Raw genomic sequence first — 72,089 nt, 5'->3', positions numbered from 1 at the left:
TACCCTAATGTTGGACCTGTCACGTCCTAAAACCTATAAAACAATATTCATGACGACTTTTATGACAACATGCGTAGCTGCCATCTTGGATTATAAAATGGTCATCATTTTCGAATTCTGCACTCCCTAAAACCTATAAATCGACATCCGTGACGACGCAAGTTATCTTTATTTTCAGATCTAACCAATTGCTACAGAATACAAAGCACAAAAAAAGAAGCAAGGAGGTAATGAAACAAGCAAAAATACTGATGATTCCTCGACGCAATTGGATGACTCTTAAATTGCGTCCAGATTTTCTTGTCATAAAAGTTTTTATTTTTCACATATAACTCACACAAGCTCCGTGACATTTCGACCTTGTAATTTTTTAAATGTTTTTGTTTATATATGCGTATCTCACTAGAATAATATAATCAAGGTATGTTTATGTTTGATGGTTGAAATAGTAACTCTAAAAATTATATTTGTGTCTTATATTCCTGCCGAAGACTTTTATTTTTCCTTTTCCTTGTACACAAGTTAGGCCAAGTAATAAGAATTTAGGGCTCTCAATTTTATCTTGACTTCTACATCAGTAAAGCTACGAGGCCATGTTTGGTATCGTTTTCGTATAAATTCACAGTACCAAATTTAGTTATGGTATCACATTGACACCATTCCGAAGTAAAAACATATAAACTTATTAAAATACTTTCTTTTAAACTCCTCTTCACGCTTAAACTGCTGAACAGTTTTAATTTAAAGGTACACATATATTTTGAGTCCCGAGACAGGACATAATAAGTTATGTCAAAAATCATCCTTTAAAGGTGTGAAATGTGGTGCAGGGGGGAATTCAGAATTGAATTCTTGAATTTAATACTTACTGTTTAAGTTTAGGTTTGAAGTCATGTTTTTTATCATTTTCAACTAAATCAAAGATGTGGAATTGTAGACCATCCCAAATTTCATATAAATCGGTTCAGCGGTTATTGATTGTCCGTACAAATTTTCACGCCACTTTTCACACCTTCAAAAGATGATTTTGGTTATAAGATCTATCCTATGTCCTGTTCCGGGACGCAAACTATTTCTATACCAAATTTCAACGAAATCGGTTCAGCGGTTAAGCGTCAAGAGGAGTTTAAAAAATACCGGCCAAGTGCGAGCCGGACTCGCGTATTAAGGGTTCCGTACATTAAGTCCGCCTCGCGCTTGGCTGCACATTTCTAATAGGTTTTCCTGTCATCTTAATAATCGTGATAGGTAAAGGACTATTTTGTGTATTTTTTTCAAAATTTAAGACCTAGTAGTTTCGGAGATAAAGGGGGGGGGGGGGGAAATGGTCATTTTTTGGGTATAAAATCAATTTGTTTACGTTATATGTCCGTCTTTGGGTCCCTAATTTACATATATGTACCAAATTTCAACTTAATTGGTCCAGTAGTTTCCGAGAAAATAGGCTGTGACAGCCGGACAGACATACAGACGCACGAGTGATCCTATAAGGGTTCAATTCTTTCCTTTTGAGGTACGAAACCCTAAAAAAATTGTTTTTAAATTTTGTGGAACAAAGTTTCAAGAACGGATATCTCAAAAACTATTCAATATATGGAAAAAATTGACTAAATAAACTTGTAACAAATTAAATTAACTTTCATTTTCTATAAGTGGCCATGTCGCTACGATGCATAGTTTCCGAGATATAATCGAAAAACCGGAAAATGGGACCTTCAAAGCCCCCTCTCTCCCCCCCGCTCAAAGGCTACGGCCGAGGACTTTTGATATGTTCACCTCCTAACTTGTCCAAACCAAGTTAAGGAGCCAAAAATTGTGTTCCAAGCATTTCCCTCTACAACTTTATTGAGCATTCGTTGCCTGACCTAGTAGCGTATTGCATTTCTTTAAAAACTTTTCTGTAAAAGGTTGACGGGTGTTGGGTGTTTATATGGTTTTGGTCGATTTTTATCATTCGCATCGCCCATGATGACTTACTAGAATTACGAGCACACGAGACACTAATAGTAGTTTGACAAACCTTGGTTTTCAAGAGGTATTTTATATTGACATTTGCTGTCACAAATTTGCTGTCAGATTTAGTCGCAAACCGCACGCAAAGTGCACACAAATGTGTCGACACCTTGTTACGGAAAAGTGTAGACACGGCGACGACACTTTGTTTCGAAACAATTCTAGACACATTGTGTGGACTCTGTTACGACACATCTGACATTTAGTTACCACTTTGATGATTCTGCGACTGGAATGGTTATATGGGCTGTATCAACTCACTGTCCTATATACCTATAGGTATAACCTGTGTTTCACAAATAAATATTATTTACTTAGGTACTTACTAAAATGCACTAAATTCAAGTCAACGGCAAGCAAACGACTAATATTGTTAGCATCATGTGTTGAAGTCGAAGCTTAATAAATTTCTACAATTTGTTGCATCAAAATTTTAACCGCCGCAACAATACACAGCAATAATAGCAAATATTAATAATATTAGCACTGTTTGTATGTAGGATAATTCCTATATTATTATACTTATACATATAATCAGTCTACTGGTTGCGCTTGTAATTTTAGAGAATAGAACATAGAATAGGGTATTTGACTACTAGTCAAATCAGGTTCTGTTTTCGAACTGTCATTACGATTTTGCTACTATCATATGGCATATATATGAAACACTATCATGTGACGTCACAATCAAATTACCTACTCTTTAAACTTGTCTACTCTCTCTCTCTCTCTCTTCTTTTCTACTCTTTATATAGTTTTATACTGTTTTAAAAATAGAAATTGTGTTTAAAATAACTGCTGGTTTTTCTATATTCAGGTGCTTTATTTCATGCATGGCGTAAAATAATTTATTTTAAATACAGTCCCCTATAAAAATATAGTTTATTCGCGACAAAATAAAAGAAGAAAACAACACGCAACACAACATATAAGCCACGATATGGTTAAAACATATTAGATCAACTTAAGTAGCTCTTGGAAACCTCCACAAGAAACCAATATCCGATACAATAGAATGAGTAGGTAATATACCGTGTGTGTGTTATAATAAATTAATGATCGATGATGGGAGTTCGGAGAGCTCTTGGGTACCCTACTTAATCGCTGTTGCAAGAAATAGTATTTTATGCAACAGTTTTATAAGAGGGGTCAAAAAATGTGAGTGGCGTGGGTAAGAGAGCTCTTGGGTACCCTACTTAATCGCTGTTGCAAGAAATAGTATTTTATGCAACAGTTTTATAAGAGGGGTCAAAAAATGTGAGTGGCGTGGGTAACAATGTGAGCCGAAGGCGAACATTGTTAATAAATACGCCATGAGCATTTTTTGACGACTTATACAACGTTGCATACAATGCTTTTTCTATGAGTAGGCAATATTAAATAAAATACAAAAAATTATAAACAAAATTTTATTTATGAAAATGTCAAAGTAAATTTTGGATAGTAGGTATTAATTACTATATGTATATAGCTCTTGTCTGCGACAAGCACCCGTAAGACTAAATATTACCGCAACCTGTAACAAGAAAAAGGAGAATTAAATAATATACAGTTTCAATGCAAAAATATAAAATGGACATAAATATAGCTCGTTGTACTGTGTACCCTAAATCAAAAAAAATTATAACATATACCAACCTTGCTTAAAAGATAGATCTGATCCGGTGCTTCCAATTAGTCTTTGAAAATACACCAAAGACGTTTTCAGAAAATGACGAAGTTTAGTGCTCCAATCTCCACGCCATGAACTTCTCATAAGATTTGTCGTATAGGTGCTGCGATTTAGTACTTAAGCAACAAATTTTCGGTCGCTGGTTGTGCTGCAGCGGATATTTCTTCAGGTGTAGAAACAATGTTGTCTTCTTTGTCCATTTTCAACACTTTTTATAGTTTTTATGAACGCAAAACAAATAGTATCGCAAAGTACTCAAATAACAAGAAATTACCGGGAAAGGCGGGAAACGAGAAACAAACGAGTAATGTCTATGGTTATGTTTTTTTTAAAGCCGTTACACACTACCGCACCGCACCAGGGTCGTGGTGCTGTAGGGTATAAAAGTATTGTTTATTATGTTGGTAGCAATGAACTCAGTACAAATTTATTTCTTTTTTAATAAAAACCGTATGCATTCAATCGTTTGTCACGTTGGTAGCAATGCACCGGTATGTGGCACCTGCTACCCTGCACTAGCTTACCGTATCGTAATGTCTCTAAAACGACACAAGTGCTTTTTTGGGCAATAGACTATATAGACTTTTAAGGAGTATTAATAATGTATGCCCTTATATGTTCGTTCGTGACTATGTAAATGACAGATAAAAGTACACGAGTAGAAAAAACAATATATGTATATCTGTGAGTAGGTACAGTCGGAAGCAGAATTGGCTAAGGTAAGAGGTTCAAATGATTTGAGCACAATCGTTAAGATAATTAGAGTGTAAACATATCATTTTAGATATATGCCCAATTTAGCCCCTTCTTCTGCTCACTGTTTTGACGCTTTTTAACCCCAAATTAACTAATAAGATCTACGGACAATTCTATGTACTTACCTACCCGGAATCTGAAATATCGTAATGCGCAAAATATTCATAACGAAAGTTAGTTTTTTTTTTACTTTAAAAACGGATTATGTTTAGTACCCTTTAGACTTTAGAGCCTAAAGCCTTTTTAACCCTTTAACCGCCAGAGTCTGATATATAAGACATTACATATCCAGCTCATTTCGCCACAGTCTGATAAATAAGACAAAGATCTGATTTGGTTTTTACAGCACATTTATAACTCCCGTAACTATGCCAATCTTACTCTGCGTCGTACAATTACTGCCGGTGGCGACACGAGCACGCTCGCTCAAAAATTCCTGGCGGTTAAAAGGTTAAGTTCTCCTTTGTTGTATTTAATTCACTCTGTAACTGTGTTTCTCGTGTTTTTTTATTTCTATGTACAATAAAGTATATAGGTACATACATAGGTATATACAGCGTTCGTGGTCAAACGAGTGACTAACCGAAAATAAATTCGATTTCTGTTTTGAATGAAAATACTTCTAGGACAGAAAAAGAAAACATAAATTCTGATACAGTTCTCTGTCCATTCCCACACACATCAAAGGTTAAAGGTATTTCGCCTAAAGCCTACCCCACAATATGTTAAAATCAAGTCTAATATCTGAGTTCAAAATATCAATTCCTGGTCCCGGGATAAAGTATTCAATAGTGAAAGGATTTGCTTCCGGCTGAGTGCTTCCCAGCGCTGCCCGGAATCGAAAGGACTGACTTGGAAGAAATGAATATATTTTCCCATAATGCCCTATATTTTTATCACATCTCACAGATATTTCGTAAATATCCAATGGGTCATTCTACAAAAATGAAGAGAATCACGGTTTCAAGTAGCATAGTCCGTCACTCCGTCACTTGACAAAAATGTTTATGTCGGTTCAGAGCTTCTGTTACGAAGGACAAATGAAATGACCCTATCAGTGAAACAGTTAATTAACATTAATTAAAATATTCAGGAAGGGATACCTAACATTAAATAAATAATAATAAGAACATCGTGCATACTTTAAAACGACCTTTTTGCTAATATATTCAGTCGTCACATGTATGAAACAAAGTCGTTTTATTTCATTGTCACGCATGGGAGGAGTTTCATTAGGATCCATCACTCCCGCACTAAGCAAGCGTCGTATCTGCATTTGGATTCATTCAATTGTTTACCTTTTGTACTTGCAATAGAGTACACAATTGAATTAATTTTGTGATGCAGTTACCAGTAGGTATGCTAGTGTGGAATATTGCGGGCTGCGACCGAAACAATAAGCTTTGTGTCGACGTCCCAGCGAGCCCGCGCAGCCAACGTGGCGTTCAGATAGTTAACCAAGAGCGATACGCCAAAAATTAACATTTATCAATCTTTTTGTTGGTGCTTTCTATTTTCAGCATTACCCTCGGGAGACTAAATGTACATTAGAATGTACATATTCGTTGCAATGTAATTGTAACCTTTCATGAACCAAATAAAGTGGCATTTCTTTTGTTTCATTGCTGTTTAAAACAAACGAAATTCGTTCTAATTTACTTATAGAATAAGGTTCAATAAAAAAATTGGGAAACTTTATAATTATGGTGGGTCTTACGAGGTTAATTGATTGTTTCGTGACGAGTCTGGTACCACATTATGGTAGCAAAATATTGGTTATGCATACACTTACCCAATTAGTATGACACATTGTATTATTAAATAAAATACAATTGTTTCATATGTACAATAGAAGCAAAAACAATAATATCCACGGTAAAAAATTGATGTTGTTGACTTATCATCTAAGAATATAACTCAATTAAAATTATAACATAATATTAGTATGAAATGAACCTAGGTAGCTAATTTACTCCTAATATAATATTTTCCAGCTAACTACTTACCTACATGTGTTGATACATTGGCCCCATCCCGCGTCCTGGGCTCTGCCAGGAGGCCGGGGACGGCAGCAGACGACGCCCAAATTACCAAGTGTCGCAAATACGCATTTTTGCAACCGAATTACGTATTTGCGGCACTTGCAATTGAAACTCTCGGTCCTTGGTCGTCAGACACCAAAAAACTAGTCAAAGAAATTTCTACCAAACTGGTCTGGGTGTCTGGCGACCTACGAGCTGCCCCGTTTTTTGCACAAAAACTCAGCCTCGCTGTGCAGAGGGGGAACGCGGCCAGCATCCTGGGAACAATGCCTCAGGCTAATTTAGGGCTAGATTTATAATTAATTTATTTTGTTATTTATTATCTGTTTTAATAGATTTTAATCTTACCTATTTCCCAAACAAAAAAAAAATATGACCACATTTTTTACCACTTACCGTATTAAATGTAATCGTTTATCGTATGTCTTTGTTTAAAAGCACTTTCGTTTTATCAAAAGTTGCAGTCAATAAACGTCAACTCCTACTTCGATAACTTTTTATTTGCAATCCAATGGACATAAAGTTAATAAACTGCCTATAATGTATAAAGTGCCACTTTCCGCGCTTATAGAGATCCTTTTTCCGAAAAAAACACTTCAAGAATCATTGAAAATTTCTCAGATATCTTTTAGATAATGCTTTTATAGTATTGTAGTACCGGTCTACGGGAAACCTCCTCCTATTATTTTTTATTAGCAAAAACGGATGTCAGATATCTAAAACCTCGTGGTGATGATGATCTTTGTATATTACTATGTGTACACACATATAGTAATACTTATATAAAGAATGCTTCATATCACGTCAGACCGGGCCGTGGCCGGGCCGGAGCTTCCGGGGCTTCGTTTTATATGAAAAGCACCACGTAATCACCGATCAGCCGTCGTAAAAAATGACATGTCTCCCTCCATCACTCACTCATCAGTCACTGACATGGCTGCCTAGGCCCGGGCCCGGCCCGGTCGAGTTTGAGTCATCCTTAAGGAGAGAACCCGCTCTCGGCAGTGATCGAGCTTGACAACCTTCATTAGGTTGCTCTGAGATCTGGCTGAGTTGAGAAATAAGTAATACAAATCTATTTTACGTCTCTTATTGAATCCGGCCGCTGTAGCCTGTAGCAAATTACAGGGCGCGTCGCCTGATTGTATTTGAAGTGAAAACCGCATTTTCATTGCTAACTATAACAATATCGGATCAGATGAAACAAGTTTATCGCGAAAGCAACCCTTCAGATTCGAGAATAAGGTTCATATTTCCAATTTTTTGTATTGCGAGGTATGAGATCGGAAAGAATTACCACATTTCTAGCTGTTGATGAGTTCGTGGCATAAAGCTGCTGCAGCGGATCCTGGTAATGATCCGTCACTTACCAAGGTGATTAAATTCGCTTTATCTTAACCATACGTAAATTCAATTTTGCAATTAGATATATATGCAGGTACGGTACTGATTTTGGAATAATCTAGAATAATGTATTTAATAAGTGTCGGCTGATTATGTGATTATCCAAGCTAGAATCTCTAATTATTTAGTTTGATAATTTACTCAGCAGTATTAGGTACGTGGAAAAAGTAACATTTTAATTTCTGATTGAAAAGATGCTAGTAGATGGCATTGTTACACTGCAGGGGTGTTTTACGAAGCGTTTTCAATTAGTTCTTCTGTTAGTTCAGCTCAAAACAACCACAGAACTTTCTAGGGTAGCTCGTCTCTTGAGAAACACCGAGGGGCGATTATGTTTTGTATAATATAATACGTGCTTTACTGAATAGGTACCTACTAGGGATGTACCGACTAGTCGCCTATACTAGTCGGGAAAGCCGACTATCCGGCCTCATTTGTAGTCGGCGATTAGTCGGCATAAATGGCCGATTAGTCGGCACTTTATAAGTGACAGAGAAACGGGGCAAAAATAAATAAACAGTAAATATTTACCATAAGCTTTTCACCTATTTTACCCAAACTCATATTTAGGGTGCTTACGGAAACTTTTGGTCGAATTATTGACCGCTTGGTCGCTTTCTTGTCCGATAGTCCGATCGTCGTATGAAAAGAGCCTTAGGATTTATTTATTTATTTTATTTTTCAGCATTACTATTTATAATATGACGAATAGCGCGACGAAAGGGGTAAAACGGTTGTTTTTTTAAGTGCATCTGAACCGAACTTAGACGAAATGAATGATCCGGCCGACTAGCCGACTAATCGGCCATCCGAGCGCCGATTAGTCGGCTAGTCGGCCAAATCAATAGTCATCAATATTCAACAGTACCTACATATACCAGTAATTCTGTTCTAGTTTATTCATTTCAAAGAATCATCATTTTCATCACAGCCAGTCTCCTAAAACGGTGATGCAGAATATTTTTGGGTCTAGAAGTGATTCCTGTTAGCTTTATTCGCTAAGTGCATGACTCTGGCGCCGGTATTTTGCATTTTTAGTTATTTAACAGTTCATTTATATCACATGGACATGATACAATACACTCCTTTGTTGTAAATTACACCGACTCCGAAAAATTTTAGTGAAGTGTAAAAAACTCCCGCTCTAATTATCTAGCGTTGCCGATGAGAAAGATACCAGTAGCTAATAATAAATAGGAAAGAAATTAATTATCTTTTAAAGAATTCCTCAATAAAAATACAAGAGATAATAAGGATTTTATTAAATCATGATTTTGGAAATATTTTAATTTAAATTCCATTATAATTTGAAAAGAATCCGAATACGTAGCTACATTTTTCCTCTCCTTTATTATGAATTCGCAGAAAAGATCTTTATCGTAAACGTTAGAGCTGACGCCTCCGCATTCATAATTTCTCGAATAAATTAAAACAAAATTCGAAACGACAGAGAAGCGGTTAACCACTTTTTACGTCGAAAGAAAAACAAAGAGGACGAGTCAAATTTCGTTGTTTCACCTTTAATTTTCCCAGCGTCGAAGTATCGAAAACATAAGCCATATTTGATCGCAGACTATTGGCGCACCTGTCAAAGCAACACTGGGTAAATGTTTCCGTATAATATAATGAATGCAAATATTGTTATTCTAAGCAAAGGCTGCTTTCGCAGCGGTTGTGAGCCAATATTGAGGGCTGAGACGTGTACGAGACAAAGTGCCATTGGAATTCAAATAAGAATCAAGGCATTGACGTCTGGGTGTTTTGCGACTCGGATCGTTGAAGGACATTCCCTAAGACATTCAAATTTTCTTCATAATATGTCGATTTGATTTCTAAACATTGTGCGTCCCTTTTCCATCACTATTTGATTGCAGGAAATTGCAAAAAAACAATATCAATATTTACTAGCCAGATCATTATCAAATAACTTCGTAACTTCGTAACTTCGCCAATCGCAACTAAAAAATGTAGGTAGGTACTTAAAGAACTTTTTTGGGTTTCTTTTTTCGAGGTTTTAGTAATTTCGGAGCTGACCATTTTTGCTACTTTTCTTAAATAACTAATAATAATAAAACTAATCCGACGTCACCATCCCCCATGATGAGAATCTCGTGAAGGCCGAGAAGGACAAGTCCAGCAAGTACCTAGACTTAGCTCATGAGATTACCGCCATGTGGGATGTTGACTCGACGATCATTGTTCCGATAGTCGTGTCAGCGAACGGTCTCATAGCGAAGAGTCTCGACCAACACCTAGAGAGACTCTCGCTGGGTGGCTGGATCAAGGGTCAGATGCAGAAGGCGGTAATTTTGGACACGGCGCGTATAGTACGTCGGTTCCTCACTCTACGGCCCTGACCACCGGCAGCTTGGGCCCTGCCCCGCTGCCGGCGGCACCCTAGGTTAGGTTTTTTATAATGTGTTTATATGTATTTTTTATTGTTTTTTAAGTGCTTTTATATTTTACTTTTATATTCATATTATAAATGACCTAGCCTAAGAAGAATGATAAATAAAGATAAAACTAACATGACATAAGAGCTCTACAAGGGGCCTCTACGTGTTGGATCTGTGTCCCCAAGCAAGCCTTTCAAAAAACCGGGATTATAGGCCCGTGATATTCAAGGAGATACAAATAAAACTAAAAATTATTTTTAAAAATCATTGAGATGCTGATACGATACATTTTGTAAAGGTCATTGTTTAAAATTAATTTATTTCTTACATGTTCGTTTTCGGTTCATGGGTCCAATAGCTTAGGAGCAAATTGGTTGTTAGTCTGTGACAGACAGACAGATACGCGAGTGATAATACCTGCCGATTCCGTTTTTTTTTAGGTACGGAACCCTAATAATACACTAAACGCTAATTTGGTTCGTACACAGACAAATGTTATACGCACAATAATAACTGTACCTAACCAAGGCTTATGTATAGATAAGTGGATCTTTCTTCTCATCCTTTACATCAAAGAGCGTGTCATGTCCTGATGTCACGAACAATAATATTAATATACATTTTATTCCTGAATCAGCCAAAAGCTCAAGAAATAACCTAATTTGTGTAGTAAAATGAAATAAAAGTCTCGCTTTGAAGGAAAATCGAGTACTGTAAAATGGGGTGAGTTGATCCGAACTTCAAACCTCAATAAAAGTTGATTATTATATACTTACCTACTTGAAAAGTGTTCCAGTAGTTATGAACTTTAGTTTTTCAATGATAATCTGTCGTTTCATTTCATAGATTCAACGATAAACACAAAAGATTAGGAAATCCCAGCTCAAGTAGGGTTAGGGGGGATAGGAATTAAGTGAGAAGGGCCAATTGATAATATTGGACACAATATTACAATAGCTTGATTGACTTCTCAAGAAAATAAAGTAGGTATTTACGTAACAATGTGATAATTCTGGTCTAAAAATACCATATCACCGGACCATCCCTCCTTACCCCATTCATTACCCAATTGCCCTCGTAATCCCTACTCACCCCATACTTATATTCACTTTGGGCCTACATTTTACAGTATGCCCAAAGTGAATATAGGTAAGTAAAATTTCACCAGTGGCATGAGCTTTATCGAGCATATGGGCAGAAACAGTAGGTGGGCAGGCTTTGTGAACTGGCTGTAGGTGGCTGTGGTATTCTCATTGATTTCGTAAGCACTTTCATCTCAACTTCTCGGGCAAACCAGTTTCATGTGACCTTTTCGATTTTTTGTATGTACAGTCAACTGTAAAAATATGGGTGCACAAATCATCTCAAAAATATGTCCCATAGCTCTTATGTCAGCGAATTAAGAACTATGGGACATATTTTTGAATAAGTTGGCTGTCATCATCATCATATTATCCTCTCTGAATTCTGAATGACGCTGACTGCAGAGTCGCGTCCAGACGCGTAGAACATGTAAGCATGACCACTAATTAAGCTATAGTACACATACATATTAAGACATATCAAAATGGCGAATGCTCTCTTTGTACTTGAAGGTTCTAAACCTAATACAACTAATGGGCCTTTGAAACTCCGAGGAGCTGAATGTATCCTAGCATTGAAAGACCCTAATGTTCAAAGAGCTCTAGTGATTTATTCTCTACCACATTAAACTAGTCAAGATTCCCTTCAGAATACGGAGACGAACATCCTTGATCCCTTTTAAGTGAAGTGTGAACGTAGTTACAAATTGAGTGCGGTTAGGGTTGAATGCAAGAAAATGTCAAAAAAGAAAAATTATCATGTGGGTGGCTATTAGATAGGTGTATTCTTTACATCGTCGGTGACAAACTAGTGAACGGGTCGCTCATACCGTAGTAAGCTTACACCGCTGCCTATGGATGCTCGTAACTCTAATATATGGCAACTTTTTATACCAACGAACTTACCAGTACGGACATGATAGTCGGTCTTGTCTAAGTGACAGCGTGATTAAACGGTGTCCGTCACTTTCTATCTCACAGTGTTGTGACAGTTATTTTATCACGTGGATAAAGATGGATAAGGCCATCCATAATAAGCTGGCAGAAACATAACAATAACGCTACATATCCACAGAATAATTAGCAAGCTGGAAGAGTTATTATGGTACCGAAAATTCTATGACTATTAGCAGCTACCTACCTACACTATTACTATTACCCTTTAGTTTTCAGTTCGTTAGTTATATAGCGCGTACACAATTAATTAAGCGTCAGTGTAAAATGCAAATTTCTGGAAACAACAAGCCGCCGCAGTCGTCTTTGTACACGAATACACAGAGGAATTAACTTACAGAGCAACTGTTGCATGCAAGCATGCATATCATATGAATTTGAACCTTAACACTATCACGATAGTTGCTTTTTAAACGACATGGTTGCTTTGGCACGTGCTGTAGACCGCTCTTAAAAGAAACAAAGGCTTTTGTTTAACGGATTAGCACCCGAACTCGAAAAAATCACCTGAGATAATTCATACTTATAAGCTCTAATGTGCACTACAAGTAAAGTTATAAGAGACAGCATCTCTTTCGCACAGCCATAGCATGGTAAAGTTCATTATATATTTTAATAACAAAACTTTCGTGGGACACGGACATATTAAACAACGATAAGTTTATGATGGAGTGAAACATGTCGAGCGTTTTTCGACTTAAAATACGAAGGTGACCCGTTCTCAATATATTTAATATGTTCATTATATATCCTTACAACACAAGGTTCCAAAAATATTTACCAACTCGACCTTATTGTCAGTGTGTTAGATGTGTGGGTAAAACATGTTTGGAACTCAACCGTACCATGGAAATTTGAAATCACGAGCTTCCCTTCTTTGTGTCAATTTAAATGTATAGAATTGATCTTTATTCATATATATGGTACAAAAAAATGTATAGTAATATGTAAATATGTGACGTTCCACGGCAAAAGGTACCTTATGACGGCTGGCGCTTACGTCGCATAGCGCCGCAATAATATTGGAGCTGAGCTGAGTTAATAATAGCGTTAGGGACAACCGCCATAAGGTTACCTTTAGGTACCCGTGGGATGTCACATATAAGTCTCACAGAGTATTCTAGCCTAGTAAGTCCCCGTGTACTTGTACGAGTACAAATTAAATTCGAATTTTGAACTCATATCTAAATAATAGAAGGTTCCAAATTCAAAAGCGCCAAAATTGCCCTGGGTCTTACGAAGCTAGTCAATATTGTATAGAAGCTCTTTACTCTAGCATCGGCAGACTCCTTCCATTTGGTGTAAATCGTACATATTGTTTTCATACGCACGGCGTCTGTATGGCGTTGGCATGCCCATATACTAGGAATCCTCTAGACCAAGTTTAGAGCAATTATTTCATGCAACCGATGATGCCAAAAATGCGGGGGTGCGCGGGACGAGGTGAGCGAAGTCCCGTGCCGTGATTGCCGTGATTGGTCCGTTCAAAGACACGGACGTCACACAAAGACATTTTCGACTCGAACATGGAGTAAAATTACCGTATGCGTGGCAGAGGGGGTAGCGCGACTATGCTCAGTCTAGAGGATGTTTTGTCTGTGGGCGTGTATCTGCGCCGCCGTGCTTTGCATTATAAAATGTAATAGTGGATCCAGAGCACAGTTGCTTTGAGCTGAATCTCTGTGAGTTATTATTTCTCTGTGGCACTGATGAAATATGAAACTACTAAAACTACACAAGATGGATGTCTCGAGACAAATAACATACTTATGTGATGTATCGTATACCTAGCAATGTACAAATTGCAGAACATTCCCAATAATTTTTAAGAAAAAAAAACCGACTTCTGTGGGGGCCGGTGAAAGATTATTGTAGATGGTACACTATGTAGAAAAGGAGGTAAAACCACCCACTTTTCTACTAGCATTTCGCTTCTGTAAGGGTCGTAGTTCTAGCCTAACCTAACCCTTGTTCGGTTCTGTGAGGATCGCGGTTCAAATCTAACCTAACCCACTAAACGGCGGGGGTTTAAGCGGGAGGGGCTAGTAAGATTGGTATCATCATACTTTATACCTACATTTTATGGTAGGTAATCATAGTGGTTTATTTAGTTAAGGGTATCATAGTGGTTTTCCGGGTCAAGGTCCGGGTCCGAAACCGAGTCCGAGTTCGGGTCCGAGTCCAGGTCCGAATCCGGGTCCGAGTCCGGGTCCGGGTCCGGGTCCGGGTCCGGGTCCGGGTCCGGGTCAGGGTCCGAACCGGATCCGGGTATGAGTCTGGTTCTCGGTCCGAGTCCGGGTCCCAGTCCAAGTCAAAATCGAAATTCGTAATCACCAAACGTGTACTCTATGCGTCGTTGAAGAGTTCTGTTCTGGTCATCATCAGCAGTTTCACTTCATCAAATGCGACAGTTTTTAATGTAAATGCTTGATTTTATGATGATAATACAAAAATCTCTATACGCATGCCTTTAATATTTGAGGAGTTCTCTCAATTCCCTATGGATCCCATCATGAGAACTGGAGCTTGACAAAAATGTGCCTTAAAAACTAAACTTGCTTAACAAACATAACGAAGAGGAAAAATCGCCAAACGTGAACTATGCGTCGTTGAAGAGTTCTGTTCTGATCATCATCGGCAGTTCCACTTCATCAAATGCGACAGTTTTTAATGAAAATGCTTGATTTTCTGATGTAAATACAAAAATCTCTATACGCATGCCTTTAATATTTGAGGAGTTCCCTCGACTCCTTATGGATCCCATCATCAGAACTGGAGCTTGACAAAAATGTGCTTTAAAAACTTAACTTGCTTAACAAACATAACAAAGAGGAAAAATCGCCAAACCTGAACTATGCGTCGTTGAAGAGTTCTGTTCTGATCATCATCAGCAGTTCCACTTCATCAAATGCGACAGTTTATAATGAAAATGCTAGATTTTCTAATGTAAATACAAAAATCTCTATACGCATGCCTTTAAGATTTGAGGAGTTCTCTCGATTCCTCATGGATCCCATCATCAGAACTCGAGCTTGACAAAAATGTGGCTTAGAAACTTAACTTGCTTAACAAACATAACGAAGAGGACAAATCGCCAACCATGAACTATGCGTCGTTGAAGAGTTCCGTTCTGATCATCATCAGCAGTTCCACTTCATCAAATGTCACTTTTTTGGATGTATATGCTTGATTTGTTGATAAAAACTCAAAAATCACTATATGTATGCCTTTAAGATTTGAGGAGTTCCCTCGATTCCTCATGGATCCCATTATCAGAACTGGGTTTTGATAAAAACGGGACCAATCTGTATGCATATACATTCAATCAAAAAAAGAATTTTCAAAATCGGTCCAGTAATGACGGAGATATGGAGTAACAAACATAAAAAATAAAAAAAATAATAAAAAAAACATACAACCGAATTGATAACCTCCTCCTTTGGGATTTGGAAGTCGGTTAAAAAGCGGAAACGTTCTCGAGAATGTTCTCAGAACATTCCTGCAACATGGAAATTATTGTTTAAACAAGAGAATATACTTGAAATAAAGTTTAAATAGGCATAAATTAAAACTAAATGTTATTATGCATATATTATTGTCTATTACAGTTAGCTATTTTGTTGATGTGATAAGTTTACCAATAAATTGCTTAAATTCTCACTGTATTTCAGAGAACATATCGACTTTCGACAATTTTTTCAAAAAAAAAATTTTTTTTTCATTACAATCTAGAGGCCTCTATCTCCCGCCATGCCAAATCTCAGCGCGCTCGGACCAACTTGATGAAATTAAAAAAAAAGTCGGCCATTTTGATTTTTTTTAATGCTGTTTGTTTTGTCTCGGGGCTCTCTATGACATTTAAAAGTTGCCATACAAAATAAAAGTGGCCAGTTTTCCCGCAATTGTAGCATTTTTCCAAAAAAAAATTTTTCATAGGTATCTAGGGGACCCCGAGATTCCGTGACCAAAATCTCAACGCGCTAGGACAAAATTCAAAAAGTTAAAAAAAAAAGTCGGCCATATTGAAAAAAAATGGCGGCGTCAAAAACTGCCAGGGTCCCTCTATGACATTTGGTCGAGCACCCCCCACCTAAGTCTGACCGTTTGGCCGGGCCGTCATACATTTTTCTGACCGGAAGCGGACGACCAAAAGTCGGAATTTTCTGGGGGTAAGGACTACACCTAAACTATCGTGAATATTCATGGTATAAACTACGATAAATAAATAAATTCTCGTTCTCGAGAACATTCTCAGAAGTTACCGAGAAATTCTCATGTGGAAAGTTTCGCAACTTTGGAAAGTTCTCGTGCGTGCATTGCTACGTATACCTACGGTACCTGTGTTATTGCTAAAGAATATTTTTCGGATATTACTACATTGTTTATATATTATATTGTTTACTTGGGCACAAATTGTACATAGTATACGAACCTACATTAAGGCAATATCCGGTAAATAATACATGTTAAATAAAACTTCGACGTATGTATAGGAGATTTACTTTTACTAGGGTAAATTATTATTTATATTTATTTTTGTAGGAGATGGCGGAACGACTTGGACGTATTTTGTCCGGATTGGCGGGAAATTACAAGACAGGATTGAGTGGAGGAAGCGAGGGGAGGCCTTTGCCCAGCAGTGGGACACTTAACCAGGCTAACAAAAAAAAATGTAAGTATCATTGGTTTCGAGCTGCTTTTAAGTAACAACAGAGACAACCCATTTGTCTATAGCACCACCCCATCTCGTCCCATGGGTGTCGTACATAAGGCGACTAAGGGAAAACTGGTGACAAATATGCATATGAGCAAGGCTCGCCCGTATCCTTAGCGGGGTTCTTGCTCACAAGAACTATGCGCGCGCCACATTGAAAAAAAAAAACCATTTGTATTTTGTAATATCGGAAATAAACGTGCCTATGTGGCCACCTACTCATAATGTGCTCTTGGTCCTACCTAATGGGCTACCTAAATAATATCATCCTTTTTTGGATTTGCCGCACTTTAGGAAAAAGTACTGTACCTAGTGCACTATTTTACAGAATACAAGCTACGATATATCCGTCCAGTGTCCACCCATTGTAATTTAGTGGAACGCTCGTCCTCTCAACTGGTTTCGCGCCGGTTACTGTTACCAGTTAGAAACGATCAAACAATGCGCGAACAAGTACTTCAGTAGCCATGTAACGTGGGTTTTCTCATAGTCTAATAAAACATGGTCTTCTCTTCCCAGAGTGACACAAGCCTACGTCACAATAACATTGCCACTTTATATAGCGCTATCGCATATTATCATATAGCGCTGTCACACGATGACGTAGGGTTGTGTCAGTCACGTGACCACGAAAAGACGGGAAGAGAGTACCAGGCGGAGTATATTATTATACCATGGATTTTCTGATGTTTTACACCAAGGTTCAATTTATAAAATATAGTGTTTTATGAATAATATAATTTCTCACGCATTTCTTAAAAATTAGGCAAATTTAAACAATAACTATCACCATATCAGTCATACATAAAACTGCTATTGCTAAAAACCGACCACTTATTTTTAGCAGTAAAGTAAGTACCTAATGCTATTTGTAATCATTACAGTATTCATTGCATCACTACTGGGTAGGTAATAATAAATAAGTTAACTTTCATAGACAGGAGAAGTTGTCCTTCGTTACTATAATAATAAAGTTATTTTTTTATAAGTCTGACACATGTATAATAATAAGTAGACTGGAACTACTGGAAGGTTAGTATTATTAGAATCTAATGCTTTAGTTTTAAACTGTGCTGTATCAAACGTACGGACAAACAAGCGAATTTTTTAAACCTTCGTCTTAATCCCTAATGATTCGGTTAAATTATGTTCTAATGTATGGGCAAGAAAAACAAATTATAGCCAGCATTCAATGAATGTAGTATGATACCTTTGGGTATGGTGCTTGATGCACACTAGCGTCCCTCCCCCTCCCCCTGACGCAACCCCCCCTTTTAGCATGAAATATATCCCGGTATACGGTTTTTTATTATTTATGAGAAAAGTATTACAGTTAGGAAAAAAGTGTCAAGGTAAGAAATAATCCTTAGTAAATTTTAAACAAATAAGGTTATATACAACTTTTTGGTAAGACTCACCATATTCATGTATTAACCTGTTGAAGTTCAATATAAGTTAGTACGTGACAGTACTGAAATAAAACTAATACGGAGAATAAGCTTGCAAGCTTATTCTTCGTGAAGATTTCTTTCAGGTACTGTCACGTACTATGTTATATTGAACTTCAACAAGTTTTTCAACGGTAAAATTTTGTCGAAGTTTTCATCTAGCTAAAACATCAATATGGTGCATCGTATCAAAAAAATGAATATAACCTTTTTTGTTTAGAATTTAATAGGGAACATTTCTTTCATTGACACTTATTCCCTATATTGTATACTTTCCCCAAAAAACAAAAAAAACTCTCAACCGGGACATATTTATGCTAAAAGGGGGGGGTTGCGTCAGGGGGAGGGGACGGGACGCTAGTGTGCGTCAAGCACCATACCCTAAGGTATCATACTACATTCATAGAATGCTGGCTATAATTAGTTTTTCTAAAAACACAATTTGACCGAATCATAACCGCAAAAAAAATTGTAAATTCAAAGAAGTTACGTCCTTCGATTTTATTGAATTATGTCCACTTTAACCTTTTATCCTTGAAGACATAATCGGATTCCTATCAGACTTTAAAATTCTAACTTATTTTACTTCGGCAGGCAAATTGGTAACTCCATAAATTCGATTCCAAATTGATAAAAACTGGCCTTTAAAATTTGCGATTTTGTTTTAAAAGTTATTAAGACATTCAACCCAATTTTCAATCTTTTTAAAAATATACTTTCTTAATGGAGCTCTATAATAGAATAATATTTGTTTTAAATTTCAAGAACAGTTTTCCCTCAAAGAAAACATATAATTTCTCATAAAATACTTTCAAAATTTGACAAAGCCCCGGTCTAACAACGTGTAGCCATGCCAATTAATGTTAATGTGCGTGCTTACATACATATTGCTTAATACCTGTTACACACGACACGTAATTATCCTTGTTTGCCATAAATAGACTAGCAAACTACCTTTTTTCCTCTGGTTGACCTGTAGGGCTAAGATGTTCGGCTCTTTATCATTTTCACCATGCCTGTCACGTTTTAACAAATATGTAAAGTGCGAAAGTGACGCATGGCATGACAGGTGACAAAAATGCGACCATGATACCGCTTCTGGAGAAATCAAACACGTCAGTTCCTTTTTATTCTCTAGCCTATATTGAGTGTCCCAATGTTGGGCAAAGGCCGGCCTACGCTAGAGAAACTTACTTAATATATAATTATATTTAATATATAGGTATATAATTATATTTAAGCTATGTCCTCTTTATTTGTGTTGATCAGTCATCACCTATCTGATTCCACCATAAAACTCATAACTGATGCTTTATTTACAGCAAAAAGGTATACATCACATTACCTATATTAATCATTTTATGTATACGAAGTCTTTTAAAAAATTACTTTGGCATGATTAGATTACTGTATTTTACATTAAATACATAACAATATATAGATAAGATAAACCAAGTCTTGAGTATTCAAAACAGATTTGGCAGTACCGTTCTTATGGTAAGTACCACTAACCAGTAAACATACAACTACGTCAACTACAACAAGGCAGTAAACATATATTTATAAAATACTTATTATGTATTAAATAAACAATATCTCTAAAAACCTAGTCTTATTTATTAAGGCACATACATACCAAAAACAATACTTTGAGGGCATAATATACAGGAAGTTAACATATTTTTTTAATTCAGGTAAATATTTTATTTACAATCGTGGTTACTCTTCAACATCACAATAAAATACAAAATTCCTAAGAATATAATTACCTATTGCGTACTTAAATTAATCAAAATCATTGAAACATTTATGTAAAATACGGGATTAAACGGTTACAAAAGTGGACCAACTTTTTCAATACCTATTTTAAAAAACTTCTCGTTAAAAAATTAAAAAATATGCGTTAGAATATACATTTACCTACACCGCGCACTATAATATGTACACTGGATTTAATTTAATAAACACATGTCACGCGATCGAGTAAGATCTTTTAAACGTAATTCGCTTACTTCTACAAAACTTCCGCTTAAATTTCTTTCTACTCGTGATCGCTTTAAATTTTTCACTTTGTGATATCACGTCCACAAGTTGCGTCCACTTATCATCAGAATCATCCGGGGGTCTGTCATTTACTAAGATTATAGGTTTGATAAAACGATGACTTTCATCCGCTACGTTGCTCTGGCTCAGTTTGGAAGAGACCCTGGATAAATCCTTATGCACTGAGCCGTTAGGAGACTGTGGCCGAGAACAGTTCTTCTCACTAGAGTTTTCTTCCTTCTTAGCCTGTTCAGCAGCTAACGCTTCTTGTCTTTCTCTCAAATGGTTCGCGGTGATTGCAGCTTCCAAATCAAGGCGCTGGAACAGGAAAAAAACGTAAATTATGTAGATGTCTAACAGTTTTCTAAGGTAATTCTAATAAGTAAACTTAAACATATATAAGCCTGAATGTTAATCAATTAGACCATAGTTATAATAAATTAAGTACTTGGTCACCCTACAGCAGAGCTTAGAAAAGGAAGATCCAAAAAAGTACCAACAGTAGGTATATAATGGCTGCTAAGATTGTGTCTTATTAAGTTTAGAGTAGCTCTAAATCTCTAAGTACACAACACGCACTCTAACGCCTTGACAATAAAGGCGTGCTCAGATATTTGTGAGCACCTTGGCCGCTCCGATATATCTGATGGCGACTGTACATATTACACTTTTCAGATTTATAATAAAGTTTACCTATAATTTGATAATTGTGCGAGTACAACCTCGGATTTCACGATTCTGCGGAATCGTTATAGCATAGGTAGATACGTAGTGTTTGCTGATCATTAATAGAAATGACGGTTCGTTAGCAGAATGGCAATAGAATTAGCATTTCTGATTACCTTAATATAATATTGTGAAAATATAAAGGTACCCTATGAATAATGAAATTAATTATAAAATTTGTAAGACATCTTGGGAGTCTATCCCGGCATAGTTAACAAGACCAAATTCAGTAAGCTTTATCAACATATTTTTGCTTGAATCTCGTGAAAACTAAGTAACCAAACTTAAAAATTTACTGGCCACTAAATAAGCCTGCTTAGTTTTCACTTGTAGCGTTATCCGCCTATTTAGAACTCATTAATACCTAACATTAATAATAATTAATTAATTATTACGCCCGTTGCAGACATTTTGGAATAATTGTCTTTAAATAAAATTGGGTGGGGTACCTAGTCCATGTAGGATACCAGGTTAAGCAGGTAAGGTATTTGTATGCTAAATTTTATTCTATTTTCCCTTTTATCACGCTTACTTAAGTAACAAACTTCAAGCTCGAAATAATCACAAACATTTAAGTTGATTAGATTAACTTGAAATACACGTAACGTCTAACTAAGGTTTCAATTTACAGATTTCCAGAGAGCCAAATGTTAATTTCGGATAAGTAATTCATTTACGTTTAAAATGTAGTTAGTGTCAGAATTAACTTTCAGTTGAAATTTTCGCAAAGTAACAGCGTATATTTAAGTTTTTACGTTAGTTGGAAATTATAATAATTTCTGGTGTGTTTATATTAAGCCATAAAGACTATAAACTATTTCTTTTTAATTTTTAATAGCCCAAATCTTCTTATTTTCAAAAGAAATTTCTATTTTGGTTTTAGCCAAAGCCAAAATTAGGTTTCGGCTTAATAACTATTTTAGTCGGTCTTTGTACTACATTATTACTCCTAAACTATTTGCAACGTATTTAGAGATAAAGATATTGCTTCGAAATACTTCATCATCGTACGCCGTGACATGTTCTAAGAAAGGTGTATTTTCTTTCCATTTAGTTTTAGTAAACGTAGGAGGTTCCTTCAGACTCATTTACTATAGTCAGTCTATGAAAAGTCTGCAGCGGATTCGATAGACCACGCAATGCACGTGTTATTTTAAACGTCAAACTTCTATGAAATTATGACGTATTAATGACACTTGCACTGCGTAGGCTATCAAGTCCGCTACAGACTTTTCTTTGTCCGACTCTAAAACAATTTACGTTTACACACACAGACAATAATCCAGGAATAGACGATAGTTAATACTAAATACTAGCAGGAATTTATGTGCAATCAACGTCTTTCGACGACAATAATACCGTGAACAACAAAAACAAACAGTCATGGAGTTAATACGCTTTAAAACGTGTTTCCGAAGGCAGTTAAATTAGAATCGTCGAACAAAGCCACTAGTGATGGCCCGATTGGAGCCGGTTCTGCTTTGAGGCCACAGAATACTCCAGTTTACGAAGATTATGCGCGGACAATTTCCCTTGTTTGGGGTCATCCCTTAATTACATCACACGTTTAGGGGGAGGGAGGGGGTCAAGAAAATGTGACATATTGTGACATGAGGGAGGGGAGACACAAACTTTGTGACGTCACTTTAACTTCACCAGTAACCGAAAATTTATTTAAATTATTTTATTCGCTGTACATTTAAATAACAAGTTTTTAAAACGATAATCGTTTTTATTCGTTTAATTTTCTTTCCTATGCAGTTTTGGGTTATACTTAAAATTATTAATATTTATATCGTCAAAATATTTTGATAAAATATTAATAATACCAGGAGTGTCTCACTCCGCGATTTCGTCGCTTTGCTACAGGTAGAGAGCTAAAAGTACATCCGTTCGGCCCCAATTTTGGGGTTTGCCATAAGCCGCGCGTGGCGCTGTCGCCACCTAGCGGCCATATCTGTGCTGATCGTAACAGACGCGTTTTGTTAGAGAGTGAGTCTTCTGTACTTAGTACTATTATTTATTCTGTGATAATACTTAGGTACTTACTTAATTCGATTTGGCGATTTCGTAGAAAAAATGTGACGTCACACTAGGAGGGGTTTACCAAATGTGACCAAGTGTGACAAGGAGGGGGGGGGAGGGGTCAAAAAATCTAGAAATTCGTGTGACGTAATTAATGGATGACCCCTTTGGGTGGTAACTGCTGTTATTAAAAATAAAAGATATTCTATTGTTTGCAGAGGTACCTAATAAAATTGCGCGTCAGGTTTTCTATCTGCATAGTTATATTTATCTGCTAATATACGTATGCACGTACTTGGTAATTCAATTGCCCGCAAGCAAGATCTAATCGCGCTTAGAACGCCGCGTAGTTAATAAATTTCACCGCCACATTTAATTTAATTTAACCACTTATCCCTAACCTAACCTAACGTACAGGGAGTGTCAAAATATGTTTCGCTACATACCTATTTGTCGAGCTCAATAACGCGCTCTACTTAATTAGTTGACTTAGATAAGCGAGCGCAAATATTACAAGCGACACTTTACCGAGTGTCGACTTACTATGAATTTTCGGTCTCTAATTATGCGCACTGTGCCTATAAAGGTCCAACCTAGCAATGTACAAATTGCAGAACATTCCCAAAAACCGGAAACGTTCTCGAGAATGTTCTCAGAACATTCCTGCAACATGGAAATTATTGTTTAAACAAGAGAATATACTTGAAATAAAGTTTAAATAGGCATAACTTAAAACTAAATGTTATTATGCATATATTATTGTCTATTACAATTAGCTATTTTGTTGATGTGATAAGTTTACCAATAAGTTGCTTAAATTCTCACTGTATTTCAGAGAACATTTCGACTTTCGAAATTTATTTTCCAAAATTTTTTTTTTGTTTCTTTAGAATCTAGAGGCCTCTGTCTCCCACCATTCCAAATCTCTGCGCGCTCGGACCAACTTGAAAAAATTAAAAAAAAAGTTGGCCATTTTGATTTTTTTTAATGCAGTTTATTTTGTCTTGGAGCCTTCTATGACATTTGGTCGAGCACCCCCCACCTATCACGCACCGTTTAAAAGTTGCCATACAAAATAAAAGTGGCCAGTTTTCCCGCAATTGTAGAATTTTTCAAAAAAAATTTTTTTTCTAGGTATCTAGGTGACCTCGAGATTCCGTGACCAAAATTTCAGCGCGCTAGGACAAAATTAAAAAAGTAAAAAAAAAAGTCGGCCTTATTGAAAAAAAATGGCGGCGTCAAAAACTGCCAGGGTCCGTCTATGACATTTGGTCGAGCACCCCCCACCTAAGTCTGACTGTTTCGCCGGGCCGTCATACATTTTTCTGACCGGATGCGGACGATCAAAAGTCGGAATTTTCTGGGGGTAAGGACGACACCTAAACTATCGTAAATATTCATGGTATAAACTACGATAAATAAATAAATTCTCGTTCTCGAGAACATTCTCAGAAGTTACCGAGAATTTCTCATGTGGAAAGTTTCGCAACTTTGGAAAGTTCTCGTGCGTGCATTGCTAGTCCAACCTCACCGGAATTTGCCGCAGTGTACGCAGTGTGTTCTGAGGGCCTACCGCGTACCACGTCCGACGTGTTGCCTCTCTGTTGCACTTGTAAATTCGTACGTAAGTGTGACGAGGCAACACGTCGAACGTGGTTCGCGATAGGCCCTCTGACGCTTCTCAGTTTTTTTTGAGTTGCGTTTTTAGATACACGCTCTCAGTTAGCTTCTTATTATTTTATTTTCTAGTTATTCTTATTTTTTTGAGCCGCATAAACAGTCAGTAAGTGCGTCGTTTTGAGTAAACTAAAATAGTGATGCATTGCGCGTTGATTTATTTTATAAGGAAAACTAAAAGTAGTAATTTTCAGTAAAACTTATGGAAGTTAACCCTTTATAAGGCATGAGGGCGTCAGGAATTATGCAAAATTGAAACCTCTCACTTTGAAATAAAGTTCAAAATCAGGTGGGAAATATATTCCCTCTGCCTTATAAAGGCATTTAGGCATAAACTAACTATCCTTAGAATATGTGGGCGTACTTATCAAAAACACTCTGTATATATATTTAAGTACCTTGCAAAGTAAATTGTTTTTAGGGTTAAAGGAAATCCTCATAACTACTTTTGTGATGCCCATCTGGTTCGTTTATTGGTCGTAAAATATTTATATCAAATATTATATTTAACAAGTGTACCAAATATTTTATAACAGCCGGCATACCCTCAATTCCGTCGGGTTTGTGCTAGAGAATTCATAAATTAAAGGAAGTAGCGTTAAGGGTCTTTTGAATTTATTTGCATTTTTGGTATAGTGTACCCTTTAGGCGCGGCGCGACAGCCGGATTTTTATTCAAGGGATAAGAAAAGCAATGAACTGGATAATAAATTCCGCTCTTTACCTGTCTTCACCCAGATTTCGCAGTAAATGTTAATGAAATTTACCGTCTGAGCAATGTTATCGTTTTGGCGTTCCTTCGTACGAAGCCTTTATTACGACGCTCCATGCTGGGTGTCTAATGAATTAGCTTTAATGGAGGCTTTTTCATGAAATTGTCTAAATTACCGTAAAACGGGGTGAGTAGGTTTCGCGGGGAGAGGTGGGTTATGAATGGGGAGAGAAGGTTTGAGAGGGGGGTGAGAAGGGATTTTCAGGCTACTGCTACAAAAATAATGTATTCCAATTTAAAATCGAGCTATAGTAATACGCATAATAAAAAAAATCGATCCAACAAACTTCCAAAATCACCATTGTATGAAAATCCCTCTCACCCCAAATACGAGGCACTACGGGTGAGGTGGATTTTCCTCTTTATCGTCAAAGTTATGAAATGGAACTACCCAAAATAAAATAAAAACTAAAATACAAACGTCCGGAACACTTATTATATGTATACACCATTCAGTTTTCATATGTAAAAATAAAATGTTATCGAGGTTTGAATTTCAGTTTTGACCCTACTCACCCCATTTTACGGTACTCCAGTCAAAGAAGCTTAACAACGTTGTCGTGTTGTTTGTTGCATAGATAAAATAATACGAAGTAAATTAGTGCAAAATATTGAAGCTCTAGTTTGACAGAGAAGTATATGACGTTGTATGGACTCATACTTTATAGATGAGGTAATCAACCTTTAAGCGCTATGGATTAGGGTAACATTCCATTTCCAACGACAGCTGCACTACCTACTGTCAATTTTACTATGGAAATTGACAATGACAGCGACGCGTTCAGTACCGGTAGTGCAGCTGCGGTTAGAAATGGAATGTTATCATTAACAATACAAATACCACCAAATGCCTGTCACTCTTCAGTTCTTTCTACTTCAGTTTTCGAAGATATAATTACAACTTCTTTACATTTCTTGATATTCCTTTGTCCATGGTAAATTTAAAGCCTGCTAACTAAGATGCATAATGTATAAGTGTGTATATCTATGTCAATGTATCATCGTCACTATTTTATATGGAAACATAGTTATGATAAAAATACACGCCACTACAAGTTTTGACCCAGTTTTTGTTTCCGACTTTTATTCCAATAATTTCATTTGCAAGTGAATACCCAAAGACTACGCAAATCATCGTGATTCTCAAAAATAAAGATACTCAGCATACAAGTTGCTGACTTACTGACGCATCGGAAGATACACAATAGCTTGAAAAGGAAAATATATATCTCCGTTTCTCTCGCTAAGTTCATCAATAATTTTCTTTGCTATCGGCACCTATCGGTGTTATGATATTCACGAGTGCTCTCATCAAAATGTTTTAGATCAATGAACAATTGCACATGCGTGTAAAGGTGACAGTCCATTTCCAACGACAGCTGCACTACTGTTCATTTTACTATGGAAATTGACAATGACAGCGACGCGTTCAGTACCGGTAGTGCAGCTGCGGTTAGAAATTGAATGTTACCATAACGAAGATGATAGGTGAAGCGACAAGCGAAGTAACATTTAAATAAAATGAACTCAGTCAGTAAGGACATTTTAAATATACATATTAAGAACGGGTCACTCACGTAAATATTTAAGTCGAAAAACCTCCAAAGTTTTAATATATGTATGTCTGTGTCTTACAGAATTTTGTCAGTAAGGAGATTACAAAAAAACTACATAGATAATATATATTGTACTATACAACTATAAAAAGCAGTGGTGGCCGAGTGGATATGACGTCTGACTTTCAATCCGGAGGTCGCGGGTTCAAATCCTGGCTCGTACTAATGAGTTTTTCGGAACTTATGTACGAAATATCATTTGATATTTACCACTAGCTTTTCGGTGAAGGAAAAACATCGTGAGGAAACCTGCACACATCTGCGAAGAAATTCAAAGGTGTATGTGAAGTCCCCAATCCGCATTGGGCTAGCGTGGGACACTATAGCCCAAGCCCTCTCGCGCATGAGAGGAGGCCTGTGCTCAGCAGTGGGACGTATATAGGCTGAAAATGATGATGATGAATGATGACTATACAACAGTAATTATACCGGAGATCCATTGTTTGTACAGTCAACTGCCTTCGATGGCCGCGAAAATATGTGACAGGCTCTTATGGCTCTACAAATAAGATCGTGTCAGATATTTTTGCGGCTTTCGTGTATAACATATTATTGTCAGTGACTGTTTAGATGTGTGATATATAATTGCCGGATTGATATATAATATATGTGTGATATATAAGGGGGAGGCCTATGTTCAGTAGTGGACGTCTTATGGCTGAGATGATGATGATGATATAATTGCCGTAATTCCGTAATTCATAAATACGCTATAAGTCTCAATTAGCTATTAATAGTTTGTCTTGACCTGCCATTTTGACTTGTATAAGAATTTTGATACTGACTGTACCCAAGGCACTGGGCCTATAAAGTTCGAAATTATTTGAAATACCCATCACAGCTTTCCATCTGGCGTCAGTTTTCAAAAGTGAGCCGATATTTTACCAAACTCGCAGCCGTATTTTAACCAACGCCTTTTAGGATTTCACGCTCGAAACAAGTTATGACAGATGGCATCATTCAAGTGAAAGGCGAGTTAGGCTTGAAATAAGGAAAATAGGTTAATGGTGACTGAAATTTTGCTTACTTTTAGAGCACTCAGGCAATCACTGAGCCCTGCCTGTAAACTCCAAATTTTACCTACTTTTCAGGGTTCCGTAAGGGTGAAAACGGGACCCTATTACTAAGACTCCGCTGTTCCTCTGTCCATCCGTCCGTCTGTCTGTCTATCACCAGGCACACTTATGACACTCATGAACCATGACAGTTGAAATTTTCACAGATGATGTATTGCTGTTGCCGCTATAACAACAAATACTAAAAGCAAAATAAATAAATATTTAAATGGGGCTTCCATACAACTGTGATACTTACAACAAACGTGATTTTTTTTCGCTCCTTAATCGTATAATAGGTAATCAAATAATCAAAAAGGTCCGAAGAGGCATAGCCATGGCAATTAATTGTGATATTTTCCGTACTGTCTATATCTAACAAGGAAAAAAAGTCTACATTTGTTGGGAAAAGCGGCTTTCCAATATTATCTTAACGGTGTAAATGTATTTTAAATGAAATGTATTTATCTATCTCAGCTTTGCTACCTCAGCCGTTTGGCTTGAAACATATAACTAGTCTACGTAAAATTCATTGTCCATAGCAGCTTTAACGATTTCTCGCTCGTAATTATTTCTATGAACTCGGTAATATACTGATATATGCATTTTAAGAGCAGTGCTCGTAACTGGTATCCTAAGGCAGTCTTCACATTGGATGCTGATCCGCACGCCGTTCAGGTTGTGCGAGTGGAGAACCGCTTTACGTGCAAAGCGCTGTCACGCTCACACATCGGAGCAGGGTGCGGATCCGCATGTGTGATAACCGCGTAAATTGAAACTGGGCGGTGATTGGCCGCGGTCGCTGCGGTCGCGGCGGCTCGTTAGATACACGCTGGCTATTAAGAGGACAATGCGCTCACAGGCAATAGATATATTTTAAAAAGGCTGTTCATTTCTCTATTAGTTATATATATACTCAATAAAAGCTATAGGATAAGGGAATCTGGTGGATACGTTAGTTATTTGACGATCGACAGATGTAAAATATGAGGATTTAAGCCCAAATAGGTCACATTTTTGCTTCATCGAGTGCGCTCATGGCTTTAAATTCCCCACTTATATACACTAAACTTTCCACATAGTTAACACGAATGTATTGTCTCTTGTTCCTCTCTGGACTGGTTTAGTAAAAACATCTAAGAGACATATTCTTACAGTTACGCCAAGCGCGCACCACGATTTTAATTTTTGCGACACGATTTTAGAATCGCGCTGTAATTTATCGCAGAAAATTCAGTGCGCGCACTGCGATGAAAAAGTCGACGATTTGTTCATTCTCGACATGGATGTCGTACCAGTCGCTTGTCGTGAAACAATATGCAATCGCTGTATGACTGAGTATTTATACCACAAAGGTGATCTCCTTCTATTTCTATAATTAAACGGTCAACATCTAGCGTCTCATCTTGTAACTCCATTGGAGAAGCAGGTTCCGATATGTTGACACTTGGAGAGCGAAATGCCGACTGAGGTCCCGGCTGCGATTTTATTATCGCAGTGCGCGCGGGGCCATATAGCTTCGTATGCTGCAATTCACTTTGCGACAATCGCGTCGCGCTATCGCGGAAAGTTGTAACAAATCACAATTTTAAAATCGCTGCGATTTTTTTGTCGCATATGCGCGCACCGCCATATAAACCCATACGTTACATTTCTGCGACTAAATTATCGCGCGACAAAAAATCGTGGTGCGCGCTTGGCTTTACTAGTCTTTTAAAAGATAAAAAGTGGGTCGCGTAATGTTTTTTATTGCATATGTGGGTTAAAATCAATCCATGTTCTAAAATCCAGGGTCCTCTTAAGTAGTCAGGCTGCCAGTGCCACCGCCTGGAGCTACGCCAACTATTACCCAGTATTTAACGAGGATCACCAACTTGCAAATTGCTGTAAGGTGTATTCGGGTAATTCCGAATGTCGGATAATTCCGAAATTCAGATGAAAATCACCCAAAATCCATCATAATAAAAGTCTTTTTTTTCGGAATTTTCCGACAGTTCTCGACATTTGGAATTACCCGAATACACCCTATAGTTCGTTCGTACAACTATATTTTGGATTTCATCAACTTCCTAATACTGGAATCAGTTATGTATCGCTGCCATACATGACCCAAAATTTTTTTATTAAGCTATGAGCTTCATCACATCTGATATTTGAGTAATTCTAAGCATTTCTAGCCTGGGGTGGGGGGGAGGGTGGGATACAAAGACGGCCGCCACCCGTCATCTTTAAAAAAAATCTATTCCGATTCTTGTGGGTACTAGGGCAAGTTTGGTATCATTTTTGTATAAACCAAAGACGTAGAATTCATTGCTGATATTTGTTTTTTTCAGTTTCATAGTAATTTTACAAGAAAAACGTAAAAAGGTGAAAAATTTGGTTGGAGATTTTTGCTACGCGGAGCCGGAACTACAAAAGATAGAAAGTTGAAATTTGCACATTAGATTACATTTATAAAGTGTACAAGAGATAAGAAGCGATTTTGAGAAATTCAACCCCTAAGGGGGTTAAAAAGGGGATGAAAGTTTGTATGGGGTTCAAGTTTTATTTTAAGCTAGGAATTTGAAACTTCGTAAAACGATATATTATTAAAATACAAGAAAACTAATTTCAGCGTTTTTGAAAATTCATCCCCTAAGGTGGTGAAAAAGGGGTTGAAAGTTTGTATGGATATCAAAAAATTTTTCGAACGCGGGACTTGAATCTTCGTATTTGGGGATATTATTAAAAAACAGGAAAAGTAATTTCAGCGTTTTGTAAAATTCATCCCCTAACAGGGTTAAAAAGGGGTTGAAAGTTTGAATCCATTACAAATCCGACTAGACACACATTTCTTATTGCCTCCCAGGCTTGAAATGCTTAGAATTACTCAAGGAACATATGTGATGAAGCTCATAGCTTAATAAACAAATTTTGGGTCAACTTTATAACTGCTTCCGCTATAATAGGTATTTAGTCGCTTTTGTTTAACATTTATTCACCATGAAAGGTGTCATTGTTTTATCCAAGTTAGGTACATAACAAGTGACAGAAAATATTGTATACAGCTAAATAGTCAATAGCCAGGTTAATCGCCGCAAGATTATATGTTATGAATACTAGAACAAATTAAGTTTAGTCCAAACGTTGATTTAAACACAAATACCTAAGCGTTAATTAGAAGTAGGTATGTATAGTAACAACACCAGTCATGGGACATTTAAGAGGAAATTTGGAGTATTTGTGATATTTCCCTAATACATTTAAATGTTCTACCGCTTAGCGTGTTAAAAGATGAAAGTCCTATCCGTCTTTCATGTTTTAGGCGTGTTGTATCAACGATACTGCAATGAGTTTCCACATACTAAACAAATTAAAACTATGCTTTTTTTCTCCAGTCATGGACACCAAAGCTCCAGTAATGGGCCCCCCAGTAATGGACATTGCTCTATCAGTATAAAATATTTAATTAGGTCATCAGATCAGGTCCATGTTATCATAATATTGCATTATCATGCGATTTGCATACTTAATTACGAATACAAAATTTCAACTCAATCGGAAATCGGAAAATGGCTCAAATTCAGCTACCAAGATTTGACCCACACTAACTAACAGGGCAAGTTAAATGAAAGTTTGGAAAAACGATATTAATTTATCCGAAGTCCGAGCATACCTCCTGGTTGACATATTTCGTAACTACATTTTACTTCTGTATTGTGTAAACACGAAATTATGACATCATTATTTAAATTGTCCCATCATAGGAGGTATGCAGTTTTACAGGTCCTATAATGGGATTGGGCCAAATACTACTATTTTTTTACATCTGTGGAGTCACAACATAATGTGTTGTATACCTTATCTCATGGTAAATGCAATTAACAAAACACATTCTAGTTTTCATCAAGTATTAATTAATTAAAACTTAATAAATTAACTCACCTCTTTTAGCGAAGTTGTTAAGAATTCGTAGTGGTATTTTTTTTCAGTGACTCGACAACTTTTGGGTTGACGCCAATATCTTAAAAAACAACCAAATTTAATAAAAATTCAAACTGATACAGCTCTAGTACTCTTATTTATGATAATATACAGCCAGCGTTTATAAACTACTTTTAGATACTTATTTTAGAGGATTTGTGGTTTTTTGTCCCATTACTGGTTCCACGTCCATTATAGGGTACACTACTATACCTACTCGTGTTTAAATTACCTACATACTAGAAACGGTCGTCTATGTTCCTAAATATTTCACATTTCAGCGTTTATAAAGTTATTACTTATACATAACTATAACCATTTTATTTAAGACAGCCCGACACTGAAAATCCGTCGTTAAATTGGCTTAAACTCGTAATTGTTTTAGGTTGACGTTAATGAATTTGTTATTAATTTATTATGCCGCTCTATCGATTGACAGAAAGCACTTATTTTCAAGGTTCATCAATCATAATATCAGTGGGTATTCAATATCTTTTTTGCGTTATGCCTGTTTGGTGACAAATAAGGGTTTAGGATCCTCTTTAGAAAATGTTGACGATGAAAGACCCAAAAATATTCCTAGGCATAGATTTATTGATAAAGCTTTCGGCAGACCACTACAAAGAAGAATAGGAATGTGTTCATTATTTGTATCACAAGAGAAATGCAATTTCCAAGTTCAAGTAGCGGTTTTTTAGTGGCTAGTTCAAATAATATAAAAGTACATTTAAACTAAAATTTAAAACGACATGTTTTATATTTTATTTTTTGGTTGCCAATATATATATTTTTTAGTTACATTTCATGTACCTAAACTTACCCACCTTCGTACCTATAGAAGATGTACCTACTTACTCTACATCTTATGTGTTACTAAACTGCAAAACGTAATTCAAGACCAAAAAAAGTAAGACAATGTTGCCACTGCAATAATTTGTTTGTAAAATAGTAAATTCCTTTTAATAAATAATCACGCTAAGATAATTTATTCATTAGTAATTACACTCCTACTATTTAAAAAAGTACTTTGATTCACTTATTTTTACATAAATACAAGACGCGCTAGTAAAAAGTGGCAACATTGTTTACTTTTTTTGGTCTTGAATTACGTTTTGCAGTATAAATAAACATTAGCCACAAAACCTTTTCCAACTGTTAGACAATAGTAGATTGTTAACCAAGGGTTGAAAGGCACCCATTTCTGTCGAGGTAGTTTGGCGCTCGAACGCAGTGAGAGCGCCAATAGTCCGAGACAGAAATGGTGCCTTTCACCCGAGTTAAACACTCTACTTTTCATATCGAATGCGAGGAAACCAAACAAGACAAGGCAATTTCGCAAAATCAGTAATGGAAGTACCTAATAGATCTACGGCCATGATTTATTTTCCTTAGGACTTACTTGCAATCGGAGACTTTACATGTGTGAAGATTAATAACCCCTAGCGAAATTCATTTAGATCGCAATATTTACGAAAACACATATTTTTTGACAAACTGCAGTAATTTTAAAATGATATGTTCATTATAGTATGAAAATCAGCGGGATTGCCTCTTACTATTTAATTTTATACTTTTTCGTTCTAAAAGCCGCAACAGACTACCGGACCGCACCGCGACCTTGGTGCGCCGCACCACGTAATAACATAATAAAAGTATTTTAAATATTAAATAACAATTTAATTAACAATATAAGTAAATTTTATCTTGTATTTTATTTTATTTTCATGAATATAGTGCTAAATAACTTTAAAAATCAATTTAATATCGTACAAACGTTTAACTGGTGGCTGTATAAGATTTTGCCTTTGCTCATTTACGCAAATGTAAGGTTTAAAAAATATTTTTGGTGTATTCCTTTTGGTTCCCGCCTTATGAAATCGAGTAAATAGAATTCAACGAAAGAAATCAAGAATAATTTGTTTTTCACAATTCACTTACATCATTTTTTATAAAAAAAGGGATCAACGTGGGATTAGTAAAATTAAACAATTGCCAATTGTTTCAGGCGAGGAAATAAAGACACTATTTTTCCATTTTGTTTCCACCCAGTTGTTCGTGGGACAGGGCCGCAGAGGAGTACACCACTTTTCTGCACTACAGCATAAACGTATCACTTTCTGCGCACCTTTTAGAACAACAACGACCCACTTTCAGAGCATGAGATATGAAAAGGAAGTTCCGTAGGTTTTCCACGTGTTTGTCTTGAGCAGGAAAAAGATAAAGTAAGTAAGTAATCCTTTATTTTTCAATTAGAAGGTGCAGAAAAATGTTTAACGTTAAACGTGTTTTGTAGTCAAGTGAACTCAGCGTTTTATGATTTCAGTATTTAATAACTAAGTAGTTAAAAGCTGTTATGTTACTTACCTATGTAATAACTAAAGGTTACCATTTACGTCAAAGATATATTTCCTTATAACAATGGAATAAGGTCTAAACTTGTATACATATTTTTGGATATATTGTGTACACTCGGACCGCTCCTTTGACCGCTTCATTGTATAGGGTGGTACGTTCCACCCAGTTTTTGATAAGAGCTATTTCAGTTATTACCTCCGAATATTAATTATGCCGCCTGTAGGTATGCGTAGTGCAACTTAATTGAATACAGTTTCAATTTACTACTCAAACACAATAGCTTGGTCAATTAACCACAACCGTAACCAATATATGAAAATTATATTAACCACTATTATCTTTAAAATTGTACTTTTTAGTGGCGTAGGTATGTTATCAAATGCGGACAATAGACTTGCACACATCTCGTGAGATAAATATTTAATTTTAAGGCACTGGTCCCACCGCGAGCTAGTAAGCTATGGGCTATCGGCTATAAACACGAACAAAAGATAAGCACTCCCGTGTAAATAAAAGAGACACGGCGATATTTATAGTTACTCGCCCAGGCGGTGAGCTATAAATATCGCCGTGTCTCTTTTATTTACACGGGAGTGCTTATCTTTTGTTCGTGTTTATAGCCGATAGCTCATAGCTTACTAGCTCGCGGTGGGACCAGTGCCTAAAGCTGGTTTTGTATTGTTGTAGGAAGGGCCCTACATGTTTTACGCTATTTTTATACATTGTTTTAAAGTTTGGTCCATAATTTAGATTAAGACCTTCTGTATGTCCAAGATGGCAAAGTTTTACATACATGTTAAATGTAAGTATGTATTTTTCAGCATATTTATGTTTACACAAACTTCCTTTCTGAGGAAATAATAATGTCTGCCCTTTAATTACTACGGCTACATGTAAAAGGCGTGAAGAGTGGTAGCTATTACTTAGTCGCTAACACAAACACATTTTCTGAAAATAATCTTATGGGGAAAATAAATCAATATGGATTGGCATTAGACCGCGTCTTTGACAATATTATTACTTACTAAATAAGGTCTTTGTTATGTAAAAATAATCAAGTATTTAACTTTTACTGGAAATAAGTACACCCAGCTGCAGAAGTGTATGGCTATGGCTATTTTATAGTGTCCGACCGAAGGTTCGGTTTCGGTTTCGGTTTCGGCCAGTTTCGGCCAAAAAATCATGTTTCGGCTGCAGTTTCGGTTTCGGCCAAAAAACGGCCGAACCTTTCGGCCGGGCCGAAACTTACGAAATGGTACTTCGGACAAAGACCAAAAGTTGGGGAATAAGTAGGACAACAATATTAATATCTACATATACTGATTCATGTATAGGTACAGAAATTAATTGTTTTATTATAAAACACAATTCCACTAATGAGGGCGCCACTGGACGGCCGACGCAGTCTTAAGAGGCTGTCAATACCTACAACGCGTACACTGTCTAATTGTATCGGAGTGAATAAGATAGCACTGTCGCATGTTACTGGGCCCTGGGCAAGAGAATAATAAGAAAACTCATCATCTTCCTCGCGTAATCCCGGATTTTTTGCCGAGCCGTGGCAACGGGAATGGGAGCCTGGGGTCCAATAGACAACTAATCCCAAGAATTGGTGTAGGCACTAGTTTTTACGAAAGCGACTGCCATCAGACTGACCTTCTAACCCAGAGAGTAAACTAGGCCTTATCAGGACTAGTCCGGCTTCCTCACGATGTTTTTCCTTCACCGAAAAGCAAATAGTAAATATCAAATGATATTTCGTAGGTACGAGTATATAGTTCCTAAAAACTTTTGCGGCGAACGTCGAACGTCGACGAAACTGCGGTCTCGCTTTTTAATACATTGAACATTGGTTGGAGTACTTGGAGTCTGTGCTCAACTACTTATCCTGAAGCCTGAAGCACGGCTTTGACTTCGCATGAAAGTTCGCCTCACTGGGGCACTTCGGACTTTTAGGCCCAGGTGAAGATCGGTACCTGGCCTTGCGATATTGTTAACAAAAAATTTCGCGCTCGCTGCGCTCGCGTTTTTGGTTGGTGTTTTGGTTGACCCTGTATCTACATGTTAGCTTGACTGGTGACTGAATAGAGTTAAGCGGCTCCAGACTATGCGCGTGAATCGCGGGCGAAGCCGCGAACGCGAGTGTGGAGTCTAGTTCGCTGATATGCGAAATCGACTCCAGACTCGCGTTCGCGGCTTCGCGCCGCGATTCGCGCACGAGTGTGGAGCGGGCTTTAGACCAAGAAAATTCTGCAATGATTTTGTTTGCATACGCAGTGCAACTAGTGCAAATGTTATTGATACGTCATAATTTCATCGAAGTTTTGACGTTTAAAATAACACTTGCACTGCGTGTGTTATCAAAATCGTTGCAGAATTATCTTGGTCTTAGTAATTTTCTTAAAAAAACTGCTTAAGTAACATCAATTTCAAGGACATTGGGTGTCGACAGCCCCATAATATGTGTATAAAAGCGGTTTAATGACATTTTTTCAACGATTTTATCAAGTCTATAAAAGTTTCGGTTTCGGTTTCGGTTTCGGCCGAAACTAGAGCCAAAGCCGAACATTCGGTTTCGGTTTCGGTTTCGGCAAAAAAACATGTTTCGGTCGGACACTACTATTTTATGAATTAATGCCATGCATTACATAGAATGTTGGAAATTGTGGGCACCTCGTGGGGTAGATACTTTTGACGCTAAATCTGTTCGTTATTTTCGATGTTAACTGTACCTATGTACTTGTATTGTATATAATCAATGTATCAAGAGTCCTTGTTTTGATATTAAATTGAATACTGAGAAAATTAAATACATAGGCATGTAAACCCTGAGATAGTAACCGGGATGTGTCTGCCCCAAGCCACTATCATACCACCCTGGGCTGTAAAATAATGAGAACATTGCCTACTACAATAACTTGTCATATTTAAATTAGGTACTTGCTAAACTTGCTCCATGTTATAACTTGTAATTGAAATTATATTTACTAACTTAAATATGAGAACGACAACTACCGTGCATATATTATATAATAATAATTTAGTTTAGCAAATTATAGCATTTTATCGTTCCTTAAATATATGTAACAATTTAGTTTTATACGTTATCCCGACAGCTACGCTTAAGGCCGTAGCAAGTGGCAAAATGCCGTAGCAATGACCACTCGTAGAGGAACTTTGGCGTAGCGCTTTAACATGGTAAATATAGTGTCACGTATCATTATAAGTTTTTGGCAAAAATTTCATTTTTGATACAAGCTTTTATTGCTGACTGTACTTTTCTTACGACAGACAACTAATACTCATCGAGACAATTCTAAAAACCCCTAACACAATTAGGTTGCGTTGTTTCATCAGAGAGTTCCTACCTCCTGTCTCCATCATCAGATCAGTTCGACAGTACCATATTATTGTATTGTCACCAGAACTACATACAGCTGCCAATTTTCATGACGCTACGATCCTTGATAGATGGTTAAATTAGATTCCATTACATAGTTAGTTACATACAGGTCGACCTAATAAAAGCTTGTTATAAAGAATCGGCCTGATTCAAAATTTAATAAACGTCAAATATTTGAAATTGATACGATATGGATCAAAAGTGACGTTTCCTCAAACAAAAACGTCACTTTTAACACTGACAGATCCGATCCATATCCTATCGATATCTAATATTTGACGTTTGTTAAAATTAGAATCAGGCCGAATGATCTTTTGACATGTAGATTGACTCATTGAATGCCAAGTATCGATTACCAAGAAACCATAACTTACCCGTTATAAAATTTCCGCCATGAAACGAAAATTTTACATAGATCGATTCTTGTACGGCGTGCATTTGATTCCTACCCATAAGTAAAAGAGCGGAGACTAAAATATCAAGCCAGATAGTTTATTGCGATCGGCCAGGCCCTAATTAAGCAGTTACAGCCAGGACCATGTCTGTTTTCATATTGACTATGACCAAAAAAAACAAACCGGGGACCATCGTCCTCTTCCTCATACTACACAAAAATATTAATTTCCTCACGCCACGCATTAAGCTAGCTTAGACAGCCCATCTAATAAACAGAACGTGTCTAATGAACTCAAATATTTACGCAACGCTATTCAAATTTGCTCGCAGCTTTTCAATCCAGAAATAAAAATATGTAAACACTATCGATCACCACCTCACCTGTCATAAATTTATAAACTTACCTGGAAAACTAAAACAAACGGTACATAATGGCGCACTTGACTTTGTATATGTAACCTTGGCGCAAAGTATGAACAGCAAACAGTCTACTAGTATAGTTACTTCCTCACACATAAACCGTGAACTTCAAAGAGGGGGTTTCAATAACAGAGAGAGGGGGTTACAGATGTATAATTTCAACGTAAGGGTCATTACATTTCTGACCGCAGTGCACTACTAGTATGGACGCGTCGGTGTTATTGTCAATTTCCATAGTAAAATGAATGGTAGTGCTGCTGTCGTTGGAAATGGACCGTCACCTTAAAACGGGTCTTTAAATTATTTTAAAAGTTAGCTGATTTAGATCTCTTTTTATTGACTGCAAGGGTACTTATGTTGAAATTGAATTTAATCCAGTCTGTCACATCAGTATAAAATAGTTCCTATATGCTTACTAGAAATGATTGGCGAAAAGCGTATGATCCGTCCGGTTATAACCTAAAGGGGCCCACAGATTACCAGGCGGCGTAGCACGGTCGCGTTTTTATCCCTTATCACCATGCCTGTCACGTTCTAACAAGTATGTTAGTGCGAAAGGGACGCGCATAGTGATAGTCGATAAAAATGGAACCGTGCTGCGCCCGCAGTTCGTCGGACGATATCAGCCTATCAGTTGTTCGTAACTGTCACCTTTTGCGTTTAACTGACAGACTGATATCGTCCGGCGAACTGGTAATCTGTGGGCCCCTTAGAACCTTTACTTGTAAGCGAATGTAACTAATTAAATATAATAAAAATACAATAGTATTACATACCGTCTGTTTACATGTTAAATGTATGTTTATGACGATTCTTTGTGTAGACAACATAACATCTTGGCTTCTTATGTTATGAACAGTACCTTTGGGGACCAGAAAGACAGTAATACAATACAACGTTACATTTCTGTGAAAGACGTGAGAATTATGGTAGCAACATGAGCTAGCGTATGTTGAACCTAATTTGTATGCGGTTGTGGCTGTATATCTACGCATTAGTGGCCATATGGCTAGGATTATACCCCGCGACACGTGCAAACTGTGGCAAGCTTATTTGGGCTAGGCTAGCATTTAGCTACAACTAATCAATTAGAATTTAATTCAAATTCAAGCAGATTAAGAGTCACACGGACCTATAAAATCAAAGGTTCAACTTTTTCAAGTCACAAGTCACCAACAACCTTCAAGTCAAGAGTGAACAGGCACATTCTGGGCGAGCTCGCTCCATCGTAGGCCACGTCTAAGCCTCGGCTAGTCTGTGGCCATGAGTAAGCCCATTCATAATAATAATAAAAAAAGGTGTCGTCAAGCTCACCATAGTTGTTAACCTATCGAATGAGATGATGCCTTTACTGAGATTGGTCAACGATATGTAATCATACGACATACCTATATGAGGCCTGGACGTTAGTGAGATGACGATTCACTCATTGCTGGTGTCCTACTTTATTACCTACATATAAAATTAGTTTCACCTGATTATCCACCTGGTTTCCTGAACTTCGTAGTCGCCTCCAAACCTCCCCTTATAGCGACCCCATTCCTCACACTAGTTTACCGTAAGTTCATATTAGCCATCAACCATTCCCTCGGATCACTGTTCACTCTGATTACTGATATACGTTGTTCACAATTTGCAAGAGACACATCATTAATCTAATAACACCATAAGAAACTCGTTGAATTGATCCAAACGCAAAATTCTCTTCCTCCGTAGATTTGTTCGCACATAACCTCGTCTTATGCCTGTCGTTCGGCGTCTACCCTCTTGTGTCCCCAAAAAATCACAATAACCTAGAAGCGGTTATTTTAACTTAAACGTGACTGCGAGCGCCATCTACCCCATGACGCTGGCAACTATTAGCCGGTTCGCGATATGTTCGCGACACTCCCGCCCCGCAGGAAGAAGCTACTCTTTTAATTGAAATTAGATGTCCATAGGCATACATGCAAATAAATCAACAATAATTAGATGATAAGAACACTAATGTGAATAATAATGTATTTGAGCTGTTCATCCTCTGAATGCCTCTCTAGGCTTTGGCGCTGTGAATCGGCATGACCTGAGATTTCGTACAATTTCTGATGATGTTGTAGAGATGTGCTGAGGCGCACCGTTTCTGAGACTGATCCGATTGTTCATCTGTATTTGTGCTGAGCTGATAAAGAACAAGATCCTGAGACTGGTCTGAGCATTCATCAATGTTTGTGCTGAGCTGATTAACAATTTGGTCCTGAGATTGGTCTGAGCATTCATCAATGTTTGTGCTGAGCTGATTAATAATTTGATCCTGAGATTGTTCTGAGCATCCATCAATGTTTGTGCTGAACTGATTAACAATATGATCTTTGATATGATAATTATATGATTCATTGATATCTGTGCTAAACTAACTGAGCTCTGATCTGAGACTGAAAGCAGGATCCTGAGATTGGTGTGAGCGACTAAGCGCTTACGATGTCTGAGCTGAGCTGAGTAGGATCACGGCTGCGATTTGTCATCTCTGGTCCATTACTGATCTCTCTGTCTACCTATAACTATTACTATTGTATTTCCCACAATCTCGCGCGTTCAGTTCCAAATTGCTCCAAGCAGTCCTTAATTACAACGTGGCAACACCGATTTCATATCAAACATCGGTGTTGTTAGACAATGAGAACTCAATTCGCGTTATATTTTATCTATGACTACCATCTGTTATGTTATATACTGATTTGCTCTTGTGATATCGTTAATAACTAGTTTCACTACTTCAAGGGTCACAACTTCTACTACAGCAGACGTATACATAATGTCCAGCATAATTTGCGTAATTAAACAACTGTAACGTTATTAAACACCGCGGCGACCGCGCGATCGAACGATAGTTATTACACAGACAAAAGCAACCGTCTTATCCGTCTTCCCCGTCCGTCCGTCTTGTCCGTTACGTGACGTGTATATGTAACCTAAGTTCCCACTTCTCTTTACTTAATACTACTGGCAGTAATCTACTATGTGGAGTATTTTAATCTACCTGCTTATTCATTAAACCTACTGCTGACATATCCATCCCTACGTGTATCTACTTCATGTCCGGTAGCCCTCCCCAGCCAAGAAAGAATTACGCTATTCTCATTTAATCACAAATCAAAATGTAAAAAAGAACTTTATCTATAACTCGAGAGAACATTTTTTTTTTCTTAAGCTAAGCTCAAATTAGGCACTTATTTCGAGTCAAGACACCTTTTCTTGCAGTTCGTTCTGATTTATCAAATAGATATTGTGCCAAAAATTACTGCAGTTTTTAATTATCATTTTCTGATGCTGCTGTAAAATAATCTAGTTTAAATAAGTTGGGACAGTCGTGTCAGCCTCTCTATTAGGTCTGAAAGCCGTCTATGAATTTAACCTGAGCTACACTCAAAACTAAGCACTTTATTTTCATCTTGGTTAGTTACAAAACCTGTCAACAATTCTTTTTTACTGCGTTACATTTACTTTCCCGTGTTATACATATATATCAGTCATGCTAACGATTGTAGAAACAGCAAAGCAAGCTGTACTGAGGTACCGATTCATTACAACTTTACAACTATTCTTGAATTGATGTAACTGATCAGATCTTCAAGTGTAATAATCGCCAGCTTCCCGTATTACGGTATTTTCACTGTTGTTTACTTCACAGCTTTGAGAACCATGAGAGACATAGTACTCACTCAGTAGCAAATACTCAATGTGTGGCAATTAATAGAAATTACAGTGGGCGCGGTGTCTGTCTGTATACTCTTTAAAGGCTTTCGCAAAGACTTGATTTCCTTAACTGGAGTAAAATGTCAGGGTTATGAGAGAAATGGGGATAACACGTCGAGTTATCTTTTTAAAGTTGATCAAGGAGTGCAACTGTTCACTAACATCGGTGAATACATAATGAGTCAAGCCTTCCAATGAAGGCTGTGAGGGTGGTGTCTGAGTTGGTAGACTTGGTAGCCAACGTATTAATAACCTCAGTTAGGCAAATGACACGACTATAATTAGATTAAGTGCCAGTGGAAAGTAACTTGCGGTTTTGCTTCTAAAATTGAGCATGTCAGATATGAGTCCTTAACTTCATACTCAGGATCCAGACCAAATTCATACCCTAGGATCAAAAGAAATAAGACGGAGTATGTCGATATTCCTGTTAAAATGAAGAATACTAATGAATTGCACGATCTAGAGGCAAGTTGTTGGTTTACTTGGGATCTTAAATAAGCGACGATGGCGTTTTCGACCAAAGGGTGGTCAGAAGAGTTTAGGTGGCCAAAGGTACGGTGAAACGACTCGCCAGGGTATGCATATGGGAGAACATACAATAAAGATCACACTAATGCGGACGCCTTGTTTTCTCGAACTTTCTGTCCATGTCCAAACCTAGACTATTAAAACTGAAACCCACCATAGGACAGATGCATTTGAGATGTGGTACTGGCGAAGAATGCTTGAATGCAGTAGGTGAAATTGCATCAAGTCTCGACGAACTCAACATGAAACCGAGATTATCCACTATCTGTACTCATCGCGCACGTACTTTCTTCTGCTATCGAGGCAGAAGAGGACCCTATAGTCTGGAGAAGCTCATAATCACTGGCCACATGGCAAGGAAGCATAGGGATAGGGATGGACGTATGGCCACACGGTGGGCGAACAGAAAAAATATTAAAGACAAAGCCACATTACAGGCTAGCATATCTAGGTACTGATGGTGAGCACTGGTGAAGAACCACACAGGACAGGTGTCCAACTGTACACTGTGACTCAAGAGGATAGTGCAACGAATAAGACTGATAACTGTCTTGTGACTATTGCCCCTGTAGTAGTTGTACATAAAACAAATACCATGTCCTTAACACTCCGATATTTCACAGCAATATTAAAATTAATGAAGACAGATACCTATCGAACATCATTAATATGACATCTGATTTTAATTGTGATTCTGATTCTTGTGTAGCTGCAGCGTGCATTTTATATCTCAATATTCTGATTAAATCTGATAATCAAGCTAACAGTTGATACCAATAATTACTTGGCTCATGATTAATCTTTTCCTTTTACTATAACATAAAAAGTTTAATACTTAATTGAAGTTACCTATCACCCTTTCCTTCCTTCTTGACAGGTTTAAATCAACACATTTTGTGTTAAAAATAATGTTCATCCGCATCACAATGTCTGCTGTGATAGACGACAGACAACTATATACGTTCCAAAGGTAAGCTTTTGCAGAGTTTTCAATAACAGGCATTATAACTACATAATATTACAATCACCTAATGTTGGTACACACTGTATTATCCATACTATTTTATTAACATCTAAGCAAAAGCTGTGTTGACAGACGAGATAAGATATTTAGAAAATACGCTGTTGAGCCTGGAATAGATATTATAATGATATGGTATAAAAGGCTAATTTCTAGCATAGTGTTGAAAATTTAAAATTATTATTTATTATTAATGTTTCGTCTAGACCGTCTAGTATTATTACAGTTTACCACACAACATCTATCTTGGCCCATTTTTATTGTGAATATGATTTTTAAGGCAAAAGAAACGTGAACAAAATAACTGAAAAGTATGTGAATTGACAGAAACACTTGCTTGCAAACTTGTCATATTTAGCCACATCAAGCGCTGAGTTTGTTTCGGCTCCCCCCACCACTTGCTTTGCACGCAGCGAATACCTGCTATTCCTTTTCGTTACCTATACATAGGTAATATACTCTGTAACAAATGCTCTTGTGTCTTTGTCATTATACCATCATTTAATTTCATAACTACTTGCACTGAGTGGGATAATGACTACTATCATTGTTAAAAATACTTTATCACATTTATTTAAATAACCGAATACTTGAGAATTTCTCTTATTCAGAAACCTATCCACCATGGTCTTACTACTGTCTCTGTAATTATTATGAATATGTAGGGTCGTATACTTTAGTAGGTATTTAGTATCTCGATTGGGTAGGCGATATCAATTAATATGTGTTGCTTGATTCCAATTCATTTAACAAAATCAAATTAGTTATGCATGGCTATTCATTAAATTATCTACCACTCCCTTATCTATTTCTGTTCAAGTAAAAGTAAAGTATGTACTCAGAAGTATCTAAATCAGTTAGCAGATAATATAGAAACTAGTAGGCCATTCAATCAGTATGCCTTTCATTGGGAGTCTTTTCAATAATAATTTATTGTAGCATTTTTAACCCTTTAGGTTTGGGTCATTGTCTCATCGTATGTACATATATACACAATTCAGAAGTTTCGTTAATCTTTATCTAATCACTAATCTATGGACTTTCCACACTAAGAATCAATGGTTCAGTAATAATAGGAAGTCATTATATCTTAGGGTATTGCTCAAGTGCAAACGTATTGGTGGTGGCTTATACTAAACCGTTTTGCCTTTGTCATTTACCGTTATCCAAGTAGATATTTACTGACTCTCTGATAACAATCTATATAGGAATGTTAATTGGGAATAAATTGAGATACTATACTTTGTTACATCAACAGACAAGTCTTTGGAACCTTAATGTAACGCTGATATACGCAATCCATAAGTAAAGTAAGTGAATATTGTTTAAATTAATTCGGCAGTTTTTTATTCGTTTACAATCATTTTACCCGTTTATTCTTTCAGAACAGAAATATCATGCATGCCAATTGAGTATGTTACTATTGTTTAATCTAGCGAGTGGCATTTTTGGCACTTTCCTGGTACCATTGGAATGGCTGAGTGATTCTGATTGAGTTCCAATGATGTTCCTGGTCCTTTGAGTTTGAGTAGTATGTACGTTGTACGAGTACATATGACATCAAATTGTAATCTGATATGAATTGCCTCCTGTATTTCATGCAGGCACATTACAACTAAATTATACCGACTTCTAAGAAACCAATCCGTCCGTTACAATTCCTTACGATTGTAACAACAAACAACGACGAGGCAAGAAATTCCAAATTAACATCTTATGATATGAGTGGATCTAGTCCTTCAAACTAGGTGAGTGTAAAATTCGAGTTTTTAAATAAACTCAATGATTCTGATTAAAGCCCAGTGAAAATATGGATTCGCAAAACATACCATTATAATAGCCTGGTTTGCTTGTCTGGAAGATATCAATCTTTTAGCGATAAGACCGCCCGTTCTGCGCAATAGTATAAGTGATGTGTTAAGTTCCTTTACAAATGTAAAGAATATTGTGTTGTTGTAAAAATATTGATCATATAAGTATAAGGCTAATACGTTAAACATGATACATTCGTTTCATGAAAAGATACGCAGTATAAATTGTTGTCAATTCACCACGCTTGCGCTCACAACTAGTTTAATCATGGCTGAGCTGATAATTTGTGATGAACGGGTATTCTGCAAGCAATGCATGTTCTAGAAAAGCATGCAATCCAGTAAGAATTAACTTGGCGTGACATCATGATCACAAAATATTGTTTATCACAAATTTAACTAGATACCGATGTAGGTAATAGAAAATACACAAGATCGGAGGTCAGACCTAAACTGGTTTGTAAGCAACAGCAGTTGGTAAGCCCAACCATATCAACTACCCGCATTAAAATAAACTTTCAATTTGGTTCTAAAACTATTCGGCCACACAGAACAATGAATGTGAGATTATGATTCTTATTATTTTAATATTAAGATCTTAACTCCTGCAACGTTACAAACAAAATTGCAAAGGCATAGATGCCAAAAAAAATCGAGTATAATTATTTTAACAGATCTAATCATTTATGCGATTTCATTTATGTCTTACATTGAATTTTTTGAACATTACATTGAACATTGAAATATGATTTTTTTTTTATATATATATTTTTCTTTTTATAAATGTAAATATAAAATGTTTGTTTAGTTATAAGTACATCCTCTGTTTTATAAGCTGTGTAAGCATATTATACCATGCTATGTACTATTCTGATCGCCTGCCGAGCGCGGGCAAGTTAACGGCGCACCCGAGCTAGCTCAGTAACCATGATCTCCAACACACATAGTCGCTACGCATTCCGCGATCTGTAGTACTGGTTAGCCTGAGACCTCGCGCCCGCGCTCGCGCATGGGAACTAATATAAAGTGTACTTACTTGTGTAAGTCGCTGCGGGCAAAATAAATAAAAAATGTATACCTACCTACGTATATATTATTTTTGTGTCAATTTTGCAAGAACTCAATAAATTTGCACTTAATATCATGTAACATATAAAAATGTACTTGGCAAGATAATTAATTCTTAATATAAGTAAGTATGTTAACTCATGTAAGTGAATTGTAATATTCTTATGAGTATTAAAATTTCTTTAAACCTAATTAAATTACTAATAAGGTCATAATCGTCACTTAAGAACCCAATTTAAAAACAGATGTACTAATAATAATGCAGATGTAGTAATGTTAAATTGTTGATCAACTGCATAATTTGAATCTTCTAGCTCAGGTGATAAAGTCGTTGTTTGAGAGGATCCATGCTGGTTCACAAATCGACCAGCAAACTTTAATTCAAAATGTATTTATATCGACCGGGATGTGAACCGTGATTACCTTTCCCTTAACCGTGAATCATTTCAGACTGGTATTTCATCCAAAATGTCGTAAATTTTTATTAGTGCATGATTTTATCAAAGATTGGTCAGGTAACTCAATCTAAACAAGTAAAGCAACTTGTCAACTACATCATCAAACATAATTAATATCAAAACGAAACCATGTTCTTGTGAACATAATCATAACAGACACCTAAATATAGATTACGATTAAACCTCCTGTTCAACTTAAACTTGTTAGGCATGAGCGGGTATGGTAACGGTACCAATCATATATTATGATATTTAAGAGAACAATGAGATTATTCACAACTTTGAGAAAAAATCAAGTTATTTTTATTAAATATTGGCTTCTTCACCTTTTCTTTGATACATGACATATATGTATATCAGTTTCTACATATATTGGATCATTACTGATACGTGTAAAGTTTCTACTGCTTAGGGCGTTAAAACTTGAGTTGAATGTCCATTTCGTCCCCCACGTTTTTAGACATGTTCAATGAGAAATGTACGTAATGGTTGGTTTCAAAGTAATGAAATCTGAGACTTAAGCAGTTCCATGGCTCTTGTTGAAGGTAGTGTTACTAAGTTAGTGTTTAAAAACTGATTATAAACACCTCTCTGACACAATTTATAGTAAACATACCAATATTGTACTATCTTTTCTGATGTGACAATTTTTGCCACTCTCTCATTCGTATAACATAGAAATGTTGGAATACTGAGCGTTGCGACGGTTTCAAGACACGTAGGTTAAAAACAAACTTTGCTGCCCTGGTGACACAAACATTTTTATCACATCAACCAGTGACAAATACTGGCTGTAAGACGTTAAATATATAACTTAATGCTTTCAAATATTTTTATCATTAAAAACCATCACTTGGAATTTCATTCTACTGCTGAACATGAGGAATCAACTCCAAAGTTCCACTCTATAGGACTGATTAATTAACACACTGCTTTCAAAGATTAAAGCGAGCTTTTTAGTATTTTGTATTACAAGAAGAATTTTTGAAACTATATTATTGCATTTAAATAATATACCAAGGAAATTTTTGTGTTTAGATACCTATTTAAAAAAAAACTATATATATGTATATATTTACTGACATTTGCAATCTCTTGTATATCAAAGAGCAAGAATGTGCAATAAAATGTAGGCACTTAATTGTATATGTGCTCCGGTGAAACACAAACATATTCGCCAGCTTAACGCCTTTGTGCAAAAATAGGATTACATAAATATGGGCTTCATTTCACGCCTGAAAAAAAAACATTAAAGTGACCTGAACAAACAACAACAAAAAAATTTAACTCTTAAGTTGTACGTGCATAATTACATAAATTAACTTTTCATATGTTACTTTTGATGATGATTATGCATGTGCATATAAGATCCCAGCATCTCCACCATGTCGTCAAGCTCACCATAGTTGTTAACCTATCGAATGAGATGATGCCTTTACTGAGATTGGTCAACGATATGTAATCATACGACATACCTATATGAGGCCTGGACGTTAGTGAGATGACGATTCACTCATTGCTGGTGTCCTACTTTATTACCTACATATAAAATTAGTTTCACCTGATTATCCACCTGGTTTCCTGAACTTCGTAGTCGCCTCCAAACCTCCCCTTATAGCGACCCCATTCCTCACACTAGTTTACCGTAAGTTCATATTAGCCATCAACCATTCCCTCGGATCACTGTTCACTCTGATTACTGATATACGTTGTTCACAATTTGCAAGAGACACATCATTAATCTAATAACACCATAAGAAACTCGTTGAATTGATCCAAACGCAAAATTCTCTTCCTCCGTAGATTTGTTCGCACATAACCTCGTCTTATGCCTGTCGTTCGGCGTCTACCCTCTTGTGTCCCCAAAAAATCACAATAACCTAGAAGCGGTTATTTTAACTTAAACGTGACTGCGAGCGCCATCTACCCCATGACGCTGGCAACTATTAGCCGGTTCGCGATATGTTCGCGACAAAAGGCTATGATTTTAAAGTTTTCCATACCATCGCCCACACTGTTGTATTGTGTTGTATAATACAATGGATGCAGGTTAGCACAAGCGGGTTTACTTAACAATAGACAAAGAATTAGCCGCTTGGGGCCAGCTGCAAATCGAAAGACTATAATAAGATCCACCGATGTACAGTTAAGAGTATTCCTATTTGTCTATTTTCTTTGTAAAACAATTTTTAGCAACTAAAATTAGTACCTACCGGAGTTATAGGTATATGTTGCGTAAAGGTTTAGGCAAATATTTATGTAATTTAAGCATGTAGTTTTAATTAACGTAAACTACTCTTGTATGGTAGCGGCTTTTGGCGAGGAGTTCGTGAGACTCTTAACAGTGTATTGATTCTAAGAACATTTCTTAATATTTGTTATTTCAAGTAAACACTAGTAGACACACTAATATTTATTTTGGATTGTATTTTTTCTTAATTTCTTACACAGTTGACTTAAATAGGGTCAGCGATAGTGCAATTAAATTAAGTCTCACTTATAAAAAAATGCTCTAAACCTGCGTTTTAAGATTCTAAATATTTTCTATGATTAAGCACGATTGCGTAAAGCCGACCACTGACTAACAGGGCGGACTGTTAGTCAGTGGTCGGCTTCAGGTTTAAGAGCTAGACGATACTAGGCTAGGCTAGACAACCAACATATTGTACAGAAAGTCGATAAGAGAGTTTTCTTACTTAAAATATATTCAATGAAAAAATCGACATAAATTGTATAGTCACATTAAACCAGGCAGTGCGTTAATAAGGAATGAGAAGATTTTGCCGGATGCTCGAGTTGTTTATTGTTTATATTGACTCCATGGAGTAAACTAAATAACACGGGGCTCACCTAATATTTATAGAGCTATATTGCGAACTGGCGCGGCCGGCAGGATGTTATGAAGGATGCTATCTATGCTATTATTGGAATAAGTTGAAGTTAGAAACTTTGCTGCACTATGCTGCTGCTGCGACCACTTATATTATAAACATACGTGTATTCGATACACGTGTCCAATGTATATATTTATAATAGGACTTAAACACTAACCACAGTATAATCCTGATTATATTACGGATTTGAAAATGTTATTTTACCTAATCAACATTCACGTGTTAAAAGTGACGTATCTGGTTGAATATCTGTATGAATTATGAATTTACACCGTGAAATTTTGAGTTTTTTGTAAACATATATAACTTTTTATTACCTTTACCTACTTAAGCTTTGGTTGGATTATTCGTACCCTCCATGTATTGTGAATAATATACAAAGTACTTATATGAAGTATTAGCGTAAGTATATAAGAAGCTTTATAAAATGCAACCAACGAGAAAATCGTAAACGTATTCGCAATAACACAATAATGAAAAGTTTAAAATACTTAAGAGTGCTATTACATTTCGGGGTTGAGCGAGTTTAGGTATTTTACGCGCTGCGGCAGGCCGTGAGAGCTCAGTATTCCGATCCCTTCTACCACACTCGCACTACAATGATGGATTAAACATTCTTGATCCTTCGCGAAGCATATTGAAATCAACCATAACAACACTAACTGTACTTAACTTGTAAAGTCCTAAAACTGTTATTTGATAAGTACGAAAATACTAAATGCAGTGCAAATGTACATAGGGGCTGTTCATAAATTACGTCATCAATTTTTGACCCCCCCCCCCCCCCATCCCTCAAATCATCCAAAAATCATGCTTCGGATGACACTGTTTCCTCCTACGTCATGCTACCATCATCCGATGTCCAGACTCCCCCCCCCCTCCTCCCATTTGAAACGACGTAATTTATGAATAGCCCCATACTCGTACTTATGAACGTATATTACTCGAAAGAAATTATAGGTACTCGCTTATTTACAAGAAACAAGTTACAAGAAACTGAAGATACACAGGGTCTGATGATGGAGCTGGAAGGTGGCCACGGGTACCAGTCTCTCATGTAACTAAACAATTTCGTGTTTGGGCTCGTTTGATTCGTCTCAACAAGATCTTTGACACAAGACAGTACTCAGGGTCTGATGATGGAGCTGGAAGGTGGTCACCATTACCAATCAACCATACAACTAAACCACATCGTGTTTAGGCTCGTTTTATTCATCTCAACAAGATCTTTGACACTAGGTGATACTCAGAGTCTAATGATGGAGGTGGAAGTTGGTTACCGGTACCAATCAACCATGCAACTAAACCACTTCATGTTTAGGCTCGTTTGACTAGTCTCAACAAGATCTTTGACACTAGGTGATACTCAGAGTCTGATGATGGAGCCGGAAGGTGGTCATCGGTACCAATCAACCATGCAACTAAACCACTTCATGTTTAGGCTCGTTTGATTAGTCTCAACAAGATCTTTGACACTAGGTGATACTCAGAGTCTGATGATGGAGCTGGAAGGTGGTCACCGGTACCAATCAACCATGCAACTAAACCACTTCGTGTTTAGGCTCGTTTGATTCGTCTCAACAAGATCTTTGACACTAGGTGATAAACCAAACACGAAGCCCAAACACGAAGTGGTTCAGTTATGTGATAGACTGGTACCCGTCGCCACCTTCAAGCTCCATCATCAGACCCTGAGTAGTATCTTGTGTCAAAGATCTTGTTGCGACGAATCAAACGAGCCCAAACACGAAGTGGTTCAGTTACATGGTAGACTGGTACCCGTGGCCACAGTCCAGCTCCATCATCAGACCCTGAGTACTAACTTGTGTCCAAGGTCTTGTTGAGACGAATCAAACGAGCCCAAACATGAAGTGGTTCAGTTACATGATAGCAGTGTTGGCAAAAAATCAATTCGTTTCAAAAATCAACTTGTTTCCGAGGGAAATATTGAGAGATGTCCTTTTTTGGGACATTTCTAGAAATTACCCGATTGCGTTTAAAATCGATATCTGAGGTAAACAGAGGTTTCTAAACATTTTTTCAACTGCAATATTGCATCGATATCTGAGGTGCAAAATATGGTTTCAACGGCAATATTTAGATTCTACACTTTAGCCGCGTACTTACTTTACTACCTGCATTACGCCACCCTGCTAAAAAAAGGTCATTTCTCGGTATTGCCGTCAGAAACATGTTTCGAAACCTTTGGGCACCTCAGATATCGATTTTGAACGCAATCGGTTAATTGGAAGAAATGTCCCATAAATGTCCAGAAAAAAAAGGAAACTCCGTCTGTATTGCCGTCGGAAACATGTTACGGAACCTTTGGAAATCTCAGATATCGTTTTAAAGTGCCAACGATCAATTTAAAAAAATGTCCCGAAATGGAAGGGACATCCTTCAATACTGACGTCAGAAACATTTTTCGCGACCTATGGTCGACATCGATTACGAATATGAACGTAATTGGCGAATTTCGAAAAATGTCCCTATAAGTCAATACTGACATCAGGAACATGTTTTCGAACCTCTGGGAACCTCAGATATCGACTTTAAGTCCAGTAAGTAAGTCCCTAAAAAGGAAACCTTTGAAAACTAATCTTAGGGAAGGGAAAGGGACCCTAGGTTAATCTAGATTGAGAATTGATTTAATCCGAATTGAGGATTGATGCGTTAATTCCAATTGATTCAATCGGATTGACGCGTCAATCAGAATTAAATCAATTCGAATTGATCAATTCGGATTGACGCGTCAATTCGATTGATCAATCCGGATTGATTTAGTTCAGATTGATGCCAACCCTGCATGATAGACAGGTACCCGTCGCCACCTTCGAGCTCCATCATCAGATCCTGAGTACTATCTTGTGTCAAAGAGTTTGTTGAGATGAATAAAACGTGCTTAAACACGAAGTGGTTCAGTTACATGATAGACTGGTACCCGTGGCCACCTTTCAGCTCCATAATCAAACCTTGTGTATCTTCAGTGTCAAAGATCTTGTTGAGACTAATCAAACGAGCCCAAACACGAAGTGGTTTAGTTGCATGGTTGATTGGTACCGGTGACCACCTTCCGGCTCCATCATCAGACCCTGAGTACTATCTTGTGTCAAAGATCTTGTTGAGACGAATAAAACGAGCCTAAACACGAAGTGGTTTCGTTGCACGGTTGATTGGTACCGGTGACCACCTTCCGGCTCCATCATCAGACCCTGAGTACTATCTTGTGTCAAAGATCTTGTTGAGACGAATAAAACGAGCCTAAACACGAAGTGGTTTAGTTGCATGGTTGATTGGTACTGGTGACCACCTTCCGGCTCCATCATCAGACCCTGAGTACTATCTTAAGTCAAAGATCTTGTTGAGCCGAATCAAACGAGCCCAAATACGAAGTGGTTTAGTTGCATGGTTGATTGGTACCGGTGACCACCTTCCGGCTCCATCATCAGACCCTGAGTACTATTTTGTGTCAAAGATCTTGTTAAGACGAATAAAACGAGCCTAAACACGAAGTGGTTTAGTTGCATGGTTGATTGGTACCGGTGACCACCTTCCGGCTCCATCATCAGACCCTGAGTACTATCTTGTGTCAAAGATCTTGTTGAGACGAATGCGAATCTAACGAGCCCAAACACGAAGTGGTTTAGTTGCATGATTGATTGCTACCGGTGACCACCTTCCGGCTCCATCATCAGACCCTGAGTACTATCTTGTGTCAAAGATCTTGTTGAGACGAATAAAACGAGCCTAAACACGAAGTGGTTCAGTTGCATGGTTGACTGGTACTGGTGACCACCTTCCGGCTCCATCATCAGACCCTGAGTACTATCTTAAGTCAAAGATCTTGTTGAGCCGAACCAAACGTGCCCAAACACGAAGTGGTTTAGTTGCATGGTTGATTGGTACCGGTGACCACCTTCCGGCTCCATCATCAGACCCTGAGTACTATCTTGAGTCAAATAAATACATATAGAATGTCAGGTCGTTTCAAATATTTTTAATCCTGTCCGGTAGTTTATTAAACTGTACCATTATAAATTATAATACTATAAAAACAGTGCTAGGATCAAAGTCTCTCGTTGCGGTTTTCACGCACACAGTATAGCGTTTTACACGGCGCCCGCCGCACACAATGATAAAAAACCTCGTCGTCGCCGTTGAAAATGTGCGGAGCCGACCGACACACGTCCTGCCTGTACAAGCTCTGCCGCGGCACTGAGCTGGCGAGCGCGCGTCATCGGTAATATAGAGTAGTTTTCAAAAAAATGCCAAAAAATTATAGTAGAATTTCATAAACACTAATGTATACCAACAGTATAAGCAAACGTTGCAGATTGCTTGAGTATGAAAATGACTTCAATATTAAGTAGATTTTCGTAGAAATTGACACTTGTTTCGGAGAGAAAATTGAGTTCGTTTTACTTTGATTTTCTCTTTCTCAAAGGTATGTAGGAAAAATATCGTTTGATATGCCTAAAGTACAGGGTATTAGTAATACAAAATAGCCAGGTTTAGCAGAGTAAACTTCTCAACATTTCCAAATAAGAGCTTGCCGTTCAGTGCTTCACGGGGTTTTTCGGAAACGACCATCAGAAAAAAATTCATTACTAATTTAATAAGTCCTTTTTCTAATATTTACAACGATATTTAAAAAGATAAGAAGACGCTTTTACTGGAACAAGTACTCATTGTTTCTAATAATGAGCACAAAGTCCTGAATTTCGTCGACTAGTATCATCAATTTTGCATTATTTCGACTTTTCTTGTAAGAGCGCTCTTAAGTTGTTGATATTCAAAAGAATTTTAGATAATTCTATCGTATAATCGGTCTATACAGTCATTCACGCACCTGAGCTACATACATCGCTGTCATCGCCATTGTGAGTAGGTAGCTCGGTACACGTCAAAGGCCGTCGGAGTGGTATAACCATGGACGTATTCAAACTTTATTTTACACCTAAAAACTTTGAGCTAATTAAATAATTGTAGGTGGGGACTTAACTCCATTAGGTACGCCCTCAATTTTTATGTAAGCTCAGAAAACGGTGCTACTAGGTCGTTTCCGTTCTCTCAAATATTTACAAACAGATCTCCCGGCTGCTTTATCATTGCGAAACTTAATTAGCAGCGACGCAATAAAGGAAAGGGACCAATGAGCGTTTAAAAGCGTTAACCTTCGTAACCAAATAAACGGGATGCCAATAAAAGTTAAAATAACGAAGCAAACATGCAATTAGCGACGCCTCAGGTGACCTGGATACTGGGACCGTTATGTGTTGATGTGTCGACATGATTCTGGAATATGTGCGTCACATTAACTCTGACATTGGGCGCAGGGCTGTTGTTGTTTCTGACGCTTCACGGAGGAAAGGACGCCATACTTATGGTTGGACATGCGAATTTTCTACTTTATGACGATAACTGTTTAGCGTCCCAATAATAATCTACGAAATTTAGTTAGAATCTTGGAAGTTTTTTCAAGTCTATCCCTCTCAGATTTTGCGATTCTCGACACCACAAAAAGCCTTCCAACCAAGGAATGCATAGGTACTGCATGGCAATACACGAAGATGTTAATTTATGGAAAAAAATCAACTTACGAAAAGTTATACTTGTAACAGTCAAAAAGTCACAAACATTTGAGAATCCTCTTCGCTAAACTGGGTAGGTACGTACCTACTTACCGCATAACGATACAACACTATTTAATTTAGAACTAAGTGGTCTCGCTTGCACTGTAGAGTTTGAATTGTTGTATGAGGAACTCGGAATTGCAATTAGTCAGTAATTTTCTAGATCCTCGGCTGGTTTAATAAGTTTTAAAATGGCTATTATCTTGAGATGCTTAATAAAGCTCGGGGTAGTATTTCGGGTTCCAGTTATTAATTCTAGTTCTAGTTATTATTCTAATATTTTAATTGGTAAATGTTTGACTGAGCTAAATTTTTAATCACATACTTACATAGGTTACAACAAAAATATTTTTACTCTCTTTGTTCAAAGTTTAACTCCTCCCACGGATGTAGGGCACAATCTTAAATATGTTGGGATAATCCCATGAGAACGGTATTTGACAGTATTCTTTACAACTCGAGTATCCTTAAGAACTCGTGAAAGGAAAAAGTTATGTCAACAAATCTATCAATGACCCCATTTTCGCTATATGTTCTACAACAAGCTTATCTGATGTATTATCAATATTGTAAAAATACGTGACGCGCTGTATAATCCATCTATGTTTTGGCTATTTATATTTTGATACCTATCATTAAGGATGACTCACGCTGGACTGGGCCGTGTCCGGGCCGGAGCTTCCGGGGCATCGTTTACTATGGAAAGCATCACGTGATCGCCCTGTCATTTCATAGAAAAGTAAGCCCCGGAAGGTCCGGCCCGGACACGGCCCGGTCTAACGTGAGTCATCCTTAACGCATTTTTGTTCGTATTCATTTGTTTCTCGGATCTTGGTTTCCAATTAAGGGGCTCCCCCACGCCAATGACCTTCGATCTGAATCCCTTAGTTTTCTTATGTTTTTTGTAGCTTATCATATTAACAGCAACGGCTTTAAGCAATATAGTATCCCATATTTACTTTAAAGTTCATTGTCTTCGAGATATTTGGCATCAAAGTTGAACAAATTTAGGCTAAAAAACTGGTTTTCTGGCCATAACTTTTGTGTTAATTAGTTTAAAATTAAAACCTTGGACACGATTTTAGACGCTTCAAAGACGAACCCAAATATGTAGATTTCGTACATGTCAGATCCTTTACTGCAAACTAGATACGAAAAAAGTGTTTTTTTGGACAATGTTTAAAAAATTCATAAAAAAATAAGTATTCATTTTTTTCAAAATCCGGTGGACAAAACCGGAGATAAAAGATTGAAGAACCGATAACCGTTTGTTTTATAATTCTATCTGTAGTACAAAAAAAGGAGATACGATTCAAAACTTGTCAAAATCGATGAAAACCTCGGGTAGCCCCTTAAGTATAAATAAACAAGATGGGTAAACAGCTTAGGAGATGAAGATCTTTTATCTACCGCAAGTTTTCTTTCTATATTTTCCCTTGAATAAATTCCCTTGAATATTATTGCTACCTACTAGGCGGATATCATATCTGCCTACTAGAAATAATATTCCTCCAGCGCCACAACCGTCTAAAATAAACAATTTGGCCAACAACAACAAGTGTGAGATAGATTCAAGCACAGAGGATTTCGATTCCGTAAAATATGTTTTTTCTTTTAATTTTTTTTTTTTGGGAGCGACTAACTTTTAATTTTTTATTATTATTTAGTCAGAGAGAGAGAGTTTAGAGAGAAGTTAGTTCTAATGTCGAAATTGAGATCTCGCACAACACAGAGATCTCGTACAACTTCCATCTTCATCTCTGCTAGGTCCCAAAATCTTCGAAGTCGGTACCCATCGTATGTGGCGTTCTGTAGGGCTACGATGGCTCGCTCTTTATCATTTGTCACCATGCCTGTCACGTTCTAACAAATATGTAAGTGTGAAAGTGACGCATGACATGACAGGTGATAAAAATGCGACCATGATACCGCTTCTGTTGTGTCAGTGGCTAGATCCTTTTTGGATCACCAAGCCAGTATAATAAATATACTACAACTTCGCTTCCAAATTAATATCCAATCCGCAACAACTCCGACCGTCCAAATCCATCATCGCTAATAAAGCTAGTCTGATGGCAATTTCCGCGTACGAGAACTGAGGGCCTACCGCGAACCACGTTCGACGCGTTACCTCCCTGTCACACTTACGTACGAGCTTACAAGTGCGACAGAGAGGCTACTCATTGAACGTGGGTCGCGGTAGGCCCCTGTTCTCCACAGCGCTCGCACATTATAATCCAGTTTCGTAAACAAACTGTCAAACGATCAGTCGATCGCGCGCTAACGCGGCATGTTTACGCTTCGGCAGACGGTGTGTGAATCAGCCGGTATGTTTGTGGATCGCCTAACCGCCAACGTACTACCGCTACATCATTACCGTAACTTACCGAATGGGGCGTGTTCAGATTTGTAAAATATGATACTAATTTGATTTCAATCTTATGGTATGTTGGTTCACATACCTATATAGGAAAGCGAAGATCGATACCTGCCGGCCTAGCCAAGGTTACAATCGCTATCGCTTCGACAACGAAAAGCATTATGTCTCTCTATCACTCTTCCATATTAATGTGACAGTGACAGTTGCGTTTCGATCGCTATATACGGAGCGTAAGCGATTGGCATCTTGGCTACGCGGCCTGTTCTATTAGTTCGTCTCATTGTCTGGCAATATCATCCGAAAACGTAATAGGTAACTGTTGATAACGAGAAATCGCGCTATACTTCGGGTTATAAAATTAGCAGCAATCAGGGATCGAAACCGGTTTTTCGCAAAAACTTAGAAATAATCATATCTTCTTCTTCAACCAAGCGTTTTCCCGGCCTAGCTCTAGGGTCCGCTTTCCTGCTCAGTCTTCTCCACTTTGCCCGGTCTTCGGCATCCTCAGGTGTGAGATTGTTCTCTTGCATGTTCGCTGTCACGACGGCCAGCCAAAGCTTCTTAGGCCTACTGCGCCTGCAGCTGCTGCTGCAGCTTATCCGCTTAGAAATAACCATTTATTTCGAATAATTTTATACTTCAAATATAGGATTCAGTTGTGATTTTAGGTATCGCCTTCGAATTATTAGATTACCCCATTAGAAATGAAATACTTAATTAACAAAGAACAAATAATACCGTTTTCGTTTCCATACAAAAAATACCGCTAACCGATCCGAACTACGTACAAACTTATGTATTTAGAGCAGTCTAACAGCAGAATTTTCCACCTTGACAGACTGCTTTCTTAGGGGGGACAAACTCACTAAACTCAACAAACTCAAACTCGTGGCTAGGATATGAACATTCGTGAGCTCAAACTTTTCTGGTATCTATGTCATATCTGGGCACTGACAAATATCTAACATAATTAGATGCCTCTGCAATGCACACAGACGGTCAGTGCGTCCAATCCGTATAGCTATTATTGTACGTATATAAAAACTACAGCAGTTCTAAGAGGCGACCACTCGCCAGCGCTCGTCAAGTCATGGGAATACCATACCAGCTAGCTACACCTACTTTGATGTTGCGTTGGTTTAATTAACAATTTGATTGGGCTAAACAATGCCGCGCGTTTACAATATTACGATAGAATTTACATAGTTTGATTACGGATGCTGGGTAGCGTATGTTATAATCGGAAACAACGGGAATCCGATCAAATTACCGTTGGGCAAATACAATTTGCTTTTATGACGAGTAAGACGCTTACAATTACTTATATGTATTATCGAAAGAATAGTTATTATGGATATTATTCTATAACATATCCCGAATAGTTACTAAAATAAAACACGAAATTATTACAATGAAAACAAATATTAGTTTTCTGACAAAAAAAAAAACACTTTTTTTTAAATCCAAACACACTAAGTTGCGTTGTTTTATCACAGAGTTCCTAATATAGTCACCCAAGTTACATACTCGTATACATATATGTATATAGATAGGTATGTGAAGTTTCAAGTCAATCGAATAATGGGGAGTGGGTCTAATTTAGCTTGCAAGATACTCGTATGACCCTAACGAACATACATACTTACAATATACCTACAAACATTCCAAATTAAATAAAAGCTTGCTAAAAGTGGAAACCCATAATAATGTTCCAAAGTTTTTAGTGATAGTATTATACAACTGAAGAATTTTAACGACTTCACTTCTTGGTAGTACTTAAGTAAATTAAATAAAAGTTTATTTATTTCAATGTTAAGTGATTTAAGTACTTTGAGATTACTTGTTTTATTTATATCGTGTAGGTATAAGGTTTATCTTAGACTAGACATATAGACAGACACCGGGACAGGTGAAATAAATAAATGCTACTAAAATCTACGTAAACTCTTGATCTAAAGTTCGATCTTACACTGAAAAATATTGACGAATGGCAGAATTGCTTAGAACATTTTGTTATTTACATTTTATTATATAGAAAACGTGTCAGGGTACGTAAAGAAGTTGAAAAACGATTTTTTTAACGAAATATAGTTATTACCTCGCTGCATAATATTTACCTAAATACAAAGAAAAGAGCACGCGGATGACGATGATGATTACAATGTACGAATTGCAAATATGATAGTCAATAAATTAATATTTATAAATATTTCCCACGCAATCCATTGGGTATCATCTGTGATATCAAATATCATTGTATTTTACTGAAACTGAATACGTAGGTCACTCGATAAGTTTTGAGATACAGAAAAACTATTCAAGATATTAGCACTATTTATATTAAATTTTTTCAAAATACTCTCTATCATTCTATATTCAAAGTTCCATTCATCTAAACCAACTTTGAAAACATTTTTGCCAGTCTTGATCTAATAGGGCAGAAATCGCAACTTCTTCAGTTTGATAGAGCAAACGCGGGATCTAACGACAACAGAGCTTCCTCACTCCAAGATATTGATGTAGGATTATATTAACGTCCCCCGAATTGACCACTAGGATCTTCTCTATGTCCTTGTATGTTATTCGTGGATCTTCTCGCACCAACATTTGAGTAGTCCACACGTTTTCTGCAGTTACTGCTGTTTGCGGGCGACCACTTCGGTGGTCATCTCCGAGGCTGGTTTTACCCCTTTTAAATTCGTTGAACCATCTAAAAACTGTTGCCCGTGAAGCAGCAGAATCTCCTAACGCTGACTGCAATCGATGCAAACACAATTGTTCAGATAAACCAAATTTAAAATCATAAAATATCATAGCACGCAAATGTTCGCGGTTAAGCTCCATCGTTTCAAAGAAAAAACGCGGGAACCGTTTTGGAAAAATGACTGTAACATGTTAATTTTTTAAGTTGGAGCGAATCGGCAACTTGTGTTCTATTTTTAAATAAATTTGCTTTTTAAAAACATATAATTCAGGTGCGTTCCATTTTCGAATTTCGAGCATCTCAAAACTTATCGACTGACCTACGTACCCGTATGATATAGATATGCAATCCATTCTTCGCGTATCAGTAGGGGGATCACATGACAAAAGCTACGACCCTAGGTACGGTCTGCAACCGTTATTATTCTCATTCATTGTTTCTCAGAAAAGCCTAAGGTTCACTATGACTACCTTTTGAATGATAATATATTAATGAAAGTGCCTTATGAATTTTCCTTATACGACACCGTAATTTGAGGAAATATCATCATCATTGGCCTTTACGTCTATTGCAGACGATTTATGGTGTAACATACATTACACCGCCTGGGACGGAATTAAGGAAACGCAGGGATGCCCAGCACCTGCATTACCCTCTCGGCTTCACTGTCTTATGCCACAGGAAAGGCGAGCCAATACGTGTGGAGACAGGTCAGCTGCAGGACTCTGCCGCATATTTCAGGTTGGACCCTACTCGCGCCTTACGGAAACTCCATTCCGGGTTTTATTTTGGAGTATCCTTCTCCTAGATGGATTGCAAAACAATGATAAGAGGACCATCTCCCCTGTGACGAAATAGCTTCTTACTTCGTTTGTGGACTTAGTCGCCTCGTACGACACCCTATCCTATGTGAAGGTTGGCGCTATTCTAAAGCCGGCCACCACACGGCATAGGAGGAAATATAGGTAACATCTAAATGTCATATAGTTACCTACTGTACCGAAAATATTAACTTTTCTTTAATTACATTAATTGATTGAATTTGTGAAAAGCAGAGATGTTTACATTGATTACTAGTATTTTTTTTTATTAAAACAAAAATGGGTAAGTAATTTAAAATCAACGAGCAATATTCAACCGTACTTACGGTACGACATTTCGAAACACACCCGGTCCGAAATCGATCGGATTATGATCGACACAATAAATTGTATTGATCCTATCTTTCTTTTAATATAAAATAGTTATTTACGATACAAGCGCGGAAAAGGGGAAATTTGAAACGAGTGGCGATAAATTAAAACACGACCGAAGGGAGTGTTTTAAATCGACGCGAGTTGCGAATTACCTAATCGCACGTGTATCGTACAACGTTTTACAGTAGGTACGTACATATGGCCCTTTAAACTTTTGACATATGCACGAAAAGTGCTATTTTACGCACTAGTGCGGGAAAATAGGACCATATATACTGTAAATATAGTTACATTTATTTTCATTCGATTTTAATATTTATCATACTATATCTACTTACTACTTTATGATATGATTAATATGTATTTGTAAGACATCTCTAAAATTAATAGTCTATAAAACAATTTCTTCAAATACTCGTAAGTATATACTAAGTTAAACGAATACCTACATGATTATATTCAAATTACCTTATCTTGTTTTCTGGAAACCCACGAAGGAAAATGAGGACAGGGGGCCGATTTTTGAATTTCGATCACTCGATTTCGTCACTCGAAAATCGGTGGAAAACGCCGAATTGCTAATTTTTGAAATACGAGCGATCAAAATTTGGGATCTAGTGTTATTGACCACTCGATTTCAATTCTATTAGTAGAATTTAAACGCCTAGTAGTGGAGATATCATTTAACGAAATGCACGAAATCGAGTGGTCGAATTTCAAAAATCGGCCCCCAGGTGCGAAACCGGCCTACACGATACATGAATCTAGTATTTTAACTGGATCTGGCATGAGAGGTGGGGGAAATGACCGAACGGGCTAGTCTTATGTATCTTTCAGTAGGAGTAGCAGCGAAAGCGCTATTATTGGTTGTCCTTGTCACAGTCTCACATTTTTTTTATTTCCCACCGTAAATTTAGTATGTATTATGGTGGGAACGAATAAATTCGATCAATCATAGTGTCGCATTGCCTACGTTTTGCCCCTCACGGAGGCACGCGTATACCACTTCTATAGGATCCTACCTTCTATGACAATACCTTATATGATTACGAGTAGGTACGTCCGTCGGTTGTATCAGAAACTGTTTACCTCGAAAAATATGTAATATGATTTCTTTTTAGGGTTCCGTACCCAAAGGGTAAAACGGGACCCTATTACTAAGACTTCGCTGTCCGTCCGTCCGTCCGTCCGTCTGTCACCAGGCTGTATCTCACGAACCGTGATAGCTAGACAGTTGAAATTTTCACAGATGATGTATTTCTGTTGCCGCTATAACAACAAATACTAAAAACAGAATAAAATAAAGATTTAAATGGGGCTCCCATACAACAAACGTGATTTTTGACCAAAGTTAAGCAACGTCGGGAGTGGTCAGTACTTGGATGGGTGACCGTTGTTTTTTAGGGTTCCGTACCCAAAGGGTAAAACGGGACCCTATTACTAAGACTTCGCTGTCCGTCCGTCCGTCCGTCCGTCCGTCTGTCACCAGGCTGTATCTCACGAACCGTGATAGCTAGAAAGTTGAAATTTTCACAGATGATGTATTTCTGTTGCCGCTATAACAACAAATACTAAAAACAGAATAAAATAAAGATTTAAATGGGGCTCCCATACAACAAACGTGATTTTTGACCAAAGTTAAGCAACGTCGGGAGTGGTCAGTACTTGGATGGGTGACCGTTTTTTTTTTTTTTGCTTTTTTTTGTTTTTTTTTTGCATTATGGTACGGAACCCTTCGTGCGCGAGTCCGACTCGCACTTGCCCGGTTTTTTTGCTTTTTTTTTTGTTTTTTTTGCATTATGGTACGGAACCCTTCGTGCGCGAGTCCGACTCGCACTTGCCCGGTTTTTTGTCTTTGGCAATGTTTTACATGTCCTACAACGATCGAATTTTGAGGTTAATTTAATATTTTTACTAATAAATTCGTAAATATATGGTAAAGATCAGAAACTGCAAGAAATAACTATTAAATTGAAGCTGCTTAAGATTCAAAATGTTGAAAGTCAAACAGCAACAATCTTTTGTGATCCAGGGGACAAAGGGCGGGCTTATAACTTAAAATATGGTTTTGTATTGATTTGACATTAGGTAGTCTTTGTGCAGGTCGTTTGTGTCAATATACATATAAGTAAGAGCCCACGATATTAAGCCAGTTCAGATTTGTAATGTTCCTCCGCATATAATATATATAAGTATTATTCAGGTTTATGCCAATTATTTAACACTATCATTTCTACAATTTTAATAAGTTTCAAAATTAAAGTTTGATTATCATTATAAAAAGCAATAACATGGTCGATATATTTCACAACATAAAGTTAAGCTTCACTGTAACACGAATGGTAACGGTAGAGACTTTTTTCAGTCACAGTGAAAAAGAAATGGGGAAAAAACACCATCCTTTAGGAAGCAGCGCGGTGCATCAGTGGAATGCTTTTAGCATCCGGCCGCTCGCAAAAGATAATGGCTTCACAGATTAGAACTTTACGTTACTAATCATACCCACTGAGCTACTGAAAAAGCAACTTACTCTATGCCTTTCCCTTTTAGCCGAATACAACGCCCATCCCACCTTTTAATTTAAACGTCCGCTTAAATTCAACACTCAATCCTGCAAATGCGAGCATTCCTTACCCTGACAATAATGTTTTATTTAATCGGAGCTTACTTACTTACTCCGTTGGCTCAGCGATCCAAAATGAGACTTGGCCTTAATCGGAGCTGCTTAAGACTTAAAAAACTATAGAAAAAATGCAACTTACCCTATGCTTCTCCCTGTTAGCAGAATACAGCACCCAGCCCACGTAAATGAACATAATGAGGGCGGGCACGACTAGACTGGCAACTACTGGGATCTTCCGTACCCATGCGTGGTATATCGCCAGGAGTAGTAAGCATATGCCCACTAGGATCGCGATGTACCGTCCAGTACGCTGCCGCTCTTCCTGCAAAAAATGAATACCGATTATTGCTTCACCAGTGTGTTTTAGTAAAACCCTTAAGCGCAACTTGCACCATCCCACTAACCCGAAGTTAACCCCTTAAACCGTTAACCCAGTTTCAAATTGTACTGGTGACCATGGTAACTCCAGGTTTGACCGGTTAACCCCGGGTTAGTGGGGTGGGTTAGGAGTGTACCTTGCGAGTGGGCCTAAGAGTCAAGAAGTTAGCAGCCGCCACAAAGTTACGCTCACATTTTAATACGATAATGCAACTTGTTTAAAACTTTGCATGAACATTTAAGTTTATTATATTCATAACTCTCCCAAGACTTATTTAGTTAGAATTTACCTATTAATAAAACCTATAGTGCTCTTGTCGATAATACAGCCAGGAAAAATAGAATTTAATCTCGAAGATGCTTATAGAATTTCCGCTCATTTCAACAGTTGAGTGCACATACTAACAAGGATACGCTGTACTCGTATCGTACACGGATTGAACATTCTCATCGCGACAGCAATTCGACAATGGCATCACAAAAGCGCGACACTGCAACAGTAACGCTGCTGCAGTCGACATCTCAATGCAACCTTAAAACTGGAATGATATTCTTCAATTACGAAACCATAACACAATCACTATGATTGTCACCAACATGTTGCAACATCTTTCGTGGACTCATAAACCACCACTTACCAGCCACACTTATTATTTTAGCCAAGCCCAATCAACTTCTACTTAACTCTATTATTTGTATGAATTTCATTAGTTACTCTATTAGTGTCCCCCGGGCTGGGAGGACCTCGGCAGTCAATCAGCGGCGCGATTGAATCACGACTCCAAATACGGGGGAATATTCAGTCGTGGCCAGTTCGCTTGTTTTGCCTAATAGTTACCGATGAGTGGCGCATGGGGATTGACCGTAATTTGGTAGGGACCGTCTAAACTAACATTGCAACGATTTGAACAGAATAAAGTGAGTAGTGTTATTATAAACGTCATCATCATCATATCAGACAGAGGACGTCCACTGCGGGACATAGGCCTCCCCCAAAGAGTGCCACAATGACCGGTCTTGCGCCACCCGCATCCAGCATAAACGTCATATTTTCATATAAATTTTACATAATGATGAGATTGTCACACTGTCGCAAACCGCATAATCTCGCGTAGTCCGCCCGTAGCCGATTCGATTTTTGTATTAAATATTTTTACAAAACTGACACATTCTGATTTGAAAAACGTTTCATACAAAAAGTGATGCCCTAAGTCTTTGAGTGAATACTACTTTCATCCAAAGTAGGTAAGTACCTAGTAATCGTTAATTCGTTAACCATCTTTCATTTTTTTTACGCTTTCGATTGAAAAAAAATTCGTAATTTGCTTATAAATGCAATAATAAGTATTATACCGATCGATTACTTTTGTAGATCGATTACGTTTGTATACCGATGGATTACTTAGTAAAAGTGATTAGGTACTTATTTAGAAAATTAACTAAGTGAATATGATTGTATTATGTCCCCTTTTTAAGCCCGATGAGAGAGTTGTATTTTACAATTAAGTAGGTATGTAACTTCTGAAAAGTAGCCGAAAACATCCATCTTGCTTAAATCTCTTAGTGAGTGAATTTTCAATAATCCTTCCTAAGTGCTCGGGAAATGAACTCCTCTTTCAGCTATTATGGCAAAAAGTTAAAGATAATTAAGAGATATTTGATAATTCTGCCGTATTCGAACTTCAAGATATTCACAAGAGACGTACTAGATCCATTCTAGATACGTTATAGTTTAGATATCAACTAGTTCTCTTTTGCAGCGCAATTCGGGCAACCAATATCACTTTTAAGTTAGATAGAGTAAGATATCTATTAGATGTGAATTGGATCTCTAAGTCATAGCCTGTGGAAATCGTTCAAGAGTAGGTATCTCCAGAATCAAATTTGACAGGTTAGAGGTTAGATCTTAAACATATCGTTATCGTATCTCTTCGAGCAACACCGGCTTCCGACATGTCGGAAGGGAGGGGCCCAAGCGATATCTCGCCGTACAAATCTTTCTGCCATTTTTCGCGGGGGGAAAGGTGCACACAGTCGCATTTCTCACACACTTACATACAAAATCCAATCTGTAATGACGACACAAATACATAGAAAATGACACACGTCAAAGACAAATCTTGCAAACCTCGATCTCTTTTTGTGTACGGACGAGTGACTAGTGTCACAACACGCACACTAACACATTTTCGTTGAAGTATGTCATTGTATTCTGAGAGATGAGAAGTCGGATTTGTCGCTCGACCGATCCGCAATTTGTACTGAGCGAGCAAAATCGATAAATCCAACAATTACTTGAGACTAAAATATAATAATTGTATTTAAATGTAATTTAACGTATGATATGTAAAAAATTTGATGTCCCCGACCTCTTTTTATAACAAAAAACCGAGCAAACAGGCATTTTTGTGCAGCAGTGTTCACGCGCGCGTCTGGACTCGGTCTAGTGAAAAATCCAAGTGCAACTAGTTTTATTACCCGCGCTAGATTAAATTGACGCGCTAATCTTGTACCTCGGCAGAGGGGAAATAGTACGAATGCCGATCTTGGTGGTGTCTAAAAGATATCTAATAGATGTCTATTTCAAAAACCGAATCGGGCCCATTGAATCTCGACAGTACTCAACAAAATAATAATACTTATAATTTTATTTTTTACGGCTCCTTGGGCACTGGCGTCAACAAAATCTTTTAATATTTAAGCATTTACTTACTAATATCAATTTTTATTGACGAATAATGGACGTCACCATACATCGTTTAGTTAAGTTTGCGCTGGTAGTTATAAACATAGCTAGAGAATGTTATATGAGGCATACTCATGTCTACGCATTTCAATACGAGCGTGACCATTCATAAATCAGCAATTCCGACAGTCATTAAATGCACAGAATATGTACCCAGGTACTTACCTATATTGCTAACTAGCATTGAACTCATTTGCTCTGTCTAATGGTTTATCGACTTCGAGGCCGATTTTTGAATTGCGATCACTCGATTTCGTCACTCGAAAATCGGTGGAAAACGGCGGAATGCTAATTTTTGAAATAAAGCGATCAAAATTTGGAATCTAGTGGTATTGACCACTCGATTTCAATTCTATTAGCAGAATTTAAACGCCTAGTAGTGGAGATATCATTTAAGAAAATACACGAAATCGAGTGGTGGAATTTCAAAAATCGGCTCCCAGTTGCAGAGAAAACTCGAGCCAAGATCTATATTTTTTAAATAGATCTTTTTACGCGCTAATTTTAGAAATACTTATTTTTAATACTTCCATGCATTTCGTATAACAATACAGAGCAAAGTTCAAAGAAATAACAACATAAAAGAACTACTTAAAAAGTAAAGGAATGGTAAACATACGCTACAAACAATTTCATAGCTATTTAAATAAAACCGGGCAAGTGCGAGTCGGACTCGCGCACGAAGGGTTCCGTACCATAATGCAAAAAAAAAACAAAAAAAAACGGTCACCCATCCAAGTACTGACCTCTCCCGACGTTGCTTAACTTTGGTCAAAAATCACGTTTGTTGTATGGGAGCCCCATTTAAATCTTTATTTTATTCTGTTTTTAGTATTTGTTGTTATAGCGGCAACAGAAATACATCATCTGTGAAAATTTCAACTGTCTAGCTATCACGGTTCGTGAGATACAGTACAGCCTGGTAACAGACGGACGGACGGACGGACGGACGGACAGCGAAGTCTTAGTAATAGGGTCCCGTTTTACCCTTTGGGTACGGAACCCTAAAAACGCAGGTATGTCATTTATGTAGTGTGATGGTGAAAACAAAATTCCTTGTCATATTTCCATTCATCTAACATTATTTAAAACCGTGAGCCCAAGAAATGTGACAAAAGACCAAGAAAACAATTCCTAATAAATAGCCCTCAAAGAAAATTGTATGTATTTATTCGTGTACGCAAGCTTTTCATAATCGTTGGAGACCCTATTTACTTACATTTACTTATATTGAAATAAGACGATGTAGGTGCCCTAAATACACGGTGTAACATGAGGAAACCGAATAATTTTAACAGCATATTCCTGATCATATTTAAAGACCAAAAATGTCCTATAAACTTTTTTGAAATTCGCCTAGTTTCAGAGTTAATACCAATTAAAATATAAACATGTTTTTGTTGTTACATAGTGCAAAACTCTTTTTTGATAGCGTTGTTGCTACTATGGGACGTATTCTAAATATCCTTATTGATAGATGTCAAAAAGTGACAAGTAACACTTTGCAAAAAGTAGGTTTTACGAAAAAATTAAAAAATCAATTTTAAGTGACAAGTTTACCAATAACGTTTATTTTTTATGTACAAATACATTCCAAAAATTTAAAAAACAAAACAAAATAAAAAAAATTTTTTTGGCGATATTGACCTACCATATTACATTTTTTCCTTCTTTTGACCTCAGAAATGCGTGGCTGAAATTATTCGGTTTCCTCATGTTACACCGTGTATAGGTTTTCCTATTGGTTCGAGACACAAGTGATTTTTTTTTTCAGTTGCTGCGATTTCATATAGGAAGGCAAACATTTTATATTATCGTTTAAATAAGTAAAGGGATTATTTATTAGGGTGTTCATAAACTCGTTACGAGTTATTTTACTCATAACATAACTGTCTAGATATGAGTAAGTAGGTAGTTAATAGTTGCTCGGGGTTACCGAGAAAGTCATTTAAAACAAAAGTCATAATTTAAACGATAAGGTTTTGGGATTATCCTTTTTGCTTAACTATGCATGTTCACGATATAGTATATATCTATGCACCGGTTAATAAGTCTATTGTTGTTACATAGTGCAAAACTCGTGCGGAGACTCAAATTCTCAAACAACCGTCAAGAGGAGGTGAGGCTGACCCAACGGTGCTGAATCTAGATGGGAGACCTCTAGATGAAGTATCACACTTTAAATATCTTGGAAGCACTATCCGGCGTGATAACACCCTAGCCTCGGAGATACCTTCACGTATCGCCAACGCCGCTGCTAATTTCGGACGACTCACAGATCGCGTCTGGAGGTCCCATGATCTCAAGCTCGAGACAAAAATTAGCGTCTACAGGGCGCTAATCATTCCTGTCCTTTTATATGGAGCAGAGACATGGTGCCTCTACAAAACAGACATAAAGAAACTAGACACTTACCACCTGAGGTGTTTGCGGTCTATACTCAGGATTAAGTGGCAGGACCATGTTCCCAACTCCGAGGTCCTGCGTCGTTCCGGAATGTATGGCATGGAGGCCATACTAATGCAGCGGCAGCTCAGATGGTGTGGGCACGTCCTTCGAATGGATGATCACCGCTTGCCTAAAGCTGTCCTCTACTCTGAGTTGGCAGTGGGTAAGCGGAAGCACGGTGGTCAGCACCTGCGCTACAAGGACGTGCTCAAACGGCATCTGAGCGCTTGCGCCATCGACCCTGAGCATTGGGAGGAGCTTGCTGGAAGAAGGTCATCTTGGCGTTCTACCATCCATAACGGTGTCAAAATGTTTGAGGATAACCGTCTCAAAAGCTTAGACACCAAACGCTAATTACGGAAAGAGAGACCTAAGCCCTCCTACGTGTACACGCTCAACGAAGCTGGCCAACTGTATTGTCACACGTGCAATAGAGTGTTTAAGACCAAGTTCGGCCTGGCCAGTCACATAAGGGCTCACGCTAGATAGCGTCCATGATGTTTATCTGGGGTCGCCGTCATCGAAAACGATGAGGAGGACTATATATATATATATATATAATAAGTCTAGCTTTCATATAAAAGTCAAGTGCTCTTTTTTGTCATTTTCAAAAAGAGAGGTTAAATAATTAGCAAGGGTATACCGACGTACTATCTGCTCACAAAGGTTTGTACCGCACATTGGGTAATTACTAGAGATGCACCGGATATTCGGTTACTATCCGGTATCCGGCCATGATTCTAATATCCGGCCGGATACCGAATAGTATAACATTGCTTGATTTCGGAGTAAACTAATTGGATTTAAGAAACAGTCTTTTTCATAATCGTACTTGTTTATTATTTTAAAACAATTTAAACATTCCACTGACTTGCACGCGCACTCTTTTCGAACCTTAAGAATTGTGTCCGCGCGAATGTTCACTAGGAAACAGGTCAAACCTACAGAATGCGCACCTGAAAAACCGAAAAGTAGGTATAGTTCCGCTGGTAAATTTCTCACCTCATAATTCGACATATGACATGATCGTGTGTAAATTGACTTGGTAAAGTAATATATGTTACATAGTTAACTGGGTACCTATATATGTATACGTTAGAAAGGTTTATATTACAATCAATTAACATTATTTTTCATTATTAGACACAATTTTAACTTATGCTAGTATACAAATTAAAATTATTTTGCACTTTACCCACCTTAATAGTTGCTGGATTTTTTTTAACCTTCACCCTCGGTGCCGGTCGAACGTCATTGTTCAATTTTAAGTTCATCTTGCTGTCTTTATAATTCATATTATTAACATTATCAATTTTGTATTAGCAGACTCATTTATAATATAGGTATTGTTTTAAAAATCTTCATAGCACTAGGTATAAAAAATATTTTAACGGTAAATACTCAACGATATCTCTAATACGCGATTTTTTCCGCACGTTTTTCAAGCAATCCATGCGTGTGCGCGTTTTTCGCTACAGGCGCTAACTGCAGAAGGCAGACACTGCATAATCCCGCGCTCGGTCGGACTCGCGATA

At 37.3% G+C, this 72,089-nt stretch overlaps 1 protein-coding gene across 1 annotated transcript; it reads right to left on the bottom strand.

Moving 5' to 3' along the window:
- Positions 1 to 20,302: 20,302 nt before the first annotated feature.
- On the bottom strand, positions 20,303 to 71,885 carry LOC134665597 (uncharacterized). Its single transcript, XM_063522562.1, has 3 exons — positions 71,754 to 71,885; positions 65,122 to 65,304; positions 20,303 to 20,842 (listed from the first exon to the last, which is right to left on the bottom strand). The coding sequence occupies exons 1-3, from the start codon at positions 71,847 to 71,849 to the stop codon at positions 20,453 to 20,455; spliced, it is 669 nt and encodes a 222-aa protein (XP_063378632.1). The 5' UTR covers positions 71,850 to 71,885; the 3' UTR covers positions 20,303 to 20,452.
- Positions 71,886 to 72,089: the final 204 nt, after the last annotated feature.

This window comes from Cydia fagiglandana, chromosome 6, assembly GCF_963556715.1.
Source record: "Cydia fagiglandana chromosome 6, ilCydFagi1.1, whole genome shotgun sequence".
NCBI lineage: Eukaryota > Metazoa > Arthropoda > Insecta > Lepidoptera > Tortricidae > Cydia > Cydia fagiglandana.
This window is presented reverse-complemented; position numbering and strand designations above follow the sequence as displayed.

Bases quoted from the DNA above. Each gene is read 5' to 3' on its own strand.
- LOC134665597 (XM_063522562.1), bottom strand. From the start codon at position 71,849: ATGAATTATAAAGACAGCAAGATGAACTTAAAATTGAACAATGACGTT. The intron at 65,305-71,753 runs GTGGGTAAAGTG...CATTTTTTGCAG, and splicing joins AAAATCCAGCAACTATTAAG to GAAGAGCGGCAGCGTACTGG. The intron at 20,843-65,121 runs GTAAGTTGCATT...TTCCTGTTCCAG, and splicing joins CTAACAGGGAGAAGCATAGG to CGCCTTGATTTGGAAGCTGC.